The sequence below is a fragment of the Aplidium turbinatum genome, chromosome 15, assembly GCF_918807975.1.
Source record: "Aplidium turbinatum chromosome 15, kaAplTurb1.1, whole genome shotgun sequence".
Classification (NCBI taxonomy): domain Eukaryota; kingdom Metazoa; phylum Chordata; class Ascidiacea; order Aplousobranchia; family Polyclinidae; genus Aplidium; species Aplidium turbinatum.
In genome coordinates this window covers 12,763,727-12,814,826 of record NC_137486.1, presented here as the reverse complement: position 1 = coordinate 12,814,826, position 51,100 = coordinate 12,763,727, and the positions used below count along the sequence as shown (strand labels likewise).

The 51,100-nt window shown below is 37.9% G+C and overlaps 1 protein-coding gene and 1 long non-coding RNA gene across 2 annotated transcripts; both read left to right on the top strand.

Annotated features, from left to right (window-relative positions):
• The first annotated feature begins 18,270 nt into the window (after positions 1-18,270).
• Positions 18,271-47,962, top strand: LOC145784789 (uncharacterized). The gene is made up of 15 exons (XM_082596639.1): positions 18,271-18,470; positions 19,371-19,532; positions 21,147-21,615; positions 22,533-23,115; positions 23,421-23,636; positions 24,709-24,813; positions 25,308-25,508; positions 26,208-26,301; positions 27,989-28,066; positions 41,040-41,087; positions 41,740-41,851; positions 42,033-42,153; positions 43,561-43,690; positions 43,995-44,151; positions 45,757-47,962. The coding sequence occupies exons 1-15, from the start codon at positions 18,416-18,418 to the stop codon at positions 46,313-46,315; spliced, it is 3,090 nt and encodes a 1,029-aa protein (XP_082452765.1). The 5' UTR covers positions 18,271-18,415; the 3' UTR covers positions 46,316-47,962.
• On the top strand, positions 34,643-36,411 carry LOC145784790 (uncharacterized). The gene is made up of 4 exons (XR_014291047.1): positions 34,643-35,019; positions 35,279-35,340; positions 35,485-35,649; positions 36,095-36,411. It is a non-coding gene; the product is annotated as an uncharacterized LOC145784790 (long non-coding RNA).
• Positions 47,963-51,100: the final 3,138 nt, after the last annotated feature.

Genomic DNA, 51,100 nt, shown 5'->3' with positions numbered 1-51,100 from the left:
CGTGCAGGCTTGCTTCTAATAAATTCCTCAGTCAACATAACTTAGCAATAGCATGTTGAATGAAGTCTATATCTCAACTAGTAAGTAGTAGTGTAACGAAATATAATTTCGGCGGCCATTTTGAAAACCAATATGGCGGATAATTGCAAAGTGGTTAACGCTTGGTATCTAGATATGCTTCTAATGGATTTCTTGACCCTTAAAATATAGAATTAGCATGTTTGATAAAGTTTCTAAGTTTATTAGGAGCCGAGATATATCAAAATATATATTTTGCGGCGGCCATTTTAAAAATTCAAAATGGCGGCCATGCGGACATCTCTGCAAATGTAATCAACGTTTTTCGGATTCCTCATGATCTAAGCTTTCCGAAAATGTATAGGTTTGCTAATCTCCAAAATTTTTGAACGAAACTCTTTTTTTTGACATAATGAACCTGACTATAATTGTAAGCGCTAGTTTGATCTCAGTTCAGATCAAATCAAAATTTTTAAAAGATTGTGGTGATGTTATTCTCTTTTTGTGCAAAGCAGTGAAAATATGTCAAGCCAATCTCGCAGTTGCGTTGAAACGGATGCCAAAACTTTGAAGCGTGTAAAGTCGCTAAAAACCTTGCAAAGAACGAACCACGCTGATGTTATCACTTCGTGCCGCGTCACAATAATCGAATAATGGAATACAGAAATTAATTGCAAAAACGTATCTCAAATATAAAAAGTCGTAGCTTTAAACTTGATCCCAGAAGTAAACGTTACCAGTGGCGGATCCAGGAGGGGATTGCCCCTCCAGCTGAAACAAGGAAAATGTCTTTTGCTAAAATCGCCCCTCCAAAGGCTATTTGCTGGATACTCCCTTGAATGTAACCGAAGGAAGCAAATCTACCCACTGGTAAGCTGACCAGGTAAGTAGTAGTTTTGTCAAAGTGCCACATTTTTTAAGGAAAATGTAAGGAAATATAAGTTTTTTAATGTTTCTACCAGGAGTTACGTAGTTTATCCCATGTCTTTTTTGATTCGACAAAGCTAGTGTTTCGGCGAGTCATCGGATAATTTTGAACCAAGTTCACTTGATTTAAACAAGAAAGCTGCTATTGATGATGATCACTTGCTGAATTGGCAATCGTGTTTTAAGCAATAAACTTTTGTTGGAGACCTTTGAGATCTTTTAGTCAGATAGACTGTGGCCTAGGGTGGTCCTTATATGCAGTAACATTGACAGGGGGTCTAGGAGTACTTTTGGACCCGGGCCTGAGATGATTTTAGAGGCCCGTAATCTTTCCAAGGGCCCTGGAAAGTTGAAGAATCCACCGCATGTTCTTTGGATATAGTGCGTTTTTCTTAGAATTTAGAAGTATCTTAATTTGGGCCCCGAAGATCTCATTGGTACCGGGCTCAAATAATCCTCTCAACGGTTTGTTCCTCTGATTTTGTTCGCAGCCCATTAGCCTTCACAAGCTAACAAAAGCGTTTCGCACATAGCGTGAGAGTCTTTTTAGAATATTTTAAGGCTCATGGTATCAAAAATGCATTTAGTCTTTTTGAACTGGTTCTAGTTTTTAAGATATTCGGCACAGAATTTTTGAAATCATTCCCCGAAAGCTTTTCAATTAGTAAAATCACTCATTTTTAGCACTGTTTATCACTATTATGTCATAATTGCATTTGTTTAGTTTAATTGTTGTTGAGAAGAAGCGGTTTTCCTAGCGTCAGCACTACCTGAGTAACAGCGAGCTGTGTTTCGCTAACTATACTGATGTAGCCTCCACACTAGCCATCAAGACTTTTCCAAAAACATGTGTTTCTCGACAGTCAAGTGTAGCAAGAATTGGCAGCGATAGACACGTGTTTCTCCCATGAAGCTGGGCTCATCGGCAGGGCCGGATTTAGCTGATGGGGGGCCCGGGGCACTTTTAGATCGGGGGGCCCCAGTGCAAAAAATTTTTCGCGCCTACGCCGCGAAAAACCATCTCTACGTCTACAGTAGCATCAGTCCAGTACTGCACAGCATTTTGCAGAAACTTTAAAGGCCAAAAGGAAAGAAATCACATTTTTTTCCACATAGGGGGGCCCTTCAAAAGTCGGGGGGCCCGGGGCAACTGCCCCCTCTGCCCCCCTAAATCCGGGCCTGCTCATCGGTATCGCACCACTTTTATGAACCGCTGCTTTTGTCAGTCAATTTGTGAGGAATAAAAGAAGGACATAAATGTTCAATGAAAAAAGTTGAGAATCATGGTATAACAGAAAAAATAACTCGAAAGTGTGGTTATGAATGCAGCTTTGTATTGAAAAGACAGGCTTACTGAAATTGATACTTGTACAAATGAAATGCAATTCCAGGCCATTGCTTATTTATGCCTACCCTTTTCTGCAGGGAGTTTTATTCTGAGCTATGCAGCTAATATCATCTATATATGCTATATAAGCTAATAGAATATGGCTATGACATGTAGGACGCTGTCAAAAGAGTCTCCCATACATTGGTATGACCACTACGCGACATTTGGCGACGAGAGTGGGAAAGCATTTGAATTAGCTAATTCTAATAAAAACAGTGCAATCAAAGATCATATTAGAAATTTACAATCGTGTTCAAACAATAAACCCTCATTGGAGTCTTTCGAAATTTTTCGTAAGTGTTTGTCCGAGTTTGACACCAAGATTCACCAGGCATTGATCATCAAATCTTTCAACCAGGGCTCAACAGGCAATTATTTGCTGCCGGAGCCTCCTACCTTTTAACAGTTTTTGATTGAATTGCCACGTCTTGTGCTTCTCGTATTTTTGCTTTGTTTTGTGCCACTATCTTCTGTCCATCTTGCGGAATCTGCTTGAGCCCCTTTCTGAACAATTAATTAATTTTACCCCTCAAATACTTGATCCGTTGTGTTGCGTAATTTTTCACTTATCATTTTGTGTGAGCTAGTTAAGCAGTTTCTCAAATATTTAGATTTGACCACATTTTTGCTGTGATACTGTATGATTCTTTAGTATTTCTTTTAAAAAAAATTTTTTTTTCTTATAGGCTTGAAAAGGGCTGTATGACTAGCCGAAAACGTTCGCTGATTGTTTTTTGTTTTGTTTTTAATGTCAAATGTAGTGTTGTTGCTGAGATATGTCTCTTTTTGGTTTAAATATATTTGGGTGAGAATTTTTTTGCATCTCCAAAAATTAACTTTTCCCTACGCCTATCAGTCAGAGAGTAAAGATTCAAAAACCAAACCAAGCGTTGCAAGCTGAGAGATTTCATTAAAGAGGTTTCCAAGCTTTGACATGAAGTTTGAAAACTAGGATAAATCTTGGGTTCTTTATAAAGTATATAAACATTGCACTAAAACTCATTTCTGGGCTTCAGGAAAGTTAATGCTATGGCGGTAAGAGTGGCATGGCGTAAAAAGGGCCGCAGAATCACCACGACAATCACTTCTGCACTGTAAACATGTTCGAACGAAATCGGACAATTGAAAATGCGAAGAAAATTCAAGGTCTTTGAGCATACCTTAAATCAGGGGTCTCAAACTTTAAGTGCTCTGTAGCCTATTTCACAAAACGTTTGTTTTGGTCGTGGGGTTCTTTATGACTGAAGCTGATCATTGTTTGAGATCTCCATCTTAGTAGAGGCTTTGAACTATCCACACAAGCCCGATCCCGAGATCCACAAAACGAAGTTTCGGTCTTGATAGCTCAGTTGGTTAGCGCATGACTTCATGAACGAAGAAGCTTCAAAAATAAACAGCGCGGATTCGACTCTAGGGGTGTGCGCTTATGCAACGCGTACTAAGGACTGCTCTCCATTCAACGACACCTAACGGATGGAATAATTCCCCGCCAACAACATTTCAACAATCGGAAAACTTGACTCTGTCAATCTCGGTAACCGGCCTAAGGCTAAAGGCCTCTACAAGTATGCGAAACTACCAGGAATTTGTCAATTCAACAATAAAGATTCAAAACCAACGAACCGCTTGTTGAAGTGCTGGTGTATGTAAAATTTTCCACTCACCAGATGGCGGCAAATAGAAAGATGTAATTGAGATGCGTTTCTCAACCACACACCCTGAGAGCTGAACCAGCATTGCTTAATCTTGCCGTTCTTTCGTTTCAGAAAGCCATGTGCAATTGTGCATATCCGAAGCACTTACTGGGGCAAACGAAAAAATAATAAAATAATTATGTTCTTTTTTTTTTCTGCAAAGTTGTATTTCTCTGCAAGATATCAATATCCAATCGTATTTGACCACTGACCAGAGTTGAATTAATTACAATTGTTATTGTAATTGAGTGTAACTAAATACACATTTTTATGTAATTATAGTTTTAATTGGCACTTTTTGTTGTTGTGTAATTGTAATTTCAAGGAACTTTGGTCCAAATTACGATTTTATAAAAGTTGCAGGCATGATATCAGTAGGCTACTTTTGTTGAGCCGCTAGTTGGGGTTCAAAAGGAACTTCTACATTGCAACCTAATCTTTATCAAATTCAATTTTACTTGTCTTTGATAAAGTCAAACTGTAAAAAATCATCGATGAACATAAATATTGAAACATTTAATTTTTAAACTTGAAACATGCAATTAAGTGCATTTGAAGGTAATTGTAATTTTAAAACTTTATAACCATGTATTGTAGTGTAATTGTAAGTTGCGTAGGATTACCAGCTTGCCCCGTTAACTCAATCAACAAACAACACCCGATTAGCAAGCAAAGTATCTGCAAAATTATTTTGTTAAAGCAGTTCAATTTTCTACCAATAAAGTTGAGCAGCGTAAGCAACTCCAAGTGCGCCCCGCTAGCAAGAGGGTGGAGTCGGGAAAATTCCCCTCTCCCCTTGATAAACATCGTAGTGTATCGTGAAGCTTATGAGAAACCCCTCAGAAAAGAGAGAAACGAATGGCCAAAAAGTGGTTGACGTCAGTTATGAGCGCTCCCTAACCGTTATCGAAACTTGTCAGTCGCAATACCGATGCTGATAGTGCATTCTGTTGAAACGTTTTTCGGTATAGGCGACAGGCAGTAGAATCATCCGGCAACCACAATGTGTTCAGTAAACTGCTGGTGCGCCTACGCAGCGTCTAATCTAGAGCATTCGAATTAAAAAATATCAGTTGACGTTCAGTAGCAGAGGACACAGCTTGTTGTGGGCTTCTAACCACACGCAAATCAGTAGCTATTACTGCAGTAAATGAGTTTATTTTAAGAGCCCAAGTTAATATTATGAATTTATGACTTATGCCTCTTCAGAAGTCCCACATAGTCTGTGGTGGATCCTGTCCATTAAAGTTTTATTAGTACTTTCACATACAACGTTGTAAACGTAAGTAAATAGCAAGTCTCTGTGAGACATTGGATTTTACATGTTACCTTCATTTACTTAATCCGTAAGAAACTTCCTGGCGTACGGGCTACAAAAACAGAGGTAATGTAGAAAAACGCCGCTCACACTCACACTGTTTGTTTTGAAATCGCAAAGGTTTATTTTTCAAGTCTTTTGCGCTATCTCGTAAAATAATTATTTTGCAATGGTAAGTTCCATATCTGTTTGTACTCCCGTCACATGTAAATTGTCATCTACGCAAACAAACTCGGCATACACTTTTTGTGTCAACGCTAGGGGACTTCTTTTGGCAAAAATCTCAAAAAAAGTTCATCCGAAACAGCAGGAGTTAATCGGCGGAAAAAAACGATTTTGGGTTGTCTGTGCACTGACGTCCTGCCATGCGGCTCACGTAAGATTTATAGCGTCTAGAACAGGAATGTCCAACCTGCGGCCCGCCTGAGATTTTTGTGCGGCCCGCTAGTCATTTTCACTCCAACCTATATTTTGAACTTCATGGAGAAAAAGAAACAAAATATAAACTTTATAGAAAATGAAGAATGGTTGAATGATTTTTCTTTCTTAGTTGACCTCACAGAAGGGCTAGCTGAGCTCAATTTGCATTTATTGTACAAGAGAAAGGTCAGCTGTGTAGTTCAATGTTCGAGTGAATAAGTAGCTTTAACCAGGAAATTAAAGCTTTTCATCGCACAATTGAAAGTTGGCGAAATTGTGCATTTTCGTAGTCTATGTGAAAGAGCTCAAGACAGGTCTGTAAACTATGAAAAGTATGTTAAGTTATGTGAAGATTTGCTTGAAGAATTTACAGTCAGATTTTCTGACTCCAAAAAGATTAAAATTGAATTTAAATTATACATACATATTAACATACATAACATACATATTATCTTCAAATATCGATCTTTACTTGGAATTGCAATGTTTTTTAAAGAATAACCGTTAACATACATATTAAATGTTTAAAATTACACGCCGAAAAACGCTGCACAAAATAAATATGCCTGGGTCCCTAGATGGAGGTAGGCCCCCAGTAGGGTGTTGCACAATGCACATACCCCGACCTTCTCAAAAACAGCTTGACTTTTTGTTGGTTTTGTGTTGATGATTCTTCATCATTATCATCATGTTCCTTCTTCGTATTGAGGGTTGGATACAATGCGCCATTGCTCTCGACCATGAGCTGTTCTTACTGCACTTTCATAACGTAATTTTGTCCATTTAGGGTTGGATGCACCCAGGGCCGGATTAAGGCGGGGGCTGATGGGGCTGCAGCCCCAGGCCCACCAAAGAAAATAGGCCCACCGATAACAACTTATCAAGAGCAACTGACATGCTTATTATCAGGATCGAAAGAATAAAGGACGAAAATCATAAAACGAATGCTAACTGTGTAAACCAGTGGTTCTTAACCAGAGGGCACGCCTCCCCAGGGGGGCGTCAGCCAATTTCCAAGGGGGCACGAGACCTAGCGTGCTCTACAGCTTTATCTCCGGTGTTAACTCACGCAAACATCTTACTTACAAATTAATGTAGCCTACTTATAAGCAGAATTTATGATGTCATAGTTTTTCATAAAACTAGTCGGGCGCTGCAGGATAGCAAAATTACTTTGAATAAGGCAACGAATTTGCTTCGGGGTCTACATGACTTTGTTCAAACATTAAGATCCCAATTTCAAGAATTCGAAGAAAAGGGTAGAGTATTAGTGGCTGTCATCATTATATTGAAGAAATGTCAAGAAAGAAGAGAAGAAAGGTATGCTTGGATACTGGATAGCGAAGGTGGATCTGAAGACACATCACTTGATCCATCGAGCAGGTTCAAAGTAGACTCATATTTGCCAATCATTGACCAAATTATTTTGTGTATGAAATCCCGAATTGCAGCATACGATCGTCTTCAAATAAGATTTTCATTTCGGGCGGAATTAAACTGTAAAATTGGAGAGAGTGCTAAAACCGTGCACGGACATTTTGCCAAAAGGACATTTTGCCGAAAGACATTTTGCCGAAAGACATTTTGCCGAAAGGACATTTTGCCGAAAGACATTTTGCCGATGGACAAATTGCCGAAAGGGCTAAGGTTGTGAACGATAGACTAAACCACACTGTGGAGAATATCGATACATATAACACAAAAAGGAGTTTCGGCAAAATGTCCATTCAGCAAAATGTCTTTCGGCAAAATGTCTTTCGGCAAAATGTCCTTTCGGCAAAATGTCCGGGTACCGCTAAAACATTGCTTCACTAACATCCAGATGATCTAGAACAGTGGTTCCCAACCTTTTTGACCTTGCGGCACCCTATCAAAGAGATAAATAGTTTACGGCACCCTGGTAAAACTGGATCAATTTTATGAGGTTTCTTTATTTCAAATAACTGTATGAAATAAACAGAATGAGTTGTACAGTATAGCGCGCATAAATAAATGTATTTATTCAAAAGTCAGTGTAAAATTTGGGCTTGACTTCCTGCACAAAGTCCCTTAATATGTGGGGGCACATTCGATAAAGCCACCCGCATATCTTTCTCTACTATAAGCAGTCGTTCTCGTTTTTTAGTTTTTATGTCCATTAATACAGAAAATCCACTTTCTCATAGGTAGGCTATGATGTAAAAACAGCAGCAAAAGCACAATAGCTTTCTTTCCAACGCAAGGATATTAATTTTGAATTTTTATGCAGAACTCGTCGAGAGGCATCTGCTTGTACATAAGCTTAAAATTTCCATCGGTACGAATGTCAAATAATTCTTCTTCTTCTTTAAGTTTCAAAACAATATGAGAGTCCAGTAAAAATCGATTTCTCGATTTCTTCGCAAAATAAAATCATGAAACCTGGCAATAATGATGCGTTTCAAACGTTTTTATGAAAAGAACAGCAACGAGTCAAAATCTTTTTCACGCTGTTTTTCCTGGACGAGGAAACATTAGGCTACCGCAGATTATCAACTTATCGCCAGCGACTTCCCCACTAAGCGACTTTACATAAAGGAGCCGGGAATAAGTGCGAGACGCGAAACTTAATACGCACTGAAACTCGGTTAGAAATAAATATATTCCACAATCAACGGGTTAAAGTTAAAATAAAGAATGGGCCGCAGTATTGCAATATCTCGCGGCACCCTTGAGGATTGCAATTGGCACCCCAGGGTGCCGCGGCACCCCGGTTGGGAACCACTGATCTAGAAGAATCACTGCCTGAAGACATGATTTATTTTTCTGCACTGCTAAAACAACACTATTTTAACAGCGAATGCAGCAAAGAAACTCAAATGTTTAGATTCATCAATGAAAATGAGTTTATGTATGCATTTCTGAACGTATCTGTTGCAGCGGCGGATTCAGAACGTAATTTATGGGTGGGCCTAGAAAATATCTTGGTGGGCCTTCACCTTTCACCAGTAATGCCACGGCGGGCCAGCATACAAAAACTAAGTGTTACCGAATATCTTTTACAAATGCTGTGAAATAGTGATGCCACAGACAATTTAGTGTCACTTGGTTGTTCTAGTGTTAAACATTAATATTTTTTTTTTCAAGAATCTGATTTTGGGTGGGCCCACTGTCAATCTGGGTGGGCCTGTACCAATCAGGCCCACCCGGTAGATCCGCCCCTGATCTGTTGTTCTAAGAATGTACCTTTGTCTGATGACTTCTCATTGTTCGAGCAAGCCCTCATTTTTAGTACTTAAAAGAGAAAAGAATCAACTGCGTTCATTCATGAGCCAGAAAAGGTTGCATTCCTTAGCTCTACTCTGCATTGAAAACAAAATTTTGAAACAAATGGACACCGATAATGCTATTAACAGCTTAGCTTTGTCTAAATCCAAAAAACATGCATTTGAATGTGTTTAATAAGTAGGCTAAATAGGCTACTGCACCTCGGGTATAATTTTTGTTATTTCATTTTAATTGTGATTGGTAGCCTACAATGAGGGGAATGAAATATAGACCTCAGATTTCCATACAGCCCCAGGTCCATCAAAACCTTAATCCGGCCCTGGATGCACCAAACGTGGTTAACTGCTGATTAAGTTAACCAATCGGTTAACTTTCATTTAACCAAAATGTGATATGCACTAACGCTGACAATCAGTTAACCGCAGGTTAACTTGGCTGACTTAACCGAAAAGTTAACCCAACAGAAGATGTGGGTTAACCATTGGTTAACTTGATGAAAGCGTTCGTTTCTTAGCTGTTTTGATAGCATAGGGAAGGCAGTACTTGGCAAGCTTATCTTAACCACTTTTCACTTTGTCAAATAGCCTATGTACGTTGTAGGCCTACAGTACTGATGGTTAAAGTAAAGTTCACCAAAAATAACAACTTACCAAGTCGGGTGTGTCATCGATTGTCTTTCTTTGAAATTGCAAGCTTTTGTCGTAGCGCAACAATAAGAAATCAGGCAATCCTATGTTATTTTGCTATTTGGTGTGGTGTGTTAGATTAATAGGGTAAAACTTTAGTACAGTAGTTAGGATCTACAATACTGAGTTTGTGAGCAGGGACATTGACAGGATTTTCCAGGCCGTGCCAATTCATTTTCTGGCCCCCTTTATAAACAATGCTATATATTTATAAAACAATTATAAACAATGCTAATATGAAGGTTTTGTATATTATTATGGACAAGATCTTGGCTTGCCCTACCTCCCTGTTTGTGAGTGTTTAAAGATGATATGTATTTTGCATTGCTGTAGCCCTATAATGTTGTTGCATTACGGCTTCATACAAAATTAAGACTACCGGTACGCTCTGAAGTTAATCATGAATGCTCTTCATGTTCTTGATGTTGCTGACATAGCAGAAGTTAATGACGTTGCAACCATCATACGACGTTTTATACGGGATCGGTCAAATCCCATGAAAGAATTTGATGCAACTGAGTTTTTTGAACGATCTAGATTCAGCAAGGAATGTACACTGAGTATTTTACACCTTACTGAATGCGATTTAAAGTTTGCATCCAAACGAAACAAGTTTGTTCCTCCTATTCTGCAATTAATCACTACGTTCCGCTTTTACGCAACTGGTAATTTTCAAAGGACAGATGGCGACTTAGTGGGGGTTGAACAGTCAACTGCATGTCGGATTGTTCACAGAGTGTCTAGAGCAGTGGTTCTCAACCAGTGGGCCATGGCTCACTGGTGGGCCATGGAAGCATTTTGAGGTGGGCCACAGACATATTTAAAAAATTGAAAGATTTATTGAAAAATTTTGTTTCATTTTTATCACTATATAGTCAATTTTACACTTGTGTGTTTGTTTAGTTACAATGAATGATGTTGCTGTTTTCAGCTACAAAGTGGCAATCACCATTCTAATTATTGCAACACACAGTTTTACATCAACTCAGTTTTTACAACACTTATGATGTAATAGACTAGTTTGTGATTAAACCATCTTTATAAGCGGTAACCTTGCTGAACTTCTGCAGATCCGCTTTTTAGTACGTGCAGCATTTTATATCGTGGATTATTTTTGTGAGGAATTGAAAATACTTGAAGCTTTAAGTTTGATAAAAATTACATTCAGTATGTACATCAATTTTTGATAACAGAGAAGAAGAGGGCCAATGTGTATTAAGTTGTAAAGTTCTTAGTCATCATTCATTGAGGCCATCAAAACTGAAACTTCGCCTGGAAAAAGTTCGTCCAAAGTACAAGGATGAAGATGTGAACATTTTTTTAACAAAAAGAAGATAGTGTGAAGCGTCAGCGCCTGGATTCAACAGGGGGATTCCAGCGACATTCCACAGGCAATGTTCTGCTGCTTTTTGTTTGTAAACTTTTTTTGTAATTTTCTTCTGACATAAAACTGAATGGGCCACAGAACTTTTATGCAAACAAAAATGGGCCACGAAAGAAAAAAGGTTGAAAACCACTGGTCTAGAGCAATTGTCAAACGTAAATCCAGCTTCATGATATTTCCGAGTGGTGAACAGCTGATGGGTGTAAAGCAAGATTTTTTTCAAGTTGCAGGCTTTCCCAATGTGGTCGGATGCATTGATGGAACTCATGTTCCAATTGTTTCTCCTGGTGGAGAGCAAGCCGAACTATTCAGAAACAGAAAAGGCTATTTTTCTGTCACCGTACAAGCTGTATGCAATTATCAGTTAGACTAATGTGAAGCTGTAGACAAGAGAAGTGAACGCCTTAGGTCTGCTGTGCAAATGAATTAGCCTATTGTTAAAGCTACTACATCATGTTGAATGTAAGAACATAGCCTACGGTATCAAACGGAACGACTCGCTGCCATGCTTTCTTGTATTTGATAAAACTGACTGTGTAAACTTTAAAATGATATTAACAAAACACGTAATGCCTCTAAGAACGCAATAACAAACTGTTTTCTGGTTGACTGCTGCTGATGACTCAGCAAATTCCGACTGTTCGCGCGGTTACCTAACCAACGGTTGGTGCATTCGGTGGTAACTTTAACCGGCGGTTAAGTTAACCGGTGGTCAGCTAACCATCGGTTAAAGTTAACCGCCGGTTAATTTAACCACGTTTGGTGCATCCGACCCTTAAAGTTTGATTGAGTAAAAGATTTTTCATTTTTCCAAATGTAGTTCTTGGAATTTCTATCCGTCTTAGAATTTCATGGTCACACCTCCCATCTTCAGTTATTAAATGTCCAAGATAGGAAAACAATTTTACTTTTTGTATATTTTCATTGTCAATTATAATTTGGAGTATAGTCATGGGGGGCCCCGGAAATATTTTAAATAAATATTATACTCTCTGTTACAGCATCATTTGATAGAGTTTTACTGTTGATTTAGGCTAAAAATACTCTCGGAACGGGCAATTTTTAGGTGTTTTTTCAATTTTTTCTGAGAGAGGCTTTCCATGCCCCTCTCTGAGTATTTTACCTTTGTCAACTCATTGTCGGGTTTACAAATACGTGGCAATAGTGCTTATTTTCGCACCCTCCTCCAAATTTTTGTGCTAGCTACACCCTTGACACCAGCACATCAATACACTGACAATGTGGGCCTATTTCATGAGCCTGTCAGCAAAACTCAAATAATAATTTCATCGCAGATTCAAATGAACGCTGATGCTATTGTAGAAATAGTTGGAAAAAATGAAATAACATGTGTTTTTCATGTGAATTATACATTAGAGAAGTCAGCAACGAGTTGTTGGGGGGTCTGGGAGGCGAAGCCCCCAGCAGCTACGACAATCATCTATAAATTGCCCCTCCAGTGGAGCGTAGCGTTGCGTTGTAGCTAACCGTATCGTTGCATTTTTTCGCTTGAAAGAATTAGATCCTAGACTCAACCTATGCTCAAGTGAATTGAAAATACCAGCAGTTTAGCAAAAGCTAGAGGAACTTGTTTACAGTATATGCCTTGTAACTTGGAATTTAGGATAACCGTGGGCATTTTTATTTCAGTATATTGCTTTCAGCTTGTGCATTCCAAGGTCATGTACTCCAAAAAAAATTTCTGTAAACCCCAAAAGATCTACGGTCCCCGAATAGGTTGAGAACCATTGTCCAGAGGTTTTAAACTCTTATGGTGTTTTAAAAAGTGTTTGTAAAACGTTGATTTGGCTGATGGCTGGAATAGCTTATAATTGTGACATGACATCATTATAACTTACTTTCTAGAAATTTCTGTGGACATTTCTGATCTATAAATAACCGCGTATTTTTCATCATATTTCATGTAACGTCGCTTTGTAGTAACAAGCAGATAAGCTGTTAGCCATTGCTAAGATTCAGGTTAATATGATAAATGATTTAAGTAGCAAGGTATAGCCAGAAAAAACTGTAATTTTTTTGCTTTTGAAAGTTGTTTTTTTCTTCAGTTCAGTTTGTATTTATTTCTGACCATCACAACGAAAAACAATATACTGTATGCCCAACAGGCTCAGGTAAACAACAATTCTATTGACTAACAAGCTCAGGTAGCCTATTTTCTAAGTTTACAGTAGGTTGAAGCGTTGAAAAAAAAAGGTATTGCAGAAGTAGTAATATTTGATAACTTCATTAGCTTTTTGACGTTTACAATTTAATGAAATATGTATTGTGGACTGTGGTCAACCTCTTTGTTTATGGTTGGTTTATGCGCCAGAGCACGGCAATGGTGACAAACAGCTTACAGCTCGAGGTGAAATCGAACCGGTGTAAAACGATAGATTTTTTTCAAGAAATTCACTTCGCTTCAAACACAGTCAATCCTTGTATTATCCATCCCTAAAGCATAAATGAATGCAAAACTAAACGATCTGTGTCCAGTTTCAAATTTTGTGTTTTAATTTCATATGAAGCATATCAAAAAATTCTTTTTGACACCATCGTCTTATAATAATCGATCGTAATAAATTTCAAGAACTAACATGTTGCAACGTAAGTTCGACCACGATCAAACTGATTTAACTGCTTAACATGTTTAAACTGCAGAGGGAGCCACAGTTGGATTGATAAGTAAATTTATCAATGCATCAAACCACTCATGCTTGAATTTGCCATCGTAGCTGCCACTTTTAACCGTGTAAAAAATATCAGCCAAGTTGGCTAAATTTGAAACCAGAGGAAACAAAATGTGTTGTTTAGTTCTGGCTGTACTGATATGATAAGCCTACTTGTAATCCCGTGGTAAGTCTTGAAATCTTTTGAACCTCAAAATAAACTTTCGGGGTAATAACCCCTTTAGCCTCAAACGATTCCGGTCCGGTCATAATAAACTCGTGTGACGTCACTAATCGAAACAGATTTCTGTAAAAATTTTCGACTACGTTATTGAAGTCATCCTCGAATGGAAATTATTTTGCTCCGATCATGACTTCCTTGAAAGTATTTATAGAAGAACAACGAGTAACCAAATGCAGTTCCTTATAGGCATTGTGTATTTGTGTAAAGTTGACTCATGAATTGGCTATATCACAATATCGTGGGCCTGTATTTTATCAGAACGTAAATTCATGTAGAGACTAAACAACATCTGCGGGTTTCATATAAACCTATGTTTTCTTATCACAAGAACCATGAATTAGAAAGAAAACATCTCTGGGGAGAAAAACAATTTGTGAAAAGTGAAAGAACTTAATTTATCCATCCAAATAAAAACGTCTGTGATTTTGCATTGAAATAAAAGAATTGAAGAGTTTGTAAAAAAATTAAACATCTGGAAAGAAGAGGTTGAAAATGACTGAAAAGTTTTTGACTAACAATGATGTGGAACCAAATGTTATTAAGCCTGCGGTTATCAAACATTTGTCAAATCTGTTAAAACAGTTTTAACAGTAGGTTATAGCCTATTTTCTTTCAGAATTATACAAGGTTTTGTTTTTAATAGGCTACGTGCGAAGTAGCACGCAGTGTTGTACGTTGACGATGAGGCTAGCGCCGTCAGTTTATCTTTTAGTTGACGGAAGTGATAGCGCCCTCAACTTTTTGCCGATTTTAAGCGTCAAGCGCGAGTTTCACAATGTATTCTGGCCAGCGCGACTCATCCGAATTAACAGCTTTCGCGTTGGTTGCAATGGCTACCTGGAATACAAGCGGAAGAAGTTTGCCGAATGGTGATTATTCATATCGTGAGCAGTATCGAGAACGAGGGATCAGAGAGAGAAAGCGAAAAAGCAATGTAGGCCTATGTCATCGCGGAGGTTGAAGATACTTTATTTCAAGAGCTCTATGCCCCTGAAAAGAGCGATGTTGATGCAGTGGACCTCGTTAAAAGATTTATATATGCTAAACCATCACAGCACGCTTGGAACTGTGGTACATGTCTGAGTAAACGTTTTCAAGACTTGCTTTTGAAATACAACACACCAGTACCATTCAGCGCTGCTGTGGAACGCATGTTTTCACTTGGAAAGGGCAGTATGCGTCCCAAACGCAGCAGATTATCAGACAAACGTTTTGAAATGCTTGTGTTTCTACAAGAAAATAACTATTAAGCTAAAGCAGCTAGAAATTAGCGCTGACGCCGTCAATACAATACAGTCTCAAAACATAAAACCTGTTTTTTATTTATATCTATTTTTAGCCTAAACTTGGTTGAAATACTTCCGTTTTGTGAGACCCTGGCTAACATAGCGCTAGAAATTAGCGCTGACGCCGTCAATTTCTGAGCTGACGCAGTACTTTACGCCGTAAAGTTTTTTAGGCAATTCGCGCTAACGCTGACGCCGTCAATTTATTCCATTGACGCGTACAACACTGGTAGCACGTTTCGAGTACCAGAAGCTTGTTTTTACTGTTTGTTTCGTTTGAATTACGCCTTTAAATATTACAAATATAATAAATTTTGCATTGTTTATCATTTTAACTGTAAAGGGTCGCGGGTAATTTTGAGATTAAAAGGGGTCGCGAGCAAAAAAGTTTGGAAAGCTCTGGGTTAATAAGACGTGGTACTATCACTGCTAAACGAGAGCTTTTAGCTGTCATCTAGGCTCCGTAGCGTGAGAAAAAAATGTTTCTCTTGTCAGAAGTTAAGTTCCCTTGCAAGTAAATAACTTATACTTATGGTAAAACTAGTTCAACTTTTAAATTTCAATTTTTATGGATCATTTATAAAAGAGTGTTTTTCAATTCTATGAAATCATAGTGATCGTATCAGTACAAGATTAATACAATATTTTTTGTAAGAAAATCGCATTAACGGGGGAAAAAAAAATTCGAATCACTAAATTGTTCACGCTGTGTAGGAAAAACATAGCATTTAAATCAAACAAAAGGTCAGCCGGCCACTAAACTTTCAACTTTATTTTTTTTTAATGCAGCCTCTAATTTCCTACAAACGTAATCGTTAATACAGAAGAGATAGAAACAAAAAAGAAAATGTTTTTAACATAAAATTCTAGACTTGTCTTATCAGTCTGGGTTTCCATCACACTATTGTGGTGTGAAGCCTGCTTAGTCATTTTCGATGAAAATCTTGTCTTTGTAAACTCGGCATGTGTGAAAAGGCGGAAGTATGACTTGAAGAAGAAAAACGCTCTGAACAGGTCGGCAAGAACATTGGTTGTGAAAGCGATTACGTCACGTTTAGGTGATTTTTTTTCGGCAGCAGGAACAACAATAGATAAAGCTGAATACGCATAATATTTTTAAAAGTATGATGGAATAGATTTTTAATTTTTGGAAGGTTTATTTCTAGGTTTAGCCGAGTTTAGATAAACGTTAATAAACCAACGTTGCCGTTTTTAAGTATTCTGCTTTGAAGAGAATGGAATTCCTGCTTGTGTAGGCAGGAACTTTGTCAAAAGACGGAAATATGACAGTAGGGATTCTTTTACTGCTGTAGTCAGTTATAACAATAGCTAGTTGGTATTCGCGTGTGCAGAATAAACGCATCTATATACGAATGCTTCGAAATGCTTTCAAAAGTGTTTCTGAAAGCTGAATCAGAAGAACTGCAGGTTTTTTTTTAAGATATAACTAAGTTGATGAATTTTATTGACCATTCAACAAAAAAAGTCTCATTTAAGCCTTAATTTGTGGCAACTTTTCATTGCGTCATATCTTGAATACATCCGCATGTAAAAATTCATAAGAGATCAGGCTACCTTTAAGTCTTGGCTGGACGATCGCAAAGAAGCACTACTGGGCCACTCCGCTCCTTCTTCACAAGCGTACATAGCTTGGTTGTTTTCTTTCCGCAACTGCAAGAATCTTACTGCCTGCTAAAAGCACCGTCAAGAGTTCTGTGGCATGAATGGAGCTCTCACCACCAAAAAGACAGATCGCACTCGTCTCTCTGGTCCGGCTCGGATTTTTAAATTTTGGGGACGCGGTCTTATCTATCAGAATTTCTACCAATTTTTTTCTTACAGGAGCCACATCTCCGTGTTTCCCCGTCCTGGTAGACCAAATACTCTCGGCGCAAGTCGCCCGTCTCCTTATGCCACGCATATGTGGGGCGCGACAGGCTGGTTATTCAAGATCTTCACGATTGGGCTTATTTTATTTTGCTTCAGTGGTTACTTACGTTTTATCGCTACTGATGCATATAAAAGTTAAAACGAGTGGTGCAATAACAAAATACATAAATAGTGTAATTTGGCAGTATATCTCAAACTTCAGATGTCAACACAAGATGAGGATGAAGAAAATGAAACAGAGATACAATTACAAGGAGAAATGGTGAACCAAGTAAAAGAGTTTAAATATTTTGTTTTAATAGTCCATGAGAACGGAACCAAGCGACAAAGAAGTAACAAGGAGATGTCAGGCATGATGGAGAGCATGGAAGAAAATAACAGGAGACATGTGTGACAGAAAGTGCCAGAAAAGCTGAAAGGGAAACTCTATACTGCAAAACGATGGTAAGACCATCAATGTTGTATGGGATGCAGGTGGTAGCCTTGACAAAGACACAGAAAGGGAAAATGCAAGTGGCAAAAATAAAACTGTTGCGATGATCTCTGGAATTGACAAGCAGGAGCAAGTAAAAAATGAAATTATCAGAAAAACGAGTGCAAGGCGGAGAGGTGAAAGATAAGTAGAGAGACACGCCTTAAATTGTTGAGTTACATCATAAGAAGAGACGAAGATTATGACCGAAGAAGAATAAGACAATTGGAAGAAAGTAAAAGAAAGCGAAGAAAGCCGATAATAAAATGGAGGGATTGCGTAGCAGAAAATATGGAAATAGTGGTAGTGAAGAAAAAAGATGCTGCTGGCAAAGTGATGTGGAGGACTGCAATCTACACTGGAAACTTCACATGAAGTGGGAATAAAGTATAAGAAGAAGGCTTGTGATAGAGGCTTACGGAAATAATTCTTGGTGGCTACACAACATAACCGGTTATTAGCCTATAGGTTGAAATTTTATTAGATTTACAGTATTTAAATATTTCAAAGCCTTGGTACAAATTGTAGCAATTAAAATGTTGTCGGTTTCTTCAGCTGTGTTGTTTTATTTCTTCAAAAAAAAAAATCAGAACATTTTGTTTCTAAAGCATTTGGAACACCTTTAATCCTCTGTGTTTGAATTATTGAATTGTCGAGTGTGCTGCCGGTCCAAGTGAATTTTGATACCTTAGTGCAGAGGAGCAAAGACGACTGCCAATATCCAGTCACCGTTATACGACCTAATACAGCCTACTGATCTCGCCGAGAACCATGGAAATGGACAACCTTGAAACTGCGCAGCTGATTAAAGAAGTTTATCCAAAAGGTAAGCACTTTTATTATTGCAACGTGTGATTTTTAAATGTGCAAGCACCTGGGTTTTACATATTAGAATACAAAAAAATCACTACGTTAAAGGGAGCAGTTGAACCATTCGTTTTTGTCCTGACCCCTTGGCTTACTGTAGTTAGGGAGAGTCACTCAATCGCTTACTTATTGAAACAAATATCTTCATTTTTCTTTGTTATGAAGGTTTATTGAGAAGTTTAAGTAAACTCTGGCACAACAACTCATTTGACTCACAGCATACTCTGCGTCATCATATGAAGGACAAGAGCTGTACAAGATCAAATCACATCTAAGACTCCTCAACGTGCAGTTAAAAGTTGCAGCTTGTTTGGCTGATAAAACAGTTTAACGAGCAAGTACAGTTTTCCGCAACGATAGCCTAGTTCAGGGCTACTCGACTAGCCGACCGCGGTCCGAATCCGGACCTTCTGGGTGTTGATGGTGGACCTTGAGCTTTTGGAAGAATAACCTCATTGCCACGTTTCAGGGCTTCTTTAAACAGATTTCTACTAGGAGGAAGCAATTTTTAGTGGTTTGGTACTGATAATTTAACTTTCGTGGTTGCTTGTGAAATAACGTATTCATCGGACCGCTAAAGATATTCAATTTTTCAAACCGTACACTTGTTAATATTAGTTGAGTAGCCTAACCCTGGTCTAGTTATTCCAAAGCGATTTTGTTCAAAAATTTAATGCAACATGTTTTATTGCAGATGAGCCTAAAACCACTGTTGTGACCTGTGGGAAGGAAAATTCACCCTTTGTAGTTTCACGAAATATCTAGTGGTTTAAACAATAATCTTCCTTAACACCAATTGCTGCAAAACTTCTTATTTTAAGGCACAAATGCATTCAACGCGTGAGTGCTTTCTTTTCAGGTGATATCCTCAATGACGGAAGTACCAATGTGGATCGCCTGGGCCACGTCATTTATGCCACTGCACTTAATCGTCAAATTCAGAAAATTAAAACTCCAGTCACTGTTGGAATTTTTGCTCCATGGGGAAGTGGAAAGTCATTTCTTTTGCAGCATGTACAATGTCAGTTGTGATTTTTAATTTGTCTGATGCGGCCCGATTCTTTACACAACTTGCTTCAATTTTTAAGAAATGAATCATAGGCTCACTGGCAGATTAACTTTATATTTTAAATATATCAAACCAATCAATAAGACTTCAACAATCGGAAACTCCACTCATTCAATCTCGGTGACCGGCCTGCGTCAGTGATTCAAAGCCTCTACAAGTATGCGAAACTGCCAGGATTAAGCTCTGCAAGAAGCATTCCCAGTCCGAGAATAAAGAATCAATCAATCAGCAGCCTTTTTCAAAAATTGATGACCAAATCTACACATGCAGACATTTTCGTAGACAACTTTTAATCCACTTCAAAACAAACTTAACCATGAATTTCTTTTGGGGTAGACTAACTAGATGATGAGAGTGAGCATTTTACTCTCTTCACAAAATACAATTTTTCAATCACCTGACAAAAACTGCCCTGATATAATTAATTAATTAGGCCATTGTACTGATAAATTACTGACAGAAGTTAGTAGGCTATTAATGTCATGCTATTGATAAATCGCCCGTTTAGGTAAACAATACAGAAATCCATCGCAGCATGAGCTACTGCTAGTCTTTTAACATCAAAATAACCAGAGTAGACCACTAATAAAATTAGCAATCACTAACACTATGCCCCAATTAAAGTAATAGTATTTAATCGAAACAAATTTTGAATGAATAATATAAAATTGAATGATACAATCGAGCCTTTTGTTTAAAAAGTTTCCAAGATTCTCTGTTGTTGCTTTGTGTATGAGGTGTATGTTGGTGTTAGTTTTGTCAGTTTGTTGGTTTAAGTAGATTAATCTTTGTCTGCCTTGGACACGCTTCCCTTCAATTTTGCCTGTGAGAGAGAGATGTTCTAAATTTCCTTTTCGCAGCACGTGTCCTAAAAATTGAAGTTGATTTTTATTAGAAGGCTAAGGACAGTTTTTGTAGCACAATAACAAACGAACAAAAACACAATGTAGTAATCTTAGAAGTAGTAATGGTAAATGTTAATAATAAGTTTTTATTATTATGATTTTTAAAAGTTTTATTTTGTTAATTTGTATCCTCCTTTTTTATCATTTTTCAGCAAAGTTGACAGCTATCTAGTTTAGGGCTTTTTAAACTAAGGGTCGAGACTAGAGAGTATCTACATACTAACGTGGTCACTAATTGTACGGTTGGGGTCGCAATGCATATTAAAGATAGGCCTAAGTAGACTTCAAAGCAGTGGTTCCCAACCTTTTTGTTGTCACGGACCCCTTTAGACAAATTATTAAATCTGCGGACCCCTACCTAAATTTTGCCTGAAACTCAATTAACATATTATTGACTATTGTAATAATTATGCTACTCAACTACTGTACTGTGTCACATTCCAAAATTCATCAAGGTAATCACGGACGCCCAAATGCTTTCTCACGGACCCCCAATGGGTCCGCGAACCCCAGGTTGGGAATCCAGCAAGAGTTCTCATAGAGATGTATTTTTTTAAATGAAGTTGCATAATAGAAACGTTTAAGAAGTCTTTCATAGTAAGGTGCATCATTTCGATAACACATTGTCACATGAGTTCAGAACAATGTTTGACATTTTCAGGTTTAGCAGCAAATGAACAAGAACGTTATATAAAACTAGAATCAAACAAGAAAAAAAAGAGAAAAAAGCGGAAAACCAAAAGTTTGAAATGGCTTTGTCCTGCATTTGTCCTATTTCTACTCATCCTCTTTGGATCATTGACATTTGTATTCAACAAAGTGCACAAAGTGGCGGCCTTATTTATAATCTTTCTAATTTTATTGCTTCTGCTGCTGTTACTCTTGCTTGTGATCGTTGTTAGTTTGGGAGAGCATTGTTTTGATTGTGGCTGGACAAGATACATATGGGTTTTGTTGTCTGCTATGTACACCAAACTACCAATTGGGCAAGAGGAAATACCAACAGTTCAAACAACGATCCAAGAAAAGATAATTTTAAAAAAGAAAAAAAGCGTAGAACTTCCAAAAACTCAATCATCAACAAACAAAGCAAAAAGCGAAGAGCAAAACTCAACTGAATCATCTCGACGGTAAGTCAACTGTTTCCTCTTTTTTTTTTAGGGTGATATTTTGACGAAGGATCTTCGAAACAACTAAATTTCGAAACAAAACAAAATTTAGCTTTGTGAAGAAAGGGGCGTTCTTCCCGGCTATCAGCACATGAGCACTCACTAGTACAGCGAGCAGTTGCGATTCGCTAACCATAACGGTGTAGCTTCCACGCTAGCCATTCAGACCATCCAATCAACATTATGTTTCTCGGCAGCCGATTTGTAGCAAGAATTGACAGCGATAGACACGTGTTTCGCCCATGAGGCTGGGCTCATCAGTATCGCACCGTAAACGATACTGATGAGCCCAGCCTCATGGGCGAAACACGTGTCTATTGCTGTCAATTCTTGCTACAAATCGGCTGCCAAGTAACAAAATTTAGTTTTATTGGGCTTACAAGGCAAGTTCCTTTCTTTTGGTTTTTTTCGAAATCCAACTCTCGAAACGAAAACGGGCATTGCGGTGTAAGCCTAAACTTCAAACGTTATTTTTTTTATCATTGCTTGCAAGTGTCTAAAACTCTCAAACAAAGGTATAAAACGATACAAAAACAAATGTTGTTTCGAGGCTTTTGCAGTTGATTTTGTTTTGGTTGTTATATTTAGGACTAACCTTTTTCGTGAAAATTTTAATTTGCTTTCGAGGATGCACAATTCAGTTGAAGCATTCCTAATGTCGACCATTTCATTACCGATATTAGTTGTGAAAATAAATAAAAACGTTATTTATTATTGATCCTAAAATGTCCACATTTTAGACTCATACAGACCGAGCTCTTACAGCATTACTTGGCAGCCCTGGCTTACAGCTTGTCTTCGAATTAAATTTATAGACCGTTTTGAAGTTTACAAATCCTGCATGGTATGTTTCCAAAGGAATTTTGCTGTTGTTGCAGATTTATTTTTGTGAACTTCAATGCTTGGGAATGCGCTGGCTGCGACAAATTGTGGGCTGGCATTGTTACGGCTTTGGCAAAGAAAGTTGAAGAAGAATTTGGTGTTTTTACCACGAGAATCTTTCGTACCCTTTCTTTGGATACAATTCCCAAAGACCAGCACTTATTAGACTCCTGCAAACTATACGTTAAAGTCAATAAATGCTCAGAAGAAAAACTTTGTGAATTGATGAAAATCTATGGAGAAATTACTAGTTGTAAGGTCATGGATGAACGCATTTCAACTGAGCAACCTGCAAATATTGAGAATGAGTTTGAAGTATGTTACTCTACGTCTCGAGAAGCAAGAATTGCTTTGAAGGCGCTAAAGCACTTGCATCTCGATGTGGAGCTTTTAGCCGAATCCAACAGCAGCCAAACAAGTTTTCAAAACAATGGTTTCGAAATGTGGGAACAGTTGATAAAACGTCCACGGCGAAGTTGTTTTATACCGAATTGGATATGGTGCTGTCTTTTTGCGCTGGCTTGTATATTGGTTCCTGTAGTTACAGTTTTGTCAATCCATACAACGGAACACTTTGAGGTAAATTGATACATTGAAAAAGTCTTTGAAAAAATGCAACTCACCAATTAGTGCAAAATGATACCGTACTTGCAGTACGATATGAGACGGCATATTTCTACGCCTCATCAGAGAGCAAATTTACAAAGGTTTTTAGACGGGCTGGCATTGTTTTTTCGAGATGAAAAATTAGAAACAGTCATTAAGAGTTATGAAACAGCAATACTTTAAAGTAAGATATTTCCGTCAAATAGCGTAGCCAACCAATACGTATTGCCATGCAATCAAGTTTTATTTCTTAAAAAACTCTCATTGATACTTTTTAGCAATCAGGTCACGACGAAGATGAGCCGGATGACGTAGGAGAAATCGTCGGTCAAGTCTTTTCCTTCCTCCCGCTTGGCGCAAGTTTGCTTGCCATACTTTTCAAGTTAACTTGGGCAATTTTTAATTCTCAAAATCGACGAATTTTGAGGGCACTGAAAGGAGTAAAAGCTGACGTGAAAGATGAACTTGGATTTATGTACAAAATTAAGGAAGAGGTAAATTGTCTTAAATTGCTCACAGTAGTGTTTTTGTTTAGATCTCACATTTTCACTTTGTGTTTAATCATTAGTAATCATCTAACAAAATCTAATTTTTGCAGTAGCACAAGCTGAACGTTTTGGTTTGAAATTAGAGTTAAATTTAGAACCACGTTTAGATTACGACAGAAAGAGTCTTAATAGTTTATTTTTGACAAAGTTTTGCGTAGCTTTTATGTTAATTACAGTACACAAGTTTGGCACATGGCACTGTATTGGCACAATTAAAATGGAGAGAGGTTTCAATACATGATATATTCGACATGTCCATTTTGCATGAAAAATTTGTGAAAAAACTGCAACTACTTTTGCCTTGTATATTGCAACACAATGCGCACAAAACTTTTATTTGTTTTTTTCATGATTTTTGCCCAGCCAAAACTTCCGAAAACCTTTCCAAGATGTAACCTCGTTTTCTATAGGCTTATCATATACAAGACATACCTCATCCCATACCTCTAATAGCAATGGCCCAGGTTAATTTAATTGTTAGCTTAATGCAGTTGCATGAGAAATGGTGTTACTTCGAAGTAAAGAAGTAATAGCAGTTTTCTCAGTTTTGAGGACACATGGCCAAACTCGTATTTATCAAATCTGCCGCATTCAAAAAAACGCGTAGCCTACCGTATGTCGCTTGCCCGGTTCATACAATGCATTTTATGTAGGCTACTTCTAAAGCGTTTAGATTTTTTGAAGTACATGATTCAATGTGTTTGAAGGAGCAAAGAAAGATAATTACAGGTGGAGAAAAAATGCATATTTTAACTTATTTTTTGGGAGGAAGCACGTGACCACGTGTTTCCACCTGATCCGCTACTGAGTCACTGAGTCAACTGCACTTTATCAAACATTACACGTCATGACTGGTCGCATTGCAATGAAAATTTTTAGTAAAAATGAGTTTCTTACCATTCAAAAGCGCTCTTGACCCAAGGTTGATTGTATTTTCATCTGATTTGAACTGGTCTTTACAAGCTTTAGTATCTATAAATATTTGTTCTTAACTTGATACAGTTCAAATTAATTTCAGGTGCAAGCTATTTCTAACCTTATCCACACAGTTGAGTTTACAAGTAAGATTGAATTCAAAGTGATTATTATGATCGATGATTTGGACCGAGTACCTTTACCAAAGGTAATGTCTTGGTCTTTAGCATACGAATGTAAACACTGTTCAGCGTTTTCAATACACTAAGAGAAATATTTTTTTTCTTAAAGTTTAAAAAATTCATGCGCGCAAATCAAGACATGAAAACGTTTTTGTTACATAAACTAAACAGGTGCAGTGCAATCAACGAAACTTGATTAGGTCCTAACCAAAGCAGCCTGATCAGATCACATTAAGCGGATTATCTGAATAAACGTGGCCTAAGTATTAAGGTTAACTGCAATTGCATAAAAAATGTACCAACATTAGATTTTTGTTACTTATTTTTTAACTTTTTTTACTCTTTACATTGCTAATAAGCATTCCCATTCTTAGGTTAACTTTTTGTGCAGAGATTTCCAGAAGAGACTTCTGAATGTCTGGTTTTGGTACTGTATTTGAGAATGTGGTTCAGCATAACTACAGCGTCTTGTAAGAAAATATGCTCACTTAGTTTACTCCTGTTGAATTAATATCTACAGGTGAAGGCTGTTCTGGAAGCTGTGAATGTTTTATTAAGCGAACGCTGCTCTCCTTTTATTTGCTTAATCGCCATTGACTCACGAGTTGCAGTCAAATGTTTTGAAGTCGAAGTAGAAGATGGTATGCAAGGTGGAAAAGGCATTATCAACGGGCTCGAGTATTTAAAGAAGATTATTAATGTGCCATTCTGTCTTCCAGAGGTAAGTTGAATTTTTTGTTGCAAAATTGAGGTATTATAGGTATATGTGACATATCGAGATTGATAAATCTTTGCTGTTGGCACATACTTTATAAGTAGCGTGCTAACAGTACTCTGGCTTTAGCAATTGTGTGATATGTCGCTTTCTCTGTTGCATGCATAAGTAGCTTACAGAGCGGAAAGTATCAACACTGTAGCCTACTCATCACAAGTAATTGTGCCTTATATTTTTGCGGTCGTCGTCGCATATGCCTAAAACATTTAATGCATAGCCTAAGGTAATTAATTGCACTTAATTTGTGAACTCCACTGTAAGGTCTCATAAATCCAACTAATTTCGTTTCATCAAGTTAGGTCGGTTTACGAATTTTTTTCAATCAACGGTTGGCATAATAAAAGGAGTACATTAGCCTATATTGAAAGAAATCCCAAATTTGATTGAAATCGTTAAAGACAACAATCGCCATAGCTCGGAAGTGTAGTGGCCGATCACATCATGCACTTAATGCCCAAACATTGAGTCCATATCTTATTTCTCAAAATACAATAAATTGAATTTACAGTTTGTTTGCAAATCAATATTTATCTGCGCATTGGAGAATCAAGCAAAGTGATTCACATTATTAACAAAATATTATGATGTACTCTAACAACCTACAACAACACTTGAAAACGTATAAATCGTCACTTTTTGTTACAGATTGATTTTGATTCAAAAACATATTATATTGCGGGTTTGATAGACGAAGCAGATGATACAGAACACCACTTGGAACAACTGTGTCATCCAACAAGTAAGAAAGCAGGAATGTTTCTATAAACCGATCACTTTTTCTCATTAAGGTTGAAGTGTGTACTTTTTGAAATGCCCAAGTCATATTTTGGTCGATTTGTACTTAGGCTACTAGCGAGAAGAAGCGTTTCTTAACAAATAAAATGTAGCCTAATTGCGAAATTTTAGCTTAGTAAAGGGTGTCAATGTTTGCTTTTCACAGCACGTGCATTTTACAAACACGCAATGATTCAAATATAATCTGCATCCTTGTGGCCATTTCTTTCAAAACTGAGGTTTTGTGATAGAAGGGACTTTTGCACTACACTTTAAGCCTGCTGCTGAATTAAAATAACCTACCAGAACATATATCACGTGTGTTGCATCAACGTTTTTAAACGTTACTCTAGGTTAGTAACTCTTAATTGTTCTTTATTTGTTCCAGTACAATAGCAAAGTCTGCCAAAATACAGCTTGCACGGTACTTTTGTTACATTTAATAAAATTCTAAAGTGTTTGTCGTGGCGAAAGTATCTAAATATAGCTTATAAAATTAATATCAAAGCTCTAATTATAGCCTAAATGGAAACTGAATAGAACCAACTGGAGTTTTTTTGTTTAAAAAACCATCTGTCTTTTATACTATCTCTATCTATTTTTCTATAACTACAGTGTGTCAATAAAGTGACCTACCTCTTGGAGTTATTTTGTTTAAACCCTGTGGTGTAACTGCAACCAACCGAGTAGATTTTCTAAAGTTTTAAACTCATTTTACCCGCTGTATTTGTTTTTTTACCACAATTTTGATGTTCTCATTTTATTTCACATCATTGTTTTTTTCCTTTTTTGCTGTGCACTTCACAAGATCCATCGATTGAAAAAGATAGTTCTGCCCAAGCAAAAAATACGAAAATCAGCAAGTGACGCAATTAGTTTTTCGCGCGTTGCTTGCACGCATCATATTGGTGGAAGGGATCAAGATTTTGTTGGGGCTGAGACCATTGGGTTATACTGTATTTTATCCCTTTTATTGTATCAGCCACAATTAAAACAAAATTTTGGAAATTAAAAAACAAATTGCTTGTGAGACGCACTATTTTCAATTTTAAGCAAAAATATCAAAAAGCAGTTCATGACACATACTTGGCAATGTGGTTTTTAACACGTTGACTGCTTGGGGTATTTTCAAAAACTTCCAAAAACTTTCGGCGTCAAAATATTTTTTTCCTAAAAATGCTGCAATTGTTTTGCACAACTTTTTCACAACTTAGGCCACCTTTTTTCTGTTTACCACCATCTTTCGATGATTTATTACCAAAATCATAAACTTCAATTTTTGTATACCGTATTTACTTGATTGTAAGCCGCGGCTTATAAAGTTTTTTTTTCTATCATGTTTGCGGCTTAAATTCATGGGCGGCTTACAATCAAAGGCGGCTTACATTTTTTCTTTTTGCCTTTTTCCTTGTCGACTTTGCCATAGATGTTTTGCCGTACTGCGTTGTCTGATGCCGACAATTGTGAAGTAAATAGTATTTGCGGCTTACATTCAAGAGCGGCTTAGGCCTACATTAAATTTTTAACACTATCACATGCGGCTTACAATCAAAGGCGGCTTACAATCAAGCGCGGCTTACAATCAAGTAAATACGGTACTTCAACTTTTTACGCTAATCATCAGTCTACACACTTTATTCTGTGTTTTGCAGAAGACCTCAATCATGATGAACAACTTCAAATGAAAGAAGTGCAGCAAAATGGAACCTTGGATGAACAAAAGGGACATGGTAAAGGAATTTTTAATCTTATGCCAAGGTTTAGCTAGGCTACTGTATTTGCTCAGAAAAAATAAGACATGTTTTTGGACATCACGAAAAAAAATGTTAATCTTCATCCAAACCAGAGCGAGAATAATGCAAAACTTCTCAAGTTATATAAAGATTTCGCACACTCTAGCGTACGATAATTACCCATTTGTGACGTAACAAATATCTTCATCGTGTTTTAGTAATAGGCTACTCTGGAAAAAAATGACAATAAGAAAAAAATATTTTTTCACAAAATGTAGGTTTGTATTTTGTGCAGTCCTAATATGTAGATCTGGTTAATGTATGTGAGCAGCTTTCAGCAGTTCTTTTAGAACAACTTGCTTCTTCGTCTTTGTTGTTTGAGCCTGTGAGATGTAAGGTCTATCCTTTTATCACTCTACAATTTGGAGTACACTGGGAGGCTACTAAAGAGCAGCCGGTGCTTTGTTTCATTTTTCAAGACGAGCAGACCTTCCTCTTCTTTAGGAAGCTTGAAAATGGTACAATTGTTGATGATGTGGTCTGCAGATTGTCCCTCGGCTCCACATTCACTGGAGGAAGAAGAGGCCATTTCCCATTGGTGCATGGTTGAGCGGAAAAGTCCGACGCCCGTGCGAAGACAGTTGAGGCGCGCTCACGCCAGTGGAGCAACCAGATCAATTTTACTGTGAGGCAAGGCTTTTTCCAGGAGTGGCAACATTTTCAGTGACGTCATAAGTTGCTTTACGTTGAGGTTGAAGTTGAATTTTAATTGACGACGAAAGCTCAACTTTGAAAGGCTTTTTTGGACTGATAATGCGCACTGCGCAGGGTAGCTAGTACAAAATCTTGGGAGAAAAAAGAGTAGCCGTAAGAGTGGTCTGGAAAACCTTCCCCCGAAAGTTTTGGAAAAAGTGTAAATGTAAAAGTGTAAAAAGTGTAAAAAATTCAAAGCTCGCTTGAAAACGTTCTATTTCAATGAACATTATGACTGAAAGTACCGTATTAATTATCACCATTGTCATGTACAGCGCCCAAGAGCATAGTTTTACTGTGGATGTGGCGCTAGGCCTATATAAATATTGTTATTATTATTATTAGTAAAAAGTGCCTTAAAATTACGCATTCTAAGGGTAATTTCAGCTTTAATCAACAGAAAACGCTGTCAAATAATGCTGTAACAGAGGGTGAAAACTGAAAAGTTTATTTAAGTTACATCCAACCAAAACAGCAGTAGCCTACGAATAAATAGACTGGACTAGGCCTTCAATGGTAGGCTTCAGTACGTCAATAAATTCCTTTTATATAAATACAACATAGTTCCTTCTTATCTAATGTTCATATTTGATCTGAGGTGTGCGTCGTACGTAGAAACAAACGTTCGACATTATATTTAGCTACCGGGAAGCAAAACGTTAAACAACACAATTTTATATCACTGCCTCTGACTACTTAGCCTACATGACTAAATGCCGCATAAATTTGATCAAAGACATACATCTTTTTTAGCAAACTTTTCTAGAGCTTTTCAATAGCTTAAAAGTTTGTTGGTCGATTGCATCTACAAAAATATTTCAGGGGGGAGAATGCCAATTACCGCATGACTAAGCCTCTGGTTATACGGATTGCACTTCTTGATTCCGGTTTGGTTATAACTGAAGGAAAGACAACAAAATGACAGTTTCTAAAGAATAAACATGCTGAATCAAGACAATACATCATCAATTATGACATACAGTATAGGCTACTACTTTCAGCTGGATCAAAGAAAACGTATATGTGTTCAACCGAATCTGGGTAAATTAGGCTAGCTGATATAAGTATAAGTTACTGCAACATGAGATACGGAATTCCAATTAAAACTTTTTCTCTTTAACATTTTAATAGCTGCATTTTTACAAAGGGGCAAGAGGGAAACAAGAAATTTTATAAGAGGGGCGATTACTTCACTGATTCACGTCTGTCTTTGTAGTGTCATACCTATATGGCGTGTGTCGGCGTCGGAGATGAACAAATGGAGTCTGGTGGTACTTGACTTCCATTTTTGGTCCGCCCAATAAACCGCAGAAAAGTCTTGTGTATCAGTTTCGTTAATTAGAAGTTGAGCGGCTTGGACGAATGGGTGTCTTGATTTCAGTCGACGGGGTGCTAGTTTGAAGAAGCAGAGACCTTGCAGTGAAAAAGTCGATTGGGCTACAATGCCCGTCGACCGAGAGGCAGCGTGGCCTCCTTTCGACGAACCTCAATAGGTAGGATGCCAGCAAGAATGTGGAGATTCACTGTTAAAAATTTTCGTAATTTTACTGTCAAAAGAGCAGTAGAATATTACTATCTTGTTACAGTACTTGAAACTACTGGCCATTTTGTGGTATATTTACTAGACAAAGACGTTTTTTTACTCCAAATATAGTAGAATCACTGATTGAGCAGTTTTAAATTTTACTTCTTTTCGTAGTAGATGATTTCACTTCTTTTTTGGAAGTGAATTTACTGGTCTGTGAAAGTGTTTTGCAATTTTACTGACAAAAATAGTAAAATTTTACTGACTTTTTATAGTTTTTTTTTAAACTTGCATTGGCAGTAATTGTAGCCTACTATAGGTACGGTAGGCTACATGGGCAGTAATATTTTATTAACACCGTTATTTTAGTCCGATTAGGCTACTATACTCCTGTGCAGCAATATATTTAGCACTTCTACGAAACGTCAACCTTTTTTCCGGTCAACATATTTACGGTCACACCAGCACATTCTCGAAACAGTGGAATGCTACGTTATGTCATGCCTTTCTGTTTTGATATCTGATATAGGCTACCTTGGCCAGCAATATAGAGTTCGTGGGTTAATTGAAAGTCGGCAGCAATGGCGAGTGGTTAGCGCGTTGGGCTCACAGTCGAAAGCCTGCATGTTCGACTCCAGCCACCCGCACTTGCTGTTGTTTCTCTGGGCAAGAAACTTTACGATAATTGCCTCTACCCAGTACCCAGTGATCGATTTCGAGTAATGGGTAGTATCAAATTTAAGTCATAAGTATAGTAGACAACCGGAAACAGACATTGCCGTCGGCTGCAGCGTGGGTCAGGTGTACGTCGGAAGGCGTAGCCTACACCGATGCATAGCGCTCAAGTCCGCTTTCCCGCAATGCAGGATAAAGATAAACAAACAAACAAATCATGACTGGAAGGAAAGTTTGCTAGAGATCCGAACTCACGGGCTTCCAACAAAAATGTTTTAATTGTTTGTAATATTGGTTCCTTAAAAATGCACTGAAAGTACAAGAGAGTCGAACCGAACCCGAACCCGAGTTTTATAGTCAAACGGTTCGACTCTCTGACTAAAACCCGAGATTTATTATCACTTATCAGTCGTCAGCCAATGGGCTGGCGAATGTTATCCTGGTCCGCGCTCAATTTTCCGCCTTCCCGCTCAGAATTTGCAGAGTCTGATTAGCGTTGCCAGATGGGGAAATAGGATAACAAATTTAAAAAAATTCTGGTGAAATTCAATTTTAGAGGCCTTTGATGCCAAATTTTTTGACTTTGGGACCAGAAAACTTTTTGGTGAAATCTAGTGAAATTTTCCCCCAATCTTTTTTTTCAAGAAAGTTTTTTTAAACTTTTAAGCGAAAAATCCCCGCTCGTATAGAAAACGTTTTGCAAGAGGTTTGCGCATGCGTGACTGCAGTGTCTTATGTCTTAAAAAGTATTTGTATTTTTATGCGAAATTGTTTTATTTAGGGTGTTTTACATATCTGGTGAAGTTGTATGCAATCTGGGGAAATTTTATTTACTTTTTGGTGCTAAGTATCTGGCAACACTGAGTCTGACAACTGAGCATGTGCAATAGTGATGCAAGCCGCGCCGCGCCGCGCCGCGTACGCGGCCGCTTTTGACTTTTTCGCCGCGTGCCGCGCCGCGCCGCGTGGAAGGTTGAAATGACAAAGCCGCGCCGCGCCGCTTGCCGCGTAAACTTTCAAGAAATTAATTTTTCGTAAACGTAAACTTTCAAGAAATTAAACTTTCGTAAACGTAAACTTTCAACTTTTCAAGAATCAGCTATGAAACTTCAAATTTAAATTGGAAACACGAATCAGTTATTTTTCCCTTCGGAAACCCTAAGATGGAAAGCTATGCAAATGCAAATTGCAAATGGCTTGCAGTTGACAGGGTTTTAGGGCTTGCTTGTCAGGGAAGCTGTACGAATGTTTTTGGTTAGTAGCCTAGCTGATAAGCTCAGTTACCAGGCTATAGGCCTAGCGCAACTACCGCATTATTTACTATATCAGTTAGCCCAGTGAGTTCAGGCTATAAGTTTTACTCTTGTGTGTGTAGTTCATATAGCCACTGGCATTATAATTGCATTATTGCTTACAAAAAGTGTTCAAAAGTCCTGATACTGGATCCAGGAACATTCTATTTGTCTTAGTTTGTATTATGTCTTAGAACTTAGATGCATTGCTGATAAGAGAATATGATCTGGTTAGCCTGGCCAATTAGTGCACAACTGTATTGGTACTAGGTTACCAGTTATATGCCATGGATGCTTTTTCCTACAATTGACTTTCTAAACAATAACTCGTTAAAATATTTTTTTTTAATTTTGTAATTTGCGGTGTGCGGTGCGGTGCAGTGTCAAAGTTCCAGATAAATTGCGGTGTGCGGTGCGCGGATAGATGAGTCAGTTGCGGTGCGGTGTGCGGATAAAAATTTTGGGTTCGCTGCATCTCTAATGTGCAAGGATGCAAGCATCAAGCATGGTTGCAGAAATAGTGCAGTGACTTAGTTACAGCTGGTTTTGTTGCAGTCATAAGTTTCAGATAGACAGAGGAAGCGTGTCAATAGCAAAAGTAGCATCGTTAAACGTGTATCACTGAACAGGTAACAAGTTTAATCCTACAAATGGTATCTTTGCTGATTTTTTTTATGTTTACCATGGACAAATGAGAACAATAGCGTACGGTACCATTGAAATTAATTTATTTCGATGCTTTTAGTAAGTTAACTGCATTAAACTGCTACGAAATTACATAGTTAAGCAATATGCACTGAACAACAATGACTTAGATCAGGCAGGTCAGTCAATGCAGTGAGGCTCTGCCCCCTCCCTACAATTTTCTAACCACTGCACCCCTGAGTCAATGTGAAGAACTACCCAACACATCTTCCCGGTATACCAGTATTGTAGCCTACTGAACACACAATGTTAAAGTAGTCGAGCTCTGTTGTAGTAGCTTCTAGCATTCGGACTCTGGATTAGAAGATCCAGTGTTGGAATCGTACTATAAAAAGATTAGGCAGTGGCTATTTGACCGGCGCCGGTCTTTGAATCTGAAACACTATTTGACCGGTCATGACATTACTATACAGGCACCTTTTTCTCTTTCAAAGCAAAAGACGAGAAGCGCGTATATAAGTTCTAAATTCGACAAGTTTATTTAACTCGATACGTGGTGCGTGCGATACTTCGCCGACTTCTATTCTAGAGGGAATGAGTTTGATACTACCCGGAAGTGTTGTTTTTTCTTTAACTAAATTTTGACGCAAAGTGCATTTTTGTAGTCAATTTTTAATTTCAGTTGCCTACAGCCCAATTTCTTATGTCTTTTCAAATGTGAGTAATAAAGTTAGAGTTTTTTTAATTTGCTGGAATTTGAGAATTTCTCTGGGTAATTTTCCGTTTGTGGCCGTGCTAACTACTGATATATAGCCTACTACATAATTTTTCATTCAGGCACGTTTTAAACCTTTCAAGGTTTTATCACCTTTTCCCGTTCATTAACGTGCTGGTAGGTCTATATCGATTTTTGTAGTTAGTATCTTTTTCGTCCCGGTTACGTTAATGACAAAAATAAAATGATTTATTGATGTGACCGTGTGTGCCGAACGAAGCATTACACTTTTGCTCTCAACAAGTTAGTTATATACAATGCTTCTTTTAAAAAAATGGTAATGGTATGTAAATGTAATGCAACTCAAATTAAAAATTGACTACAAAATGCACTTTGGGTCAAAATTTAGTTAAAAAAAAGAAAGAATGCTTCCGGGTAGTATCGAACTCATTCCCTCTAGAATAGGAGTCGGCAAAGTATCGCATGCGCCACGGATCAAGTTGAATAAAATTGTCGAATTTAGAACTTATATACGCGCTTTTCGTCTTTTGCTTTGTAAGAGAAAAAGAAAAAGGTGCCTGTATAGTGATGTCATGACCGGTCAAATAGTGTTTCAGATTCAAAGACCGGCGCCGGTCAAATAGCCACTGCCAAAAGATTACTAGGCATGGCTGCTGCAACTGTCTTCAAAATGAGAAAATATTAGGTAGCCTACACAGTTTTAAAAAAACAAGCTGTGATCCTAGCTAGGGAGTATATCTGCCATATCTGGTGCTACGCCTTGCCCATGAGTAGCCAGGGAGTAACAACATTTGAGATGCAACTCCATTTTACCTCAGAGTGAAACCTCTGCCGTCAGTTGCAGTTTATAGGCCTAGTCAATGCCCAGGACTGTTAAAAAGTGAGAACTAAATAATTGAGTGGTTTATCCAGCTGTGGTGATAAAACTTGTGGTAGGCTGATCTTTCGTGTGTGACCAGCATGAATAATTTGAGCAGCAGGTCCAGAGTGGTAAACGATAGACCCTCAGCCCTGGCCAAAGATCAAGAAGGAAAAATCCCCATTAGGCTACAGGAAGAGGACCAGTACTTATTACCGGTATTATTCGTGACAACGTCTCATAATACATGTTTTAAACCAATTTAGGTTTTTTCATGCTTTCCTGAGCATGTGTTGTATTTCATTTCATTGAATAACTTGATACTTGGATATTATCCTTGTGCATTTATGATGTGCCGGGAGACAACTGGCGGCTGGGAGACAACTTGCCATCTCAGTGGGATTAGTGGAACTGATTACAACATATTTTAAAGAAGATTGCTCAGCGATTTATCAATGCTTTGAGGTAACGTACATCTATTATTATTTACTTACAAACACAGATTTTTTAATACCCAACCTTCCCATTCCCGGAAGAACATCTGACACATACTTTGCAAATTTATGTATAGCTTATATATAACTTGTGTGATATGAACACCATGCTACTACTGCTAATAAATTTTATTTCATTGCCTTCTTAGCGATAAGAGTGCGGCTATATGAGTGTTTGACAATGTTTGTATTATTTTCAATATCTTAATAATGTTAAATTCAATTTGTAGGATTCAGCTATCTCCCAGTTTGAAGAAACTCGTGTACCAGCATCCAATAATTGTGTGTTTTGGTAAGTTGTGAATGAGCGTTTGTACAATTTTGACTGATGTACAAGTGAACTTTTGAATTGCTCACCTAAATATGAAGTTGGTAAATGTAAATATGCACTAATTTCAGTCTTTGTAGTTTCATTTGTGCCTCATTGCATCTGCAGGGCCCACTCTTGCCAGTGCAGTGAAGTTTCTCGTATTCATCGAAGGCAACCTTGCAATGGAAACCAAGTCGTTTTTTTTGTAGCGCTGGCTTACTTCTGCTCATATTACGTCTTTGCAATGTCATATCCAGATAGTGCAGCTGCAAGTCTGGAGTTTATACAGAGGTATGTAAACCTGTAATGTGTTTAATTGTATATGTATGAGCTAAGGAATAACAATAATGGAACTCCCTCCTTCACAAAGTCATTCATACCAGTGACAAGCTGGTCTGGCTGGAGTGGGATTCAAATCCACGAAGTTCTTGACAGTGTCTCTCTACTGCAGCTAGTAAGAACTGCACCCATTACCGGAGGGATTGCGTCTTAGACCACTCGGCCATCCAGACTGATTATTAGAGGTGTTAAACTGTTAATACTAGTTATGTACGCAAGTTCCAAGCCACAACTCCAGAGGATGACGATTATTCTAAGGTTTGTGGAAGTGACAACGCATTCTGATCAATTTGAAGGTTTCACTACACGATGGTATTGTGGTGTAGTTACAAACATTGCTAAATATCACGGTCAAATTTGAAAAGATCCACTGATATAACTTGTGTTGTTTCCTCAGATACTTTGCTCGCATTGGGGTCATCCGTCATGACAAGAAAAAGTGGGATGTGCACCCTAAAGTACTCCGACTGTGCAACGAGGTCATGCTTCGGCAGGGATGTTTGTTATGAAGATTGAAGCAAGTCAAGAAATTCACTGTTCAGTCGCTGCTGCTTCATGCTTCGCCGAAATATAGCCTCGGCTGAACTCTGCAGTTAAAAAAGCGAATTCACGTGTTCGTGAAACATCAAACAAATAGCTATACTTGTAACATCTTGAGAAATATATTGTGAAACATTGTCGCCAGTGAGGTCTGCTGTACACAATAAATTTATATCTGCAAATGCATGTGTGTAATATTTACTTGTAGAGAAAGTCATTTTACTCTCATAATGCCGTTTGTCACAAAAACTATTCGGGAAGTTATTTTGCTGCCTGTCCAGAGCAGTAATTTTACTGATCAGAAACATTTAAAAAATGACTATCCGGAGCAGTAATTCTACTGATCAGAAACATTTAAAAAATGACTATCCAGACCAGTAATTTTACTGATCAGAAACATTTAAAAAATGACTATCCAGAGCAGTAATTTTACTGATCAGAAACATTTAAAAAATGACTATCCAGAGCAGTATTTTTACTGATCAGAAACATTAAAAATATGACTGTCAACGGAAGTAAAAATACTTCCATTACAGTAAATAAAATTACTACTTAGGAAGTTATTTTGCTGCCTGTCCAAAGGACAGTAAAATTTTTTAACAGTGTTGTCCAATGGTGTGGGATGCATGTATCCGGTCACTATGAGCAGGGCACTGTTTATGGCAGTGTCGATGTTGTGGCAGTGAGAACTGCGACATCAAACAGGTGCACAGTAATCTGCTAAAGAGTAGATAACGGCTAAGGCTGCAATACGCAAAGTGTCAGCCCTATCTCCTAGCTGGAGCCTGCCAGACGCTTGAGTAGCGCAATGCGCGATGTCAGTTTCTTGCGCAGTGATACCAAATGGTGGCGGCAGTGACGATCGGTGAGGGAAAGCAGTGCTTACCTGAGCGAAAACTATGCAAAATATAATGACTGAATTCTAGGTTTAACTTCTTCTTATTTTTATCACGTCTATTTTAACTTGAAAATTACTGTGTTCGTGACTAGAATTACTCGTAACGCTTGTGAGTAGTCTAAGTCCTCACCAAACCGCATGTCTTGCCTATAAATGCCAATTAACTCAAACGCTCCTGTCAGAAACAACCACTGAGGCTTCAGGGAAATCAACTTGCAAAGTTGCTTTCCCCACGTCCAAAAACGTCAAAAAACGCCTTCGTTTTATCCAATCCTCACTCGTTTTGCAAAACGTCACCAGCTGCTTAGCCAATCAGATGTGTAATGGTTAGAGTTGCTTTCCCAGTGACGTCAATGCGTTCAATCGCTAGACGAACCGGTCATACGCACAGAATGGTCTCTCGTCACGGTACACAGCACAGCATCATAAAGGCGAAAAGATTGTTGCTGTTTTTTGATGTCTCCTCGCCATGTACTTTAGCCCACTAGCTTTCATAGTCATGCCTTTGCCCTTTTTAGAGCGTTGATATAACGTTACTTCGCCAATGAACGTTCAGGTGCGGATGCAATATTTAGTTCGTTAAGCTTCTATACGCAGGAGGCAAACTTATCTAGCTTTTTGTACAAATTGCTTGCGGTTGTAATGTTTAGGCCTAAGTGTTAGTTTTTGTAGTGTAGGCCTAACTGAATATCTGAGAATGAACATTCATGACGAACTAAATATTTAGACAACTATTATTCCATGTCTAACACTGGATTTTGGTCCCGCAACGTTAAAATTAAGATTGTTCATGACTTCTAAACATTAAATGGATGTATGATCACGACATAGACGAAGCACAATTTGACAGATTTTTATTTTTGATTTGTTTTGGAAATGCTCTCAGAGCGCACCAATTTGGAAGTGTTTTTCAAAAATTTCTGGGGGAAGCCCCCCACACCCCCCGCTGGAAGTGTTGCCTTCGGGCTTCGCCCGACGGTTACGCCCTTCGTGCCTACTACCTTGCTGCAGAATATTTCCAAGTTGCTTTCCCAACGAAGCTACCGAACGTCACTGGGTGGCGGTATGTGAGGGATCTGTCTATCTAGTGTCACCCTAAGGTATTTTGGTTCGGGGCAGAAGGACAGAGATTTTCCATTGTTCTGGACATTTAGCTCACGATCAGCTTTCCGATTGTGTAGATGAAAAGCTGCTGCCACAGTTTATAATAAAACTAATAACGACTTGTTAATAAGAAATATACATAAAACGTTTGGTGATACTCAATCCAAGATCATTTTCAATAAAACCTATTACAGTTCCGGAATAGGTTTCCTAGCGCATTAGCGAAACCAGATTAATCATGTTTATTAAGCTGGATACTGATTAACAATAACATATGAAAGGTTCTTTTCAGTCAAGCTTTTTCAAATACAATTAAATGGCATCATTTGCTTTACTTTTAATAAAACGCTTGATAAACGTATGTGATTTGGTTGTAAAACATATCCTCAAACTGAGAGAAAGTTTTGAATGTGTTCTTCCCATTGTTTTTCATGCTTGTGAAGGGATTGGATCACTGATGTAATGATTCTACACGAGTATGGCTGGCATTGCATTGGCAAGGCATGTCATAGCCTATTCGTGTAGCCTACATGTCAGAGTTGGATCGGATACATAGTTTTCAGTTCAATTACATTACAATTACATTATCAAAATTTTGAATGGCATTAAAATTACAATTACAAACTATTAAACAAGGTAGAGGATTCAATTTTGCAAAGAAAAAACTAAGTCAAGGGAAAAGCCAAATAACAGCTATAAAAGAAGAAGACGGAAAAATCACGAACAATCAAGATCGAATTGTTGAAAGATTAAAAGAATTCTATGAAAAACTTTACAGTACCGGTAGTAACAACAATCTGCAGAAACTCACCAAAACACCAAAGCCAAAAATAGCAACGAACCACGAACCATCAATAACTGTTTCTGAAGTGAAACATGCTATTGATGCTCTAAAAACACACTAAAAGCTCCAGGACCAGACAACATCACTAATGATCTTCTAAAAGATACTGGAGAGACCATATTAAAAAGGCTAGCTAACCTCTTCACTGAATGCCTTCAGCAGGGAAATACTCCGGAAGCCTGGAATACTGCTATCATGATCTTGCTTCACAAAAAAGGAGATCACAAAGATCTGAACAATTACCGACCAATCAGTCTACTTAGTAGTGTCTACAAACTTTTCACCAAAATCCTTTCCTATAGGCTAGCTAATCAACTGGATGAATGCCAACCAAGAGAACAAGCTGGATTTAGAAATGGCTACTCCACCATAGATCATCTACAAACAATCAACCAAATAATCGAAAAAACAAATGAATACAACTTGCCTCTCTGCCTTGCCTTTGTTGACTACAGTAAAGCGTTTGATTCAATACAGATCCCTGCAGTGCTACAAGCCATCAGAAACCAAGCAATTGACCAGACATATATCAATATCCTTCAACACATCTATCAAAATTGCTTTTCCTTCATCAGACTACACAAAGACTCAGCCAAATTTCAACTTAAACGAGGTGTTAGGCAAGGAGACACCATCTCTCCTAAGCTTTTCACAGCATGCTTAGAAGAAATTTTCAAAAATTTAAATTGGGAAGAAAAAGGTATCAAAGTAGATGGCGAATTTGCTGATGACATCATTTTTATATCTTCAACACCCAATGAACTCCAAACAATGTTGACTGAACTCGACGAGGCAAGCAAAGAGGTCGGTCTCAAAATAAATTTGACTAAAACACAAGTTTTGTTCAATCACCATGTCAAAGGAAACCAAAACATTACATTAGATGGAGCCAATCTCCAAAACATAAACAAATACACATACCTTGGCCAAATAGTAACCACATCACCTGATAAAGAAGAAGAAATTAAAAGAAGAATTACACCTGGTTGGCAGGCATTTGGAAGAGCGAGCTCAATATTTAAAAGTAAATTACCGATCTCAATGAAAAGAAAAGTGTATAATCAATGCATTCTCCCAACAATGACATACGGAGCAGAAACATGGAACTTAACAAAAGCACTAACACTCAAACTACGCACTGCGCAAAGATCACATGAAAAAGTACTCTTAGGCATTACATGGAAAGACAGGAAACCAGCCAAATGGATACGACAACAAACACAAATCATTGGGCAGGACATATCATGCGAACAACTGACAACAGATGGACAAGAAGAGCTACTGACTGGATACCGCTTGACAATAAACGCAAAAGAGGGAAACAGAAAACAAGATGGCGAGATGAACTCTACCAATTCGACAAACACTGGACACAAACGTGCAAAGACAAACAAAATTATAAAGATATGGGGAAGGCCTTCGTCCTGCAGTGGAACAACAATGGCTGACAATGATGATGATGAATGCGATCGATTGCATGTTTCAAATGCAAATGTTGAATGCTTCAATATTTGCATTCGTCGATGATCTTTACCGCTTGACTTTATCAAAAACAAGTAGAATTGCACTTGATAAAGATTATAATAGATTGCTATGTAGAAACCCCTTTTGAGCTCTATTCCTAGCGACTCAACAAACGTAGGCCACTGATATCGCGCGTGCAACTTACCAAATATATTTGTATTTGGATCAAAGTTTTTTGAAATTACAATTACACAACAACAAAAAAATCTTAATTTAAATTTCATGAAAACTTGTAACTAATTACACTCAATTATAATTATACATCCAACTCTGGTACATGGCATATTCATTGCATTGCAAAATACATAATAGATTCGATAGTACTTAGTAACGTAATGAAGGGTTTTCGTCGACTTGTCTCATGTTAGCATATACGGTAGTTATTTTTTATTTTTAAGCAATTGTAATTATGAAATTATGTTTCTTTTTTAGATAAGCCCGATTATCCAAGGGAAGGACTTCAACTACGCTTTCCAAGAGGTACAATGACAGCTATCATGAACAGATAATTAACATCACCGTAATCGGTTCGGAAATACAGTATATATTCAAACAATGAAAAAACAAACAACAGAACAAATTGGAACGTTTTCTGCGCAGCTCTATGCCTTCGCTAAAATAAATAACTCACTGCATCTAAAGAAATAAGAACTGAGAATGTAAAAAACAAAAGAACTGACTAATATTAGAGGACGAAAAGAACTGAACAACTAATAATGTAAAACACTCGGAAAGATATTGCGTTTAATTAAAATCCAAACAAGTTATACAACTGAAAGCTTTTTAGTGAAGCTTCTCATCGCTCTCCTGTTGCAGCTTGTTCGAATAATGATATTTGCTCTAATACGTTGTTGTCGATCTTTTGTTTATGTATTGAACACCAAAGTACCAGCATTCTTCTCTCAAAAAACTGACTTAGGCTATATGTTAATTGGTAAACACCACTGGGAATTCAAAAGAAATATAATTTAAAATGTTTTATATTTTTTTAGTTTTTCCGCTGTGAGATATATTTTGTGGCACGCAAGTTTAAGTGATTCAATTCTTCGCGGTTTTACAAATTGTAATTTTCAAGTTTCAGTCCAACCTGTAGGCTACAAAATAGCCTAAGCCTAACCTACTTTATTTTTAGTAAAACAAACACCTTCTAAACCAAAAAAAGATCAAGAAGAAGAAGAAGCGCTGGTAGAGTATCAATCGCTTCAATCCCAGCCAAAATTTGATCGCTTTCTTTTCGAATGCAGGTTTTACATGTTTTGAAGTGTTGTGTAAAAGTGGAACCTAATTTATTTATGTTTTAGTTAAGATTTTTAAAAACTGAAGATAGCCTACTACTGTTCGCAAAAGAGATAAATCATAGAGCTATTAGTACTACATACTGATAAATTTGTCGAAACTAGTCATTAAATGCACTTTTCTTTTAAGGAAATACATGTATGAAGATAAAATTTTAAAGCACCATTTGCACGGAAACCCACGCAACATCAAGAGGATATTCAACGTCATATCTATAACTGCTTCCGTCATGCAATGCCTTCAACAACGAGTAACTCCTTTTTGTCTTGCATATTAATCTTATTTATTTTGTTCAGTAGCAGCAACCGTATTTTTTGTTATAAAATGCAGATTTAGGGTTATGGGATAGCCTAGCCTATATGAAAAATCAAACCCATCCGTTGGCTGTTTCAAATGTTAAAACTTTAATCAATCGTTGATATAACCTAGCCCTAAACTTAAAACAGGGACCTATTAGTGATTTCTGTATCAACAGTAGTACAAAACGTAGCAGTTACTCCAAACTGTAGATTAAAACCAGGGGTGTAGAGTAGCCACTGGGGGCTTGAGGGGAATCTTCTTTCAAAAATTTTATCTTTCCCCTCTCCTCCCAAAAATGTTTCAATACTATTACCTACAACGTTTTAATACCATTGTGACGCATGTTCAATGGCGTTAGCTTCCTCATGAAACTTCAGTGACAAGTCTACAAGTCAAAGCTTTTAACGCCGCTTTATTACTCACCCCAATGATTCTGGTCTCGCACCCCTTCGTGCCAGTGGTGCTTAGTGCATTTCAGTCTCGAGCACTGTTTAACGTTTGCGTTTTTATCGCTTCTACCTTCTTCTAAACTCCAGCAGCGTGATAGCAAGTAGTATTTTTTGCTTTCATAATCGAAAAAAAAAATGTAACTGAACTAAAACTGAATTCTTACTGTAAAGATTTATGACTGAGTCATTAGCGTCACAAGCTTTCATGTAATATTTTGATGCTTGCTATGTTATGTTTCCAATTAGGTTTTGTAGTGTAAATAGTTTAGATTCGTTTTTTCTAAGTGAAAGTCAAGGCCAAGTAGTTTTGCTTAGAAACGTCATTACAAAATATTGTTTATAAATATTTTTAGAAATACTCAGTGGTGCATTAATTATTATGAAACTTTGTCAACAATCTTCGATAGCCTACTTTGGTCGAAGAACGGATTTATCGTGGCCCAAAGCACTCTTTCAATAACTATCAAGTGGGAAACCACTTCAAAACAACGAATAATAATTGTTCAAACAAATTCCCCAATGGTCTACAGACGCAGTAGCTTGATAGGCCTACTGGTATTTGGCATTTTCTTACAAGCTCAACTAATTTTCGGAATACAAAAGTGCGCCTTCAACAGCAATTTCCAGTCAAAAAAAGCAAAACAATGACAAAAAATATAAAAGATCAAAAATTACAAAGTATAACACATTTAAATTTTACTTTTGTCAAAAAATGTCTAATTGAATCAAATGTCCCCCTTCCCCCGTTGCAAAATCCTGTGTAGGCTACGCCACTGCCTATGACTATATCACCTGCTCTAGTTTGCCGACCACTGCTCTGATAAGCAGAAGGCGAGAACGAAGAAAAAAATTACATTTTTTGAGGAAGCCTAAAGAGAATGCCACCTAAACTACGCGCATTATTGCAGAAGACGTGTTGCAAAAGTTGGAGCGACTTGGCGAAGGAAATTCACAACCCACCAGGCACTGGTGCACCTCAAGCTGAATCGTCCCATGCACGTGAAAATGAAACATCCAAACAAAAAATAATGCTAAAAGGTAAGAGTAAAAGATGCAAAGACTTCCGTTGCCTATCTACTTAATCTTTATTGAATACTACTTTTTTTTACGAAGTCGTTGAATGGATTGTCACTACCCAGCAGAGAGGAAAACAATAATTCACAAGGAAAGCCAATGGTTTTCTCTAGTGATCCTTCTCTCGTGAAACCATTTCGTAACTTTTTTCAAGATTTTGCAAGGTTAACAAAGCAAATCGTTTTGCGATTTCTGGGTAGAGCATTGACGATAGAATTCTTAATTTTCTTTGATGTTGTAGTTTAACAAAAAAACGTTTATTATCCAGCAAAAGATGTGGTTTTGTGGATTGTTCTCACTGATCAATGGCCATTCAGCATGAGCTGTCTCATTCAAATGATAGAAGATTCTGATCAGCGCACTGAAGCCGGACGAGCGGGTGAAGAGATCAAAAACAAAAGCACGTTGTTTGAAATATATAAAATGTGAGTTTAAACAGTAAATACTATTAATACTACAAAAAGTGCTCAATGCCAAGCAAAAAGCCAAGCAGAGCGAATTAAATCAAATATAGTTATTACTAGGGCCATTTTTATATGACCTTAAAAAATCAATAATATGACTTTATTTTTTGGAAAATATGACTTTATATGACTTTATGTGAAAATCGTTTATTTTTACATGCGAACAACGTCACTCACGGAACTAAAGAGTAAAACATACGCAACATAACAGTATTACACATTCATTTTTATTTTAAACCACTGTTGTAGTACAGTTTCATGTAGTGTGGAATGTTAGAGTCTTTGAAGTTACGATTTGGACGTAAAAATGACTTTAGTAAGTTTTACAATCGCTTTGACTTTCGCTGCATTTGATTGTTTCACTTTTGGCATGCTGAACCAGATATTCTCTCTATGTCTAAGTCTCTGTATATATTTAACTGTTATATTCTTCAGTTTGCTACTAGTTGTACTGTATTTGTATATAAGTACACCAAGGTTGAGCTTTTTTGCTTGCTTACCCACTGACTGAACTTCACATGATCTCCCACTTCAATGCACAGAAGTAGAACAGATTGTGTTGCAACACAATGCAATGTGTGACCTCATAAAATATAGGTCTGTGACTGTAAGTGTTATGTAGGCTAATCCTACAGTTTGCCTTCGTTCAATCAGAAATTGCCTTACTCTCTTAGTGCTGAATTGCTTCACCGCTTAAATTGGTAGGCTACTTTTTATTTAAAGTATACAACGGTATGACTTTATAACTCAAAAATATGACTATATAACTTAAAAAGCTGATTTATGACCTAACCAGGAAAATATGACTTTATATGACTTCATAACTTTCTTAATATACCTCATAGGGATGCGGTTTTTGCGTTAAAATTGATTTCACGACTTACTGATGCATAGAAAAAAATATGACTTTAAATGGCCCTAGTTATTACTCTCTAGTCTAAACCCTTGACAGCCCGTTTCATCTAAAAAGAGGATCATCAGAAGACCTTCTGGTCATCCTCCTTTTAGGTGAAACAGGCGGTCAAGGGTTTAGAGAGTAATAACTATATTTGATTTAAAATGTGAGTTTTATATAATTAGTAGGCTACAGGGAGTGGCAGAACGTTGGCCCCGTCGCCTGGTGAAGAAGCGTAAATGGTGCACCGTTTTCAGTGACACATTTTTGAAAATTAACGTCAAGAGTAAAAATGCAACTTTGCATCAACCATTTTCTTAATTTTTTTTTTTTGTGAAGCAGGCTACGAAATTAATAATTCAGTGATAAAACTTTACAAATGTGGAATTGCTGACACTTTCTTAGAAAAGTGGCCGCTATTTAGAACAGTCAGTGCCAAGTAGGCTATTTCTCCCGAACCCCTTTTGACAAGGTTTTACTATTGAGGTGTCAGAAAACTTTGTAAAGGTTTGATTTAAAAAAAAGCAGGCTATATTTGTTCACTTAAAATATAGCTCATGATAGATAAACTCGACATAAATCTCATAGTAAAATTCGCGCTAATTTTATCTTGATTGAACCCATTACTCAGCCTAAACAATGAAAACTATTAAGCCTATATTATTTTGCAGGACAAGGATAAAGATTATACGCTTATCAGAATCCATTCAATATCTTAACACTTTGGATTATGATCCAGACCTTCTATATAGCTTGCTTCTAAAAAATCCAGACTTAACCAAACACAAAGTGAAAGAGCTGCTAAAATATTCGATCAACTTAGATCGCAATTTGAGACGAGAAATTTCCTTCGAAACAGACAGAATGGACCAATATCAACCAAGTCACAAAACAGAGGTTGGTTCTTCTAACAAACGAATAGAAGGCCATACCACGCCACCTTCTAAAACAACATCAGTCCGTTCGTATTCATCCACTTCTACACCAGTGGCTTCAACATCAGTGGATGCACTAAACTTTGGTATAACAGAAATCGATTCACTACGTTCTTGTCTACCAGCAAACGACTCATCCTCCTCCAATCAAACCGAAGCCGATTCACCACCATCCATCTGCACAGCAGAAGAATCATCGGCTCACGATCCATTATTGCCTCAGAAGTCGGGAGGATCAGTTTTGGAGTCATTCACACCAACCACCTCCCCCAAAAAAAGAATGCTTGGCCCCTAAATCAAAATGTCAAAACGTGGTGGTTTGGGGAACTGAGGGTTCAGTCAGTTCACTTAGCTTTTATTTCCGACCATCAAAACAAAAACAATACATGCCAAACATTACAGAAGTCAATTAAGTGAAATAATAGTCCGCTAATTTTTTTGTATGCTGTTCATTGTGGTGTAAGTGTATTGCGTGCATCTTCGTGTATTGCGTGCATCTGCGCGATTTAGTTGGTTGGTTTTGAATCTTTATTCTCGGACTGACAAAGCCTTGATAGGTTATTCCTGGTAGTTTCGCATACTTGTAGAGGCTCTTAACGCAAGGTCGGTTTCCGAAATTGGCAGAGTGAAGTTTTACGATTGTTAAAGTGTTCTTGCCGGGGAATTATTCCATTCACTAGATGCCACTGAGTGAAGAGCAGTCCTGAAATGCGTTGCTCAAGCGCACACCCCGAGAGACGTACTTGCGCCGCGTGATCTTGAGCCGGGCGCGTAACCACTGAGCTAACGGGGCGGACTTGTTTTATTTATTTTATTTAAAAAAAAGAAGACATTTATTCTTATTAAAATTTGAAAAAGTCTTGATATATTTAACAATTTTAAAGCCAAGGAATGTTTGAATGACAATTGTAGTGAATGAAAGTCCGAGGACAAAGATTCTAAAACCAACCAACCAATTTTGTTTTGATTTTTCTTGCACAAATTTTTTTTCCACAACTGGCGAGCTCATACCAACGTAAATGGTTTTGAGAACTTTGCAAATGTTTTTCACTTAGTCATCTTAAGATTATTTTTATTTCTTCTGTTAGTCGTGTAGGCTAGCTACTAGTTTATTTGATCAAATGGACCTTGGTCATAAAACAGTGTTACTGTTAACCACGCAAAATTTAATGGAATCAGTATGTCTGAAAGCGGGGCCTAAAATTCGTTTGCTATTTGATAAAATGACTTTCGTGTCGTACATGTAAATGTAATCTCTTCTTGTACTGATTTCTTTGTAGCCTAATTCTCTAGCAATAAAATGCTTCGGAGTCCAACTCCAATCTCTTTGTGGCCCACGTTTTGAGAACTGCTGTGTTACAAAATTGGCATTTCAGCACGAAGCAGTCAAACAAATTTCTTTACGTTAGGCTACCGTACCTCTCTGTAGGTCTAATTGAAATTCTTGCACTGATGAAAAGGATAGGTTTAAAGCTGTTTACTTCTGTCTACATTGGGAGTTAGCAAATCCTTTCTAAACAATTTTCTTTATAAAAAAGTGTTTTGAAATTACATCATTTTCGCAGAGTGTTGAGCTTCACGTTCTTGAAAGGTTGTTGATTTTTTGCTTTGAAAATGGATTTAGATATAGCCTAATTATTATAAATCTAATTTAAAATTTACTTGTTTAACTGATTGCCTTTACTTTTTGCCATGTTCATCATTGTATCTTTGTATCTATCATCTGTCATCATTGTATTGTATATCTAGACTATCATGTAGGCTAGGCTATCTTTATGTTAAAACTTTTTTTTATAAAGATATGTGGTCTGGAGTCTGGACGACTACGGGGACCTAGTTTCGGTTGATTGAAATGTTTTGTGATCGCTGGCCGCAGCTAACAAATAATGCTCGATATCCAAAGTCCTGCTAATTATGTCGCAATAAATTACTCTTGACTTCTCTACTAAGTTAGCTCAATACAACAGAGGGGTAGCCTATAAACAGTTTAATGCACAATTAAGTCAAAAGCAATTCACCACACAAACTGACTAATATACACAATGAAAACAGAAGGCATCACTTACTGTAGTGAAGCAATTTAAAAAGAATTTCCCCTTGAAACCAACGTCCTCCGTTCAGCGGTCCAAATTCGAACAGGGTAGATTTACGATCAGCACAGGAGGTAGAGATAGAAATTACTGGAGCGTGACGAACGTTTATAAATAAATAGAAAAAGAGAAATCGAAATTAAGTCAAAATTGTCCGTAACATGCTCCTCACAAAAACGTAACTTACAGGTCAACGTTTTTACAAAGCAAGGACAATTTTTTAAACTGGTTTGGTTTGGTTTTGAATCTTCATCCTCGGACTGAAAAAGCCTTGATAGGTTATTCCTGGTAGTTTCGCATATTTGTAGAGGCTCTTGACACAGGGCCGGTTACCTAGATTGGCAGAGTGAAGTTTTCCGCTTGTTGAAGTGTTGTTGCCGTGGAATTATTCCATTCACTAGGTGCAGCTGAATTGACAAAAAAGGTAAAGGTGAGTCACATACTTGATCCAAGCATCGGGGATGAGAAGATAAGGTTCTCATTATACTAAGCCTTCGGCACTAACGAGAGTAGGGTGGCCAGTTCCTTTCTCTCGGCCGCCTTTAATTCAGCAACTATGCCCACCCAATTTATTAAACCCTGGGTAGAGGTGAGTGACATACTGAAGTCTACCATTGAAGGCCTAGTCCAGTCTATTTATTCGGAGGTTACTGCTGTTTCAGTTGTAAAAAGGTGAGTCCCATACTTGAATCCAAGCATCGGGATGAGAAGATAAGGTTCTCAACTTCTCATTATACTAAGCCCATCGGCACTAATGAGAGTAGGGTGGCCAGTTCCTTTCTCTCAACCGCCTTTACTTCAGCAATTACGCCCCTCCAATTTATTACATTCTGGGTAGAGGTGAGCGGTGTTTGTCAACAACCAGCTCGGGGGGTTTCGACAGCCGGCGGGCGAATGCCGACGGCGTGTTCGCCAAAGGCGACACCCAGCGGCGGGGGGTCTGGGGGGCCTCCCCCAGAAAGTTTTGAAAAATCACTTTGAATTTGGTGCATTCTGAGAGCATTTTCAACAAAAATATGGGTATAAACATTCCTGTAAAATGGTGCTGTCCGGTGGCATAGCAAAAGGATAAGATCATGCTTTCTTCGGCATTTTTTCGGTAATAAAGCTAAGATTCTATGTTTTCTTGTTGCTACAGTAATTCCTGGCTGAGATGTTTGAATGTTTGGTATTGGCAAAACTCGCTCTTTTAATGCAGTTTCGCTTAAAACTAGGCAAACTTTGTTTTAGAGACATGGAGACTGAAAGCATCATTCTCAATATCGTGACGTCACACGCATGCCAAAGGGGGGTTGTAAGTCCGCTGTGGGACTAATATCAGCTGTTTAGAAGCATATCAAACCATTCAACAATTTCTCACAAAATTTCGGGGGGGGGGCCGGGCCCCTTGGGCCCCCCCGTAAATCCGCGCCTGGCTCAAGCGCACACCCCGAGAGTCGAACGCCTCGTGAACTTGAGCCGGGCGCGTAACCACTGAGCTAACGGGGCGGACTTACAACTGTGATCTACATGTCTTCAAGAAGTACGAAACACTTAGATACATGATGACAATCTATCACTAGATTCAATCTAGTGATCACCCTACTATGCTTCCTACCAGATCGTTCTCCACAGCAGTACGGACGTACGTCGTACATGCAATGAAACAAGACAGGGAATACAATTCCATGATGCTCATAAACACAATTGAATAAAACACAAAACAGATAGTTCTACAACCACAGGTGACGATATTCTCATAATACGGACATGATCCAGAGTCCAGACAATCAAAGACATATTTAGGTTTAGCCTACTCAACAAGATCGACATCGGTTCACCGCAAGTGAACCGATGTAGCCTAGTGCTTGCGGGGTAAGAACATCCATTTACAATGCAGATCACAAATAAAAAAACATAGCTATTGGCGCGAAACGCGGAAGTTAGTGACTTCAGTCATCTACTACCTCAAGCAGGCACAGTTTTCGAATATCACGAACTGACGTTGAATTAGCAATACGTAGCCTACCTTAGCTCTACGCACTGAATAGTTTTTGTTTGGCACAACCAACTCAACGATGCCCTTGGGCCAAGAACCGCGCTTGGCCGACTCAGCAGTTACAACTAACACAAGATCTCCTGAATTCAAATTGGGCGAAAATCCAAACCATTTCTGTCGAGGTTGAAGCAATGGCAAGTCCACCAGATATTGCGTCTTTTTTTCCAGGGCCGAAGATATGCATCGGCCTTCATAAAAACTCCAGGAATAACGTCATCTGCAAGAGAACCGGTTAATATTATGCTGGAAGTCAGTGCAAACAAACCATCGGGACTTCTGGTAAGCCCAGTGATAGGCCGATCATTCAGAATTCTTTCTACTTCCGTTAGGAGTGTCAGCAATTCAAACTCATCTAGCGTGGCTTCGGCAACAATGAAACGAAATGTCTTTCTTACAATGCGAACGAAGGCTTCAATGAATCCATTTGATGGGGGGCTAGGAGTGGCCCAAAATACCAGGTAATTCCATCCTGCAAAATAGCGTCCTGAAAAGTCTTATTCTTCCACAGTTTAATTTCATGATTTAGTTCCCGATTCGCACCAATAAAATTTCCTCCATTATCGCTGTAGGCCTACACATGACTTATAGGAGCGATTCTTCGATTACAGAATCTCCGAAAGGCTTGGATGAAAGCATTGGATGTAGCCTAAGAGGCTGAACCAAATGCACAGCTTTACTGGATGAACAATTAAAAATACACACATAACGTTTGACGTTGTTTCTTCCAATTTTAACAAAAAGTAAACCCATCTAATCGGTTCCACAAACACTAAATGGGCGACTGCGTGTGTCTCAGTGGGTAGGCAGTTCACCTATCTGCTGACCGCCAGTCTTTGCTTCCCAAAACTTGCAGTTTAAACAAGTACCGGTACGCAAAGTTCTTCGCGCCGTCGATTGTCCTTTCAAAATCCAATAGTTCTGGTTCACTGCTGTCAACACATGAGCGTGGTAG

Bases quoted from the DNA above. Each gene is read 5' to 3' on its own strand.
- LOC145784789 (XM_082596639.1), top strand. From the start codon at position 18,416: ATGGAAATGGACAACCTTGAAACTGCGCAGCTGATTAAAGAAGTTTAT. The intron at 18,471-19,370 runs GTAAGCACTTTT...CTTTCTTTTCAG, and splicing joins TAAAGAAGTTTATCCAAAAG to GTGATATCCTCAATGACGGA. The intron at 43,691-43,994 runs GTAAGAGTAAAA...TTTATTATCCAG, and splicing joins ACAAAAAATAATGCTAAAAG to CAAAAGATGTGGTTTTGTGG.